At 35.2% G+C, this 66,341-nt stretch overlaps 1 pseudogene; it reads right to left on the reverse strand.

Annotated features, from left to right (window-relative positions):
- Positions 1–46,805: 46,805 nt before the first annotated feature.
- LOC114074463 lies at positions 46,806–48,676 on the reverse strand (annotated as a pseudogene).
- Between the last annotated feature and the right edge of the window lie 17,665 nt (positions 48,677–66,341).

Below are 66,341 nucleotides of genomic sequence, written 5' to 3' on the forward strand. Positions count from 1 at the left end.
TTCTAGTATGAGGACACCATAGCGCATTAGGTGATTTCTCATCTCATCATTAGTATTAGGTGTGTTAAACTCAACACTTTTCTTAGAGTGTTTATAGAGACTGGTCTCTTCATTATCTTACACTCTCCTTGGTGAGTACGTATTGGTAATATTTATTTAGGCTCACTTGAGATTGCTCTCATCATATTCATTAGCCTCATGTCATGTTGTCACCACATTCTTCATTATTAGAACCATTGCTTTTCATAGTTACTCACCTCTTATTACGTGAATGCTTATTTTATCATTTCATAAGTTATCTCATCATATGCCAATGTACTTTGCCTCTTAGTGTATCTTACACTCATACTTAACCCTCGTAGGGTTCATCGTTTCATTACATACATCTTAGGTTCACTTATTTTTGAACATATGGTGGACTTATGTGTCTATACATACAAGCCATGGGGCTTCATTCGTAGTTTGCTAAGTGATTATTACTTTCTTAACATTATGTAGTACAAGACTTATGTATCTTGTATATATGCCAAAATCTTAATTTTTGATCTAAGTAGATGGAATTATTCTTGGATATTTTACTCACGTATAACTTATGCATCATTACCGAAATTTGGGCAAGGGAACCCAAATCTTGGATCAATTGGATATCATTTATATTTTTCATTAATTTTATTTATAATATTCATAACATTATAACTCTAAATTAAATCGCAACATTTACATTGAAGGATTAGTTTTCTATTTTAATTTGACTCTTAGATAACCGAAGGTTGGGGGATCGAGACCCCACAACCCCTTTGATTTTTAGAGTTAAATTCTCTACAATAGAGAGGTTGTGGGTTTGAACCCCCACTGCCCCCTTAATCTTTGTTAAATTTCGCTGAGGAGGCTGTGAGGTGGTGGGTTCGAACCCCCACAAACCCTCTATCTTTATTTTATATAAATGGGCGAGTGGAAGTGAGGTTGTGGGATCGAATCCCCATAGACTCACTTTATTACCTTGTTATTTCGCCTCTCCCTTCAGTACTGAGGTCGTGGGTTCGATCCCCACGCCTTTCTTTTTTTTTTATTATTTCCTCTCGCTTTGCGCGTACTGGGAGGTCGTGGGTGCGAATCCCACGCCTCCCATTGACTTGGCTACTTAATTTTTCTCCCTCTCCTATTTATAGGTCGCGAGTTCGATTCCCCACCAGCCTTATTTCCCTTATTTTTTTCCGCAAAAACAGGAGCTAGGATCGAATCTCCCTGCCCCCATTTTCCTTTTTCATTGCCTCACGAAACCAACAGCTAAGGGGTTCGATTCACCTTAGATCCTTCACATTTTTCTCTTATTTTTCAGCCTTCTAAACATGTGAGGTCTTGGGTTGAATTCCCATTGACCTCGCTTATTTATTTCACTTTTTTAAAAACCCAGAATTTAACCTTATGGGAGAGTATGCAATCTGGAAATTTTTTTCTTATCATTCTTCTCTCATTTTTAGTCACCTCTTTCATGAGTTTACTTAGCTAAAAGTGTGTTATTCAACCCAAAATTTTTCATTATAATGAACACATCATTGCACACACATTAAACACATAAAATACACCAAAAACATATGAATGTTCGACCCCAAAACAGTGTCCACGATGCACACACAACACCAATTTTTGGTTACACTTGGAATATCGTTTTCATAATTTCCCTCACATAACACATGAACACACTTAATATAAATACGTCAATCATGCCTAAGTCTAGCGGCACAACATGCCCATCCTACAAATTCGTTTGGGAGCTAAGGACAAGGATATACAAGGGGGAACAACCTTAGTTTTCAGTAGCTTGAGAAACGTTTGCAGGAAAGTACTCTTGGAGAAATAATTCAAGGAGATAAAACCCATACCTTTTGATGTTGTTCAAGTGTGAAGCTTCTTCCCGGAAACTCTTCCAAACCACGCCGAATTCACTTCAACGTACACCCCACTCGACGAACCTCTCTTAGCCTTGACGTTTTGATTATTTTGTCTTTTACATAAAAATTCTTGTGAGTTCTTCAAGTATGAAGAACTTTTGATGTATTTTCTGGATTTTATTGTGTTTGGAAGAATAACGTGAGAAAGAGAAATTGAGAGCGTGAGAGAGAGCTGAGAAACGTGAGGGAGAGAGAGTTATTAGGATTAGGAGACTTAATTCTAAACTTAGTCAAGATAGGATTTAATTAACTTAATAAAAATCTGATATATTTTAATTAATACGTGAAAGGGCCATTTTACCCTTAATGAATAGATTTTAATTAATGATTAAATCATCAAATACTTGCTCCTAGTGGGGCTCGAACCCGAGTGGCAACACATTTGTGAAATGGGTCACTCAGGGTTGCCCCAAATTCGAAAAGCTCTTTTAATTAAATTAACTAATTAATTTATAAATTCCTCAAGGTAATTACAATATTACCCTCAACCTGGAAATGACGATTTTACCCTTGGACCCTAAAACATAAAATTTGTTCTTTTAAGTCCGGCAAAGACTCCTTCGATTAAAACTTCATTTTCGCGAGCCTTACCTGGGCGGTTCAAACCTTTCCAAGCCCAACTAACTCCCCAAGTTAGTTGACTTGATTCTACTAAGGGTTGTAAGGTATACTTCTACGCTTATCAATTCATGTTAATTTTCGTTTAATCGCAAACATTCTTAACACCATAAGTCTTGATCCTATTCATTTTTAGGGTTGTTACATTATCCCCCCTTAGGAACATTCGTCCCAGTATGACACTACCACTTCATATCGTAATGCAAGTTAGGTCATAATGAAATCACCATACACAGTAAATCAGTAGCAACAAAATACGGAGAGATAGGAAGTCTAACCTCAAGAGCTGAAAAGATGAGGGTAGCGGGATGTCATGTCGGCCTCAACCTCCCACGTAGCAGCCTCAACAAGATGATTTCTCCACAATACCTTCACTGTGGTAATCTCCTTGTACCTCAGCCGCTTGACATGTCTTTCTAAGATCTCAACAAGTACCTCTTCATAAGACAAGTCTTCACCAACCCCCAAACCTTCAACACAGAGACATGAAAGACTGGATGAACAGAAGTTAGCTTCACAGGCAATGCTAACTCATAGGCCACCTAACCCACACGCTATAGAATCTCAAATTGCCCAACATACCTCAGACTCAACTTTCCATTTCTACCAAATCTCATCACCCCTTTCATAGGCTATATTTTTAAGTAAACCTGGTCACCAACATCAAACTCTAAGGGTCGTTTTCTGTTATCAGCATATGACTTCTGCTGACTGTACGCAGTAGTCAACATGTCCCTACTCACTCTGACCTTCTCTAAGGCCTCATGAATGATCTTCGAACCCAAAATGGATGACTCTCCAACCTCGAACCACCCAACTAGAGATCTACACCTCCTACCATACAATGCCTCAAACGGTGCCATCCCAATGATAGAGTGATAGCTATTACTATACGAAAACTCTATCAAAGGCAGATGGTCATCCCAGTTACCTCTGAAGTCGATCACACATGCTCTAAACATGTCCTCCAACGTCTGAATGGTGCGCTCTGCCTACCCATAAATGTGCTAATCTCACTTATATGAATTGGATGATGTCGAATTAAAATGTCTTTACTATGGTTTATGAGGTGTTGCGTAAGATGTAAATGTTATAAGGATGGTGATAAATTATCAATGTGCCTTATCATGATGTTATTCAGTAAATGTGCTAATCTCACTTATATGAATTGTAATAAAAGGACATTAGTCATGCAATTATTATTGATATATGATGATGATGATTATACAAGGGATAGACCCTACGACCTACACTAAGCATTGATGATTAATAAAGATATCAAAGACATTTCAGAAGAGGCTCTAGATTAGCACGAAGTGAACTATTGTGAGGAGTGTCTCTTCCCACATAATGAAGGTAGGATTATTAATGTAATCATGAGATTGGAGACTATAATGTATGTAGCATAAAGATGGTCCCACTTATATATCCTAGTTCTTGAACTATGTTTCCCCATTGATATACTAGCTAGTGGATCAACGTAGTTGCTATGTTCATGTTTTGGTAGTACCTTGGCAAGTAGTCCGCCTTCCTTCACTGAAGGGTTCCTTGATACCAGATTGCACATTAGCTCATGTGGTCTATGTCGGTTGAGGAGAGATGTTTCAAAAAGGTGAAACGAATTCATGGAATGAACTCAAACTAGAATAAACTAAGGGGTTTAGCTTAGTCTAGGCATGGGTATGGTACTTTACCTAAACAGTGCACTAGTTAGAATTGAGGGATGTCTTAAGAGGATGTTATTATATATGTATATGCTGATAATTGTACATGAGATGTATGTGATGATCTTGCATATTCATGATAATATATGATGGTTGGTTTCACATAGGAATATATGTTTGGTTTATATTGCTAATGTATGATGTCATATACTCTTAATGATATGATATGTGAAGTTGGACATTGGTTATGATTCTAGTTAGGTTTACTTGATTAAGCAAGGTTATGGGGATTTTGTTGGTCATTGCACAAAGAGACTTAATGAGGGTCATGAGTACAGGTCTTGCGTTGGTTGTGTTCTAATGGACTCTTATTCATGCTTGTGATTTTATATCTTGATGATAGAGTTGTATTTGATTATGGATTCAAGTATGTTGATATGCATATGACTTGATTTGACTTAACGTGGTTTGGTCTTGTATATTACATGTTATTCACTTGATTAATATGCATTAATGACTTGTATGTGTTTTTAATGTGCAAAAATCTTTCTAAATGAAAAATAACATGTTTTAATGAAATGTCCTTTTTAGCATAATTTGATATTATATGTGCATATGGTCTCATACATAGTACGTGTGATGTGCTAACATCATTTTCTCCCTTCTCACTAAAATTTTAGGTTCTGGTCGTCGAAGGGGCTTTTGAGACGACTTGAAGGAAGAATTAGAATTCTCACTCATCCAAGTTTGGTAGGTCCTCACTTTCCGAGCGCAATGCCAATTTTAAGCTTATGAAGTTGTTCTCATTTTTTGACTTCTATGTTCTTTTCTTTTCATTTGAGTACTAAAGATTGTAAAACCTATATGTGGCTCTTATTGATATATGGGCTATGCCTAATTTTGATACTCTAGTTTATATGGTTATGAGATGAGACAAGCGGTTTTAAGACTATGTTCAGTATTACATATCTATGTGCAATAAAAGTAGAGGACTATGTAATCTTTATCTACGAAGGGTCTATATATATTCGATATGAATATTATGTGCGTGTAGATATTTAAGTAAATCTCAATGTACAAGTAATTAAAAAGTTTTAAATTTTCCGCATTTTAAACCTATGAATATCATAATGTAAGATAAGAGTCTAGTCTTAGACCTCAAAGAGGACGACCATGCCGGTTACGTCCTAAGGGTTCTCCCTTGATGTGAATAACATGGTATAAGAGCAGGTGGTTCAATATATTTGAGTCAATGTCTCTCTCAATCATGTCTATGTAGATTCTTACTTATAATTATGAAGTGTGCCACACTTATGGATATAAACCTATGTGATGCTTAGGAAACTCTCTCTCTTGTAAATCTATTATCGTAAGTTTTGAAATCTATGTGCCTTTAGCTTATAATCCTTTTATTATTATTATAGGAAATTAATACTTAAAGAACAGACACTCGAAGACTCGATGAAGAGATTGTCAATGCGGGAGATCCTCCCCAAGGCAATCACTCCCTCCTCTTGAAGAAGTAGCTAATGACGACCAAGCTCCGGTTAAACCTCCCCTTTGACGGATTGTGACTTAAGTGCTGCCTTTATCCAAATGGCCCAAGCCATTACTACTCAAGCATAAGCCATCACTACTCAAGCAAAGCCATGACGGCCCAAGCTAATCAGGAGGTTGTACCCTGAGCAAATCAACATGTTGGCACCATGGCCTCTCGTTTGAGAGATGTTACTAGGATGAATCCCCCTACTTTCTATAGGTCCAAGGTTGAGGAAGACCTCTAAGAGTTCATTGATTAAATATAAAATATCCTCTATGCTATGGGGTTGACTACTAGTGAGAAGGTTGAATTATCCACTTACCAACTCAAGGATGTGGCCCAAACTTGGTATGTCCAATGGAGAGACAATAGGCCTTTAAGAGGTGGATCGGTGACTTAAGAGGTTTTTAAGAAGTCTTTTATTGATAGATTCTTTCCTAGGGAGAAGAGGGAAGGCAAAGTGGTGAAGTTCGTCAACCTTTCTCAAGGAGGTACGAGTGTACTTGAATAATCTTTGAAATTCACAAAATTGTCAAAGTATGCTCCTTCTTTGGTTTTCGATCCTAGAGATTAAATGAGATGGTTTGTAACGGGAGTGGCGGATGACTTGCAAGAAGAATGTCATTCTGATATGGTACAGGAAATATATGAACTTATCTCGTCTCATGGTTCATGCTCAACAAGTGGAAGAGACAAGGGCTAAGAGAAAGAGTAGAGATGCCAAGAGGCCAAGGTCTTTTGATGGTGGTTTGTCAAAGTGTAGGCTTGTCTTTAATACAAGCCTAAGTTCAAGAAGAGGTTATCCAACCTAGTTCCTTCCAAGTTCCCTAAGCCTCGCGATGATAGGGTGTCTAACCCTAAGCCTCAGAAGGGAAGATGTACTAGTTCACCAAACAAGAAGCCAACTTGTGGAAGGTGTGGCAAAAAAAGCACTTTGGTGATTGCCTTAAAGGAATGGATAATTGTTTTGGTTGTGGTAAATGCGGGCACAAAGTTTGATATTTTCCAAATGTGATGGGGGAATACAAGGAGAGTTGACAAGCAAGCTGCTTAAATATTGATGCTCCGAAGAAGAACCACTTCTATGCTCTTCACTCTAGAAGTTAGCGATGTGGTGACCAGTATGTTGAATGTATTTTCTATTATTGTATATGCTTTACTTTATCCCGGTGTTACCTTTTTATTTGTTACTCCTCTAGTAGCTATAAAATTTGACATTTTGGCTGATATCTTAAATGAACCTTTTATGGTGTCTACACTATGGGTGAGTCAATCGTTGCAAAAAGGGTGTATAGAAATTGTCCTATAATGTTTCCCAATAGAGTTCCTCATGTTGAACTAGTAGAACATGATACGTTTGATTTTGATGTCATATTGGGTATGGATTGGTTGCATGCTTGCTTTTCCTCCGTAGATTGTAGAACAAGGGTGTGAAGTTTAACTTTCCAAATGAGCCCCATTTTTAGTTGAAGGGGAGAAATTTTACTCCTAGATGTCGTATAATTTCTTTTTTGAAATCTTGATCTCTAATGAGTGTTTACACCATATAGTAAGAGTCTATGATTAAGACTCCGAAATTCCTCCAATTGAGTCGGTCCCCATAGTGAGAGAATTTCATGAAGTATTTCCTAATGATCTTCCCGTTATTCCTTCCGAACGCGAAATTGATTATGGTATCGACTTGCTAACCCCATATAAATTCCTCCTTATCGGATGGCTCAAGCCGAATTGAGATAGTTAAAGGCTCAACTCAAAGATTTACTTGATAAAGGCTTCATTCAACATAGTATTTCTCCATGGGGTGCTCCAATTTTGTTTGTTAAAAGAAGGATGGGTTCCTTAGAATGTGTATTTATTATCGCCAACTCAATAAAGTCACTATTAAGAACAAGTATCCTCTCCCTCGAATTTACGACTTGTTTGATCAACTCCAAGGGGCAAGCTACTTTTCTAAGATTGTCTTGAGATCAAGGTATCACAAACTTAGGGTGAGAGGTGAGGATATACCAAAGACGGCATTTCTGATTAGATATGATCACTATGAGTTCTTAGTAATGTCCTTTGGTCTCACTAGTACCCCCAAAACATTCATGGATCTAATAAATAAGATGTTTTGAAGTTACGTAGATTCATTTGTTATTGTCTTCATTAACGACATATCGGTATATTAAAAAAAATGAGGGTGAAATCACAGACCATTTAAGAATGGTGTTACAAGTTCTTAAGACGGACCAATTATTTTCCAAGTATAGCAAATTTGAGTTTTAGTTGAGGTCGGTGGCGTTTCTTGGTCATATCATGTTTAGTGAGGGGGTTGAGGTTGATCTAAGGAAAGCAGAGGCGGTCAGGAATTGGTCTAGCCCATTGACTCCAACTGACATTAGGTGTTTCTTAAGTCTAGCGGGTTATTATCGGATGTTTGTGGATGGATTTGCGTCCATTGCATTTCTCGTGACTACTTTGACCTAAAAGAGTAAGAAATTTGAGTGGTGGAGGGATTTGAGAGAAGCTTCCAAATCTTGAAAGATAGTCTTACTTCCACTCCGTTGTTGACTTTATCGGAGGGTACCAAGGGCTTCATTGTAAATTGTAATGCATCCCGAGTGGGCTTAGGTTGTGTGATTATGTGACATGGGAAAATAGTATCCTATGCCTCTAGGCAACTTAAGGTGTATGAGAGGAATTACCCAGCTCATGACCTTGAGTTAGCGGCCGTAGTATTTTCCTTGAAAATATGGAGGAATTACTTGTATGTTGTTCATGTTTATGTGTATACCGACCACAAGAGTCTTCAATATGTTTTTACTCAAAAGGAGTTGAATCTCCAATAAAGAATGCAATTAAAATAGTTGAAAGATTACGACATGAGTGTTCTTTATAACCCCAGCAAGGACAATGTGGTTGAGAATTCGCTAATTCATATGACCAAGGTAGTGTGTCTCATGTATAGGAAGCCAAGAAAGACCTAGTGAGAGATGTTCATAGGTTGGATAGATTGGGTGTTACATTGGAAGATTCTCTGAATTGTTGTTTTATGGTCCATTATACCTCCGAGTCATCTTTGGTAGTTGAGGTGAATTCCAAACAACATCTTTGTCAAACATTGATGGAATTTAACGAGTCAGTTCTTGGTATGCTTAATGAGTTATTCTCCTTGAGGGTGTCTTGAGGGATCGAGGAAGGTTTTGCGTTCCGAATGTAGATGGTATGAGGAGCCGGATTCGTGAGGTAGCTCATTGATCTTGGTACTCGATTCATCCGGGTTTGACCAAGATGTACCATGACCTTAGGGAGGTGCTTTCGTGGGATGGTTTGAAGAAGGACAAAGCAAAATTTGTTGCAAAGTGTCCAAATTTCCAACAAGTAAAAGCCGAACAGCAAAAGTCAGGTGGTTTACTTCAAGAAATATAAGTTCCTACATTGAACTGGAAAGACATCCATATGGATTTTGTGCTAGGTTTTCCTCCAACACAAAATTAATATGACTCCATAAGGGTGGTTGTGGATATGTTGTCCAAATCCGCTCATTTTATTCCCATCAAATCTACTTATTCAGCGGAGAATTATGCAAAGATCTTCATATATGATATTGTGTATGGCTATAGTATTCTGTTATCCATCATATTGGATAGGGGTTCCCAATTTACATATAGGTTTTGGAGTTCATTCCAAAAAGGGTTGGGTACCAAGGTGAAGTTAAGCACCATTTTTTATCCCCAAAGGGATGGTCTAGCGGAGAGTACTATTCAAACCCTTGAGGATATGCTTAGAACTTGTATCATTGATTTCAAGGATAATTTGGATAAGCACTTTCCCGTGGTGGAGTTCGCTTACAACAATAGCTACCATTCATCTATATCTATGGCTCCTTATGAAGCTTTGTATGGTAGGAGATGTAGATCTCCAATTGGATGGTTTGAAGTGGGTGAGTCTTCACTTTTGGGTCCTGATTTGATTTATAAGACTTTTGTGAAGGTTCATATCATAAGGAATCACTTAAAAACGGCCTATAGCCCTCAAAATTTCTTATGCCGACCATAGCATAAAAGAATTAGAGTTTTAAGAAGGTGATAAAGGGTATCTAATAATTTTTCCTATGAAAGGGGTGGTGCGATTTGACAAGAATGGGAAGTTGAGTCCTTGTTATGTGTGTCCCTATGAAATCTTGCAAAAGATTGGTAAGGTGGCAGATGAGCTGAGGTTGGCTAGTGAATTGTCTTCGGTTCATCTGGTTTTCCATGTTTCTATGTTTAAGATGTGTATCGGTAATCCCGTGTCCATTTATCCTTTTGAGGGTCTTGATGCACAAGAGAACCTCTCGTATGAGGAGGTTCCGGTTGAAATCCTGCATCGTCAAGTGAAAAGGTTGAGGAACAAAGAGGTGGCCTCCATTAAAGTTTTATGGCGAAACCACCTAGTTGTGGGAGCAACATGGGTGGCCGAGGCCAACATGAAATCCCGTTATCCTCATATCTTTCCTAATGAAGGTTAGCTGTTCTTACTAATAACTAAAACAATGACTAAATTTGAAGTTGTTTTGATATTTTGTGAATTTTTGCAAAAACATACATATTAGAGTAACATTATAGTGAAATATGCCTATTTAACTTAAAATTGTCGATTTCGCTCTTTGGGTAGTTTTGAGATATGTTTGTGCATTTTTATATCGTGAGTCTTTAACAAATGATGTTGAGCATGTTGGTAAGTTGAGTTTTGTAATAATTGACTCATACATGGTATGTTGAGCTCATGTTGTTGTGAGAAGAAAATTTCTCATAATGTGATTTTGAGTTTTATGTGTGGTAATTGAGTTTTGGAATTGCAATGTGTAAATGAAATTATTGATGTTATAATTCATGTTATAATGTATTGTTTTTTGTTAGTATGCTAGTCTTGAGTCAATTCCTTCCTTTCAAAAGATTTTAGTGTCATTCAAGGATAATTGTTACTAAGGGGGGGGGGGATAATGTAAACCTACAAAAGTCTAAGACGTGTTCTAGATCCTAGCATAGGTTTCAAAAAGGTATAGGCACTGTTTTAACGTCATAAATAGTGTATATAAGTCATTTAGGATGTTTAGGAATCAAAACATCAACAAACGTCCATGACGTCCGTAAACTAGTTCAATCAGGTACTAGTGTGCCTTAGATTATTTGACGATGTTTTAAGAGTTAGAAGTTGATGAATTTTCGTGGAAGGGAGTCTAACATGTATTAAAGTTAATTCATAGTCAAAACGTACGGGTTTGACTCCCCATCGACTAACCAAGGGCTTTTGAGGAGGACCCTTGCAAAGGTGGCTAAAAGCTGCCAAGAGGAAGTGTCCACTTACGTGTGCAGGCGACGAGGCGTCGATGGATCGATGGGGCAACAATGCCTCTATTGAACAACACTTATCCATTTTAGTTGAGGGTCTTTTTATACCACACTCTGACCAAAACGACGAGTGTGCAGCACGGATGTGAACAATTCTCATCATTTTACAAACGGACCGTTTGTCGTGCTCTCGTCTGTCAAGGGACTATTTTGTGCACGTTGTTAAATTGGTTAAATTAATTAATTAGGTGGTTAGTTAATTATTAAGGGGTTTAGTGAATCCTAATTAAGTGGGTTAAGGTCATATATACCCTAAGTTAATTAAACTAACCTCACCCTCATAAATCCCAAAACACAACCTCTCTTCCTTCTATGTTTTCTCTCTTTCCCAAGTTGAAGAACACCTTTGAATACATGTTCAGGATGTGTTATAGTGCTCCAATCAAAAAAGTTTATCCATATATTTTCATCAAATAATTAGGTATGGGATTCCATTCACATTTGGGACATCTTTCTCCAAAGGGTTCCTCTAAATTTATTTCAAAAGATGAGTTTTCATGTGGGTCTTTTCCAATCTCGAAATTCATCTTTCAAATTGGTTTTTTAAGGTTTCTTTGGATTTTATTGATTATATTATGATGAATTATAACTATATTACACTACTTATTGATGGACTGATCTAGTTTGTAGAAGATGACCTTTTCCCCATAACCCTATGTGGTGAACTTGAATTGAACTATTTTGAGGTATGATGATAATGATTATACAATGAATAGACCAGATGAACTACATTAAGCTATAATGATTCATAAAGATATTAAATACATTTCAAAAAGGACTCTAGCTTAGCACCGAGTGAACTAGTGTGAGGAGTGTCCCTTCCCACATAGGGAAGGTAAGATGTCTAATTTAATCATGAGATTGAACATTATAATGCATTTAGCATAAAGAGGGTCTCAACTATATCTCCGACTTCTTAAATTATGTTTCCCCCAAAGGAATAATACGTAGTGGATCCACATATGGTCATGTTTTTGTACTACCTTGGCAAGTAGTCTGTCATCCTTCGATGAAGGGATCCATGACCGAATTCCACATTAGATCATGTGGTCTATGTCGGTTGAGGCAAGATGTTCCCAAAAGGTAAAATAAATTAAGAGAATGAACTATAACAAGGATAACCTAAGGAGTTTAGCTTAGTCTAGGTAGGGGTATGGGACTCTACTTAAACATTGAACTAGTTATCCTTGAGGGAAGTCTTAGGGGGATGTTCTTATATATGTAGATGTTTATAATTATACATAATATATATGTGATGATCTTACATATTGATGATACTATATGATTATTGGTTTCACTTATGAATATATGTTTGGTCTATATTGCTAAAGTATGATGTTATGTACTCTTAATGATATAATATGTGAAGTTGGACATTGGTTGTTATTCAAGTTATGTTACTTGATTAAGTAAGGTTATGAGAATTTGCTTAGTCACTGCACAAGTGGTCTTCATGAGGGTCATGAGTAATGGTCTTGCATTGGTTTTGTTGTAATAAACTTTTATTCATGCTTCTATATTATGACATGATGATAGAGTTGTATTTGATTATGTGTTCAAGTATGTTTATATGCGTATGACTTTATTTGACTTAAGGTGGTTTGGTCTTGTACAATATATGGTATTGACTTGATGAATATGCATCAATGACATGTATTGGTTCTTGAATGTTCATAAGGCTTTCTAAATGTAAAATAGAAGTTTTAATAAAGCGTCTCTTTTTAGCATAATTTGATATTATATGTGCATATGATCTCATACTTAGTACATGTGATGTGCTAACCCCAATTTCTCCCTTTTCCTCAATATTTTAGGTTCTGGTCATTGAAGGGTCTTTTGAGAGGACTTGAAGGAAGACTTGGTATTCTCACTCATCAATGTTGGGTAGGTCCTCGCTTTTCGAGGGCAATTCCATTATCTAGCTTTTGAAATTGTTCTAGTTTTAAGACACATATGTCCTTTCCTTTTCATTCTAGCACTAATGATTGTACAACCTATATGTGGCTCTTATTGATGTATGCGCTATGCCCAATTGTTGTACTCTTGTTTAAATAGTTATGAGATAAGACATCCGATTTTAAGATTATGTTAAGTATAATATATCTATGTGCAATAAAAGTAGATGACTATCTAATGTTCCTATACAAAGGATGAATGTATACTCGATATGAATTTTATGTGCCTCTAGAAAAAAGATGAATGAGGGGAAGACAAAAGATGTATGCCAGTGGAATGAATCTATGGTTGCATGGCCTAATATTTTCTACCCCCATCAGTGTAAAGTAAGAGTATTTTGTTACCAAAATGTTTTTCAGGCTATGAAAGTTTTTGAACCTCATGTTTGTTTTCCATTGTGTAAAACTAAATGTATCTAGTGAACTACTAAAATAAGAGAAATAATATCGCTTTGTATGAATAGAAAGAATATGGGATGGTCCCCACTGATCACTGTAAATTATATCTTATAAAAAGTTGGACAAAGTGTTGGAAAAAATGAAAAATTGTGTGCTTTATTGCAACGATAAGAATTACGAAATTGAACTTGTCATTTAAAGAATATGAAAGATATGTATTACGTAAAATGTAAAATAAAACTCAAGAATTGGGGTTGCCCAATCTTTGATGCCACATATGTTGGGAAGGTGCGAAAATTATGAAGTTGATGTTTGGTCGGGATAGTGATGTCCATTCGTACAGTCTTGATTTATTCGGGCCGCAAACTAGAGGGGGTTTTGTAGTGACATCCTTCAATATAATAGATGGAGAACACAAAATATGAAATAATTTTGAAGCAATATTTGAAGCATTTAAATGAGAGGTACTCGTTTGACTAATTGGAATCACATCATGGTTACCCTTTTTCAAATCCACAATCCCTTTGGAGTCCTAAACATTGTGGAGAGCGTTGGTATCAGAGATAATATTGATCCTTTCGAAAAAAATTATTTATGAAAATTTCGCCACCTCTTATGTTGAAAGTGGTTGTTCTTCTACAAATTTAAGTCTCTGCTTCAATCAATACAGGTGATTTTAAAAGTGTTCTGAATCAAAAAATATATGAATGTGGGGCTACAATGAGAACAAATTAAGTTACATAGACAATATGTTAACTCAAAGCATCTCTTTGTGATTATCCAATAATCGAATTGACTCTTTTGCGATGACAATTGCACACTAGCGAAAGTGTGTTATCATGTTTGACTTAAGTTTCGATACCTTATGTGATTAGATTACATTGAACCTTGCATGAATTAACCTAGAAATTGCCTCATATTATGATTGATTTAGAAAGGTGTCCTCTACAGATGATCTTAGGCAACATTCAAAGAGTGTAAGACAACTTTTAAATGTACCTCTTTTGTGGCCTATCCGTGAGCGTGTGAAACTCTCTTGAACACCGTTTGAGTCTTACCTATTCTTTGGAAGAACCTTAAAGTAACCCAAACTTTACGTTATCCATAACCTATAATCCTTTTGATATTTTATATAAGTGAATAGCCAACATACCTCAAAAGTCAAAGTTGGGGTGTTGTACGAAGTGAAAGGAGAAGTCAAAACGTTCAAGTAAAATATCTCTCAAACCCATTGTATTGCAAAGAAATGGAAACCCTCCATATATCTTTAAAAAAGAAGAAAAATAAAAAGAAGGTTGTGAAATAAAAGCACAAAAAGAAATCGAATTTCCAAGCAATCCATGGAGAAGAATAAAAAGATGACTTAAAGGCACTTGAAGAATGATTAATGAAGGAAGAAAGGGGACTTTGAAGAACGTCATCTCTCATAGAGGAAAAAGCCACTAAGACTTAATTACCTTACCTTTGAAATAATCCCCCATTACAAGCCTTAAAAAGACCATTTTTATCTTTTGGGGACCGAACCAAAAGTCAATTGGAAAATAAGGGAAACCTATGGATGAACACATGCATTGTGTTCGTCTTTGTGAGTGTGAGCATTGCATCAGATTCCTGATACTAAATTGATAAATCTGTGTGTGTGATAATGCAATTATTATTTGTTTAAGGCCATGTGGATACTTTTGTTGATCTTGTACCTACATTAGTAGTGAGTATTGTGAGCTCGAGAATCTTTGGTAATGGTGTGTCACAACTTGAATTTTTTAATATACAATTGAGTTTTCCATAAATAATTTGAGACTTGTTGTGGATATTTATGATGAGTCTTGTGTATCAGTATTCTATACATCCTACTTCAACAATTAAACTTTAGTATTACTTGAGGACAAACAAAAGTTTATGTTGTGGATGTTGATGAGTCCGCAAATTGGACTCATCTAGGGTCTCATTTTAATGCAAATAGTGTCCTCAATTGTTTATTTTATCTCGAAATCTAATAAAAACTCCTAAGTGTCATGTATTTGAGGATTTAATAGGAGCATGAACACTTAGGTGCAAAACGATGAAAAAGAGATGAAGATGCAAAGGTGCGCATCGCCCAGCACACTTTGCGATCCGCCGTATAGCAAAGTTTCGCCTTCTGTTACAGCAATTGAGCTATGAAGTAAGTGGATCAAAAGGCGACGAAAAGGAGTAGTAGGTGTTTCGCCGATAAGTTACGTAGAGCAGAAGATTACTGCCCATCGATCCAGAACACATTGATAAGAAAGGCATCATGTAAGCAGTGACGAACTAAACACAAGGCGATTCGCCTACACTAGGCGAATCACCACTAACTGCGTAAAAAATATTTGCCAGTATAATACTGAAGTCTATAAATACAAGACTCTTTTCTTATTTAAAAAAAAAATTAGAAAATGAAACAATTACACTTGCTATTTTATTTTAGAAACCTTGTTCTAAAGTTTTCTCTCAATTTTTTGAGAGGGTTTTGTGAAAGCTTGAAAAAAGAAGCTCTTCTTCCAATTTTTGAAGTGGATCTTCTCTATTTATCCTTCTGTGCTGCTTTTAAGGTTTAATCTCTTATACCCACTTGATTCCCATATCGTTTTAAGTATATTTGATTGTTGCTTGATGTGTGTCTCAAAACCCCCATTCTTGGGGTGTGATATAATAATTATGGGTTGATTAATTACTTAGGTCTTGCTTGGTTGTAGTTTATATTGAATTTAAATGGTGATTTCACATAGTTGTTGTGGTTTTATCTAATGGGTTTGTAGTTGCAAATACAAAGCCACCCATATGTTTTCGGCTTGCTCGAGATAGAGGTCGTGAAACTAAGACCACTAGAATGATCTCCTAAGGAGTGGGTCGACATGAGTTCGAGCCCTGAGAGTGTGAGCCCTAGTCCCATATCTAAGCACTCCTGTCGAAAGAGCGAAAGTGGATAAGGCATAGGCAGGATAATTTACAAGAATGGTGTCTGCGAGGAACCCATTTGATGTTGAGTAAGTTGCCCGAGAGGAAACTTGCTTTCCCATAAAGCATAGACTAGTCACCATTGTCTTGAAAAATTAGCTACCGAAAACATGTACCCACCACTTTTATTTTCACATATAGCGATCACAGTCCAAGAATTATCTCCCATATTTGTTGTTCATTTATTTTATTGCATTCTAATAGTTGTGACAAACAAATCTTGATATTTTACACTTTGGTGTCACACATATAATTTAATTTGTTTTATTATTCGAAAATATCTTAAAATATCACTTTAGAAGGAATTCAAGGTAGCTACTACTCTAACTACCACCCCTTTAGGACACGACCCCTACACTTGATTGGGTTACTGAACTAGCATCGATTTGTAGACACTCGGACTTTAGGCTAGTGTCATTGATCACGAGCAAAAAAAAAACAAAGAATCAGAAACACAAAAATATCCAAACAAACGACCAGGTTACTAAACTGTCATTCTTAAAAAGCGATTAACTACGTGGGTTACTATAAGAATGCTTGAATCATAATATCTAAGCAAATAATACTATAATAATCTAGAGTGTCATTATAGAGTTTCCTCAATCTAATCCTTCTCCTCTTCACAATGACAATAAATGTACTATTTAAATTGTTATTAATAAAGTTTAACATGAGAGTACTAAACACTTCAAAGTAGATTGCAATTATAAGGAGAAATTGTTTTAAAAAGTTGTCATTAATCACCAATATATGATCAATGCTTTCAAATAGCTTATGATTTACAAAAATCATGGAATGACAATCCCCTTAATTTCTAGATGGACTGCATAATACTTAGAGTGCACACATTTTGGACATTCAAGAAGGACAAGTTAGCATTTACGTCAAACTTATAGGTTACAAATAGTAATCTTGATGACCTTTTAAGAATATAGGTCTACTGATGAAGTTGGTCATGTAATAACCTAACAACATTCTCTTCTAAAAATCAAGGGGCATAAATATATTCATCGTTAAACTAAATGTCAATGGCACTATCTTTTGAACTACATTAAATTCAGTGTGCAAAACATTTACGATTTTATTGGGAATTGATGAGTTTGAAACATACTTCTAGGACTTTCTATCCCATCTACTAACAACACTCCCCCACTTAGAAGGAACTCATATCACTAAAAATAGAAATGCAAGGACTTACCCTCATCATCATCAACATGCGGCTTCTCTCCTCTAGTCGAGATTACGTAGAAGCGCCTTGTTGCTTGAACATCATCCTTTGGAACATTTGGAGCAGCTTTCTTACCCTCTCTTCCTCTAGAAGCAATGGTAGGACAATCTCTCACCTTGTGTCCTTCCTTACCACAGCCAAAGCAACTCCCGGTACCCCTTAGACACTCACCATAATGGCTCTTTCCACAAGAGACACATGTAGATTTTACATTTTGAGAACCACCTCCTTTCTCCAATTTCACCTAAACACTCCTAGGTTCTTATTGAGTTTGAGCCCTCTTCTTAAACCAAAGTTGATCTTTGTCACTAGAACCACCCCTTTTCAAGTTTCTAGAAATCCTCTTGAGTTAATACTCTTTAATTATTGGGCATACACCATGAGTCCAATTAGGGTCATATCATCATGTAGCATTGCCGTAAGTTGTTCCTCTCTCACTAGATCGGCGAAATCCACAATAAAATGACTCATTTCATCCCTCGGATTAGACACAAGGGATAGGGAATATTTATATAACATAAGAAATTCAAGAGTATTCCTCAAAGCACATGTTGCCTTGCTTGAGATTGATAAACTCCTCTACCTTAACTTCCCTCCTCTCATGGGGAAAGTACTTCCCAAGAAAAGCTTCCTTATATTCTTCCCACTCAATAGGACCCGACTCCACCATCCTATTGTCGTTTCATTAAGTGTACCAAACTTGAGCAACCTCCCTCAATTGATATGAAGCTAGCCCCGCCTTCTCTTTAGATGTAACTCTTGTAGCATTCAACACCTTATACACACCATCTAGGAACTCTTAGGGAACCTCTCCCACATTTTGAGACAAGAAAGATAGCACGATTAATCCTCACAAGTATCTTAACCTAGAGGTCATAGTGTGCTCCACAACATTCACCCAAGGCACCATACTTAAATTCACTTGAGTAGTCACAGCTCAGGTAAAACAAGCAAAGCCTCTCTAATATCACTATTACTTAACTCCGGGGGAACCACCGGAACATCATTTCCTCCTTCCACAATAGGGACTTGATCACCTTGAGGAACTTACTCAACTTCCTCAACTTGAGGAGGGATCTCCTCATGCACGTCATTCTCCTCAATTCTCCTTACCTATGTCCTCCTCGTATTCATCTTCCTAGAAACACAAGGAAAACCATAAAAAAGAGTACTCGTAAGTTTTAATAGATTGAACGACATGGGAGTTGAAAATAAGGTAAAATCTATCGTCCTATACCTTCTCGCCCATAGGTATATCGTGACATTCACCGATGGTCAAGACTCTACTAGACGTGACTTGATGAGACTTTTCGTTTCCTAAGACTACTTTCATATCCTATGCTCTGATACAAAGATTTTCACATCCCAAGACCATACCCTAGAAGCTATGGAACTCTCGGAGTGCAACCGACGTACTCGACCTATCGGAGGTCTTATACAAACTCTCAAGTATCGTTCAACGCATATACATAATGAAAAGTAGTGCGGAATTAAATTCTTTAACAAAAACATTTTATAGTCTTCAAAATATCATTGATATAAAATCGTAGTAAATACTAAGTCTAAATCTCATCAAACTTAAGAGACGAGAATACTCTTGGTAAACGGCCCATATACAAAACGAATATTGAAAAAATTAGTTTATTACAATATTTTGAAAGGTAAACATAAAAGACATCTATGCCCTCGTTTCAAATAAGGACATACTTTGACTTCACTTGAATGATGCTATGATCCAAGTCTTGAGTCCCAAATGCTCCTCACCTACCAACAACTATAGAGATAGATAAAAGCATGGATTAGTCCAACCTATGCACAAAGTATGTCATAATGCATGAAAATCATGAAAACATACATTTTTGGAACTGTGCATCTTTTCATTTAAATATCATTATATAATCATTAGAACAACATTTAACAACATAAAAACATATAAGACAATATCTAAGCGATTATTCATATTTTTATGGCAATCATTACAATAAGATTAATTCATTGTACAATGAATTGCTTACTGTTACAGTGAACTGTCTCTTCTCTCCTTTTAACCATTCCTAGAATGTAGTTTTCTCACTAAAAGCTATCCTAAGACGCACATAAGAAATAAAAAGAGAGACCGTCCATACACCATCTCTATGCACACCTAAATGATCCTCATGACTACATATAATGAGATATGTACACACTTATAAGACACCATACACATCCACATGTGATTCTTTTACCGAAGATGATTCTAAGTCGCACTTGAGTGAGTTATCAACCGACCGCCCATACAATCCCTTACACACACTTAAGAGATCAAATAGACTACGGATAATAAAATAATTCTCTCTTAACATAACAACATATAGATAATATGACATTCTCTTACCAAAGGCTATCAAAAGACATACTTAAGTAAATCAAGAAGATAACGTCCATGATTGACCTCTTCAGGTGTCATGACCGGAACCTATAACGTAGGCGAAACGAGCACCGTTGACCTATCAGAGGTGGAAGACAAGCCTACTTACATCATGCTTACTTTACATAGGTTAATTTTAGCGTAAAATTTGAAACTTTTTGTTTCTTAACATGCTTATAAAAAACATTCTCATTAATACGTAATTGTTCACCATAAATCATCTAACATTAAGAAATAAGAAACTTAAAGAAAAAATCAAATTCTTATTAAGTGTATAATTGCAAAATGGCACCAATACATACTCTGAATAAAAACACGAAAGAAACGCTAGTGGAACATGCTCCACTAGGTAAAATCTAAAACTAAGCAAGAATATAAAACAACAGCATCCTCGAAAGCATGAGGACCTACCAAAGCCGGATGAATATTGAACGTCCGGATAATTGCAGCGATGATCCTCTAGCTCTATCGTCCACCTATGCCTACACCTAAAATAATAAAGTTTTTATAGGGTTAGTACACAGTTGTAATAAGTATGGGTATATTCAAGCACACACCACGAACATGCATGAGAAAGAATAGCTCTGTCCTAACAACATGATTTTTCGAAGTCAAGTAAGAAGACTTGCCAAATCGAGATTTGGAAAGTTAGTGAACTTTCGAAATTGGATTAGGAAGGTCATTCCATGAGAGTAACAAGCATCATCATAAGTATCATATTGCACAAAACACGTAACATCTCTATATAGTACATACCATGTGACACAACATATAACACATAGCTTCTTTCATATCATTCATTCATATGCCATGAGACCTTGGAACCATGGACTTGACATTAATACTTTCCAAAATGAGGGATCAAAACATGTGACCTCAACTAGAGAGTCTTCATTAGCAAACACAGAGTCTGCTTCATTCGTTCATACATACTTCATTTCATTTCATTTATAGGCTAGTATAAACACCAGCTATACCTTAGGTATAGTTTAAGACTTTCGTCGGGTTTGATGTGCAATGAACAGGAATAACCTAATGTCATAATCAGGGTCTAGCACACCTCTTAATTATCCTATCCTAATACCTTTGGTATCATTCGTTTCATTATGTGCTTCATTTGAGGCTAGTCTCATTCGTTATTGGGGCACTTTAACTTTAACAGACATAAATCATGTTAGCATAATGAAATCCAATGTGTCCCACTCTCAGAAAAGAGGTGGAACCACTTCCCAAAGTGAATCAATAACATTATAGCGTATATGGGAATTTGACCATACCATATCCTTATATTGACAGTATAGGTTCAAACGCTAGGAGATGTATCGAGAATCATACTGGCCAAGCTGGACAGTCTTATCTCATGAGAGTTAGTGAACCTTCGCCCTTCCCGAAAGAGGGCATCACCCCTCATAGCTAGCCTATCGGTGCTCAGTATAAAGTTTAAATACATTAAACTCATAGGTTATGAAAGTTGGCTTCTAGTATGAGGACACCATAGCTCATTAGATGATTTCTCATCTCATCATTAGTATTGAGTGTGTTAAAGACAACACTTTCCTTAGAGTGTTTAAAGAGACTGGTCTCTTCATTATCTTACACTCTCCTTGGTGATACGTATTGGTAATATTTTTTTCGGCTCACTTGAGATTGCTCTCATCATATTCATTAGCCTCATGTCATGTTGTCACCACATTCTTCATTATTAGAACCTTTGCTTTTCATAGTTACTCACCTCTTATTACGTGAATGCTTATTTTATCATTTCATAGTTTATCTCATCATATGCCAATGTACTTTGCCACTTAGTGTATCTTACACTCATACTTAACCCTCCTAGGGTTCATCATTTCATTACATACATCTTAGGTTCACTTATTTTTGAACATATGCTGTACTTATGTGTCTATACATACAAGCCATGGGGCTTCATTCGTAGTTTTCTAAGTGATTATTAATTTTCTAACATTATGTAGTACAAGACTTATGTATCTTGTATATATGCTACGATCTTAATTTTTTATCTAAGTAGATAGCATTATTCTTGGATATTTTTACTCACGTATAACTTATGCATCATTACCGAAATTTGGGCAAGGGAACCCAAATCTTGGATCACATGGATATCATTTATATTTTTCATTAATTTTATTTATAATATTCATAACATTATAACTCTAAATTGAATCGCAACATTTACATTGAAGGATTAGTTTTCTATTTTAATTTGACTCTTAGATTCCAACCCCTTGGGGGTTCGAGACCCCACAACCCCTTTGATTTTTAGAGTTAAATTCTCTACAATAGAGAGGTTGTGGGTTCGAACCCCCACTTCCCCCCCCCCCCTTAATCTTTGTTAAATTTCGCTGAGGAGGCTGTGAGGCGGTGGGTTGGAACCCCCACATCCCCTCTATCTTTATTTTATTTAAATGGGCGAGTGGAAGTGAGGTTGTGGAATCGAATCCCCATAGCCTCACTTTATTACCTTGTTATTTCGCCTCTCCCTTTAGTATTGAGGTCGTGGGTTCGATCCCCACGCCTTGCATTTTTTTTTTCATTATTTCCTATCCCTTTGCGCGTACTAGGAGGTCGTGGGTTCGAATCCCACGCCTCCCATTGACTTGTTTACTTAATTTTTCTCATTCTCCTATCCATAGGTCGCGAGTTCGATTCCCCACCAGCCCCATTTCCCTTTTTTTTTTGCAAAAACAGGAGCTAGGATTGAATCTCCCAGCCCCCATTTTCCTTTTTCTTTGCCTCACGAAACCAGCAGCTAAGGGGTTCGATTCCCCTTAGCTCCTTCACATTTTTCTCTTATTTTTCAGCCTTCTCAACTTGTGAGGTCGTTGTTTCAATTCCCATTGACCTCACTTATTTATTTCACCTTTTTAAAAACCCAGAATTTAACCTTATGCGAGAGTATTCAATCTGGAAAATTTTTTCTTATCATTCTTCTCTCATTTTTAGTCACCTCTTTGATGAGTTTACTTAGCTAAAAGAGTGTTATTCAACCCAAAAAAAATTTCATTATAATGAACACCACATATCACACACATTAAACACATAAAATACACAGAAAACATATGGATATTCGACCCCAAAACAGTGTCCAGGATGCACACACAACACCAATTTTTGGTTACACTTGGAATATCGTTTTCATAATTTCCCTAACATAAAACATGAACACACTTAATATAAATACGTCAATCCTGCCTAAGTCTAGCAGCACAACTTGCCCATCATACAAATTCATTTGGGAGCTACGGACAAGGATATACAAGGGGGAACAACCTTTGTTTTCAATAGCTTGAGAAACGTTTGAAGGAAAGTACTCTTGGAAAAATAATTCAAGGAGAGAAAACCCATACCTTTTGATGTTGTTCAAGTGTGAAGCTTCTTCCCGGAAACTCTTCCAAACCACGCCCAATTCACTTCAACGTACACCCCACTCGACGAACCTCTCTTAGCCTTGATGTTTTGATTACTTTGTCTTTTACATAAAAATTCTTGTGAGTTCTTCATGTGTGAAGAACTTTTGATGTATTTTCTGGTTTTTGTTGTGTTTGGAAGAATAATGTGTGAGAGAGAAATTGAGAGCGTGAGAGAGAGTTGAGAAACGTGAGGAAGAGAGAGTTATTAGGATTAGGAGACTAAATTTTAGACTTAGTCAAAATAGGATGTAATTAACTTAAATAAAATCTGATATATTTTAATTAATCCGTGAAAGGACTATTTAACCCTTAATGAATAGATTTTAATTGATGATTAAATCATCAAATCCTTGCTCCTAGTGGGGCTCGAACCCGAGTGGCAACACATTTGCAAAATGGGTCACTCAGGGTGCCCCAAATTCGAAAAGCTTTTTTAATTGAATTAACTAATTAATTTATGAATTCCACAGGGTAATTACAATATTACCCTTGGCCTGGAAATGACCATTTTACCCTTGGACCCTAAAAACCTAAAAACTTCTTTTATGTCCGGTAAAGACTCCTTCGATTAAATCTTCATTTTCGCGAGCCATACTTTGTTGGTTCAAACCTTTCCAAGCCCAACTAATTCCCCAAGTTTGTTGACTTGATCGTACTAAGGGTTCTAAGGACTACTTCTACGCGTATCAATTCGTGTTAACCTTGGTTTAATCGCAAACATTCTTGACACCCTAAGTCTTGATCCTATTCATTTTTAGGGTTGTTACATTATCCCCCCTTAGGAACATTCGTCTCAGAATGACACTACCACTTCATATCGTAATGCAAGTTCGGTCGTAATAAAATCACCATACACAATAAATCAGTAGCAACAAGATACAGAGAGATAAGGAAACATAGTCTTAAGAGTAGGAAGTCTAACCTCAAGAGCTGAAAAGATGAGGGTAGCGGGATCTCATGTCGGCCTCAACCTCCCATGTAGAAACCTCAACAAGATGATTTCTCCACAATACCTTAACTGTGGCAATCTCCTTGTACCTCAGCCGCTTGACCTGTCTATCTAAGATCTCAACAAGTACCTCTTCATAAGACAAGTCTTCACCAACCCCCAAACCTTCAACAGGTAGGATTGATTCTGGATCACCTAGGCAGTTTTTCAACATAGAGACAAGAAAGACTGGATGAACCGAAGTTAGCTCCACAGGCAATGCTAACTCATAGGCCACCTAACCCACACGCTTTAGAATCTAAAAGTGCCCCAACATACCTCAGACTCAACTTTCCATTTCAACCAAATCTCATCACCCCTTTCATAGGCGATATTTTTATGTAAACCTGGTCACCAACATCAAACTCTAAGGAACGTTTTCTGTTATCAGCATATGACTTCTGTTGACTGTATGCAGTAGTCAACATGTCCCTACTCACTCTGACCTTCTCTAAGGCCTCATTAATGATCTCCGGACCCAAAATGGATGACTCTACAACCTCGAACCACCCAACTAGAGATCTACACCTGCTACCATACAATGCCTCAAACGGCGCCATCCCAATGCTAGAATGATAGCTATTATTATACGAAAACTCTATGAAATGCAGATGGTCATCCCAGTTACCTCTGAAGTCGATCACACATGCTCTAAACATGTCCTCCAATGTCTGAATGGGGCACTCTACCTGCCCATCTGTCTGAGGATGAAATGTAGTGCTAAGCTTCACAAGCGTGCCCAAGATCTTTTTGAAGGATCTCCATAGATGAGAAGTAAACTAAGCTCTTCTATATGAAATAATAGACGAGGGAATACCATGCCATCTCCCAATCTCATCAATGTAGAGCCTCACATAATTCTCGTCTTTGTAAGTAGACTTCACAGGGATAAATTGATCAGACATAGTCAATCTGTCCACAATAACACATATGGAGTCATGTTTTCTCCTAGTTCTCGGAAGACCAACCACGAAGTCTATATTAATGGCCTCCAATTTCCATGTCGGAACCACAATAATCTGAGTCAGACCACAAGGCTTAAGATGCTCTGCCTTGACTTCCTAAAAATTAGGACACTTTGCCACATATCCTGCAATGTCCTTCTTCATGCCATCGCACCAATAGATCTGCTTAAGATCATGATACATCTTTGTGAAACCTGGATGTATGGAATATATAGAACCATGGGCCTCTGCAGTAATCCTAGTCCGCAAATCATACACATCTGATACACAAAGCATGTCATGATACCTAAGTATGCCATCACCTTCCAAAACGAAAGACTCATTCATCTTCATCAGTAATGAGTCCTTCAACTCCATCAACACAGGATCTAGTTGCTGACCCTGCTTAACTTCAACAACTAAGGATGATTCAAAAATAGGATGAATTGAAACATCCCCACTAGTAGAGTCAACCAACCGCACACCCAATCTGGCAAATCTGTATACATCATTCACAAGCTCCTTCTTCTTATCCTCAACGTGGTTTGTACTTCCCATGCTCATCCTGCTCAAAGAATCTTCTACAACAATAGTGAACATTCATGTCATAATCATTCAACAGCTCCAACCATCTCCGCTTACCTAGATTCAATTCTTTTTGTGTTAACACGTATTGGAGACTCTTATGGTCTATGAACACATCCACATGCACTCCATACAGATAATGCCTCCACAATTTTAGAGGAAATACCATAGCTGCCAATTCCAAGTCATGAGTGGGATAATTCTTCTAATGAACTTTGAGATATCTGGAAGCATAGGCTATCACCTTACCAGTTTGCATAAGAACACAAGCCAAACAAACCCTAGATGCATCACAATAAACCGTGTAGTTTTAACCACACTTAAGTAGCGTAAGCACTAGGCTTAAGTGAGTTTGTCCTTGAGCTCCAGGAAACTCTTCTCACAAGTCTCCGTCCATTCAAACTTGGCTTTCTTCTTCGTCAAAGCTATCAGTGGGGAAGCAATGGAAGAAAAGCCCTCCACAAACCTGCCGTAGTAACCACCCAATCCCATAAAGCTACGGATGTCAGTGAGAGTAAGGGGCTTTGGACAGTTTTTAACAGCTCCAGTCTTTCTGGGGTCCACCTCCACACCTTCATCAGACACAACATGGCCCAGAAAGGTCTCTGATCTCAGCCAGAATACACACTTGCTGAATTTGGCATACAATTGATGTATTCTAAGTAATAGCAAGGTTAGTCTCAAATGTCATTCATGCTCTTCCTTGGTGTTAGAGTAGATGAGAATGTCATCAATGTATACTATGACGAAAGAGTCAAGGTATTCACGGAAGGCCGTATTCATGAGATCCATAAATGCAGCAGTTGCATTCGTGAGACCAAATGACATGAGTAGAAACTCATATTGTCCATAGAGGGTACGAAATGCTATCTTTGGGATATCTCCGTCCGTAACCCTAAGTTTATGATACCCTGAACGAAGATCAATCTTAGAGAAGAAACTAGACCCTTCAAGCTGATCGAACAAATCATCTATTCAAGGGAGTGGATACTTATTCTTTATAGTGACTTTGTTGAGCTACCTATAATAGATACACATTCTAAGGGTCCCATCTTTCATCATTACAAACAACACTGAAGCTCCCCAAGGGGATATGCTCGCCTAAATAAAACTGTTATCAGTGAGATCTTTTAACTACAACTTCAACTCTTTAAGTTTTGCTAGAGCCATTCGGTAAGGAGGAATTGAGATTGGTTTAGTATCGGGTTCTAAGTCGATCTCTCACAGGGGAGGGACTCCACACAAATCTTTTGGAAACTCATCTAGGAACTCATTCACTACAGGCACTGAGTCTATGGAAGGAATGTCATGATATAAATCATTAACACTCACAATATGACATAGTAACCCCTTGGACATAATTTTATTTTCTTTTAGATTTGAAATCAAGGGATTAGGACATCTAGAACATTAAACCTCCCAGACTAACTCGTCTTCATTAGGGAAGTGAAATCTCACCACTATACTACGACAGTCCAAGCAAGCATAACAAGTGTGAAGTCAGTCCATGCCAGGAATAATATCAAAATCATGGATGGGCAACTCAATCAAGTTTGCACACATAGTCTTAGCATTTACAACTATTGGGCGATCCTTGTATACCCTATCAGTTCGTACATTTTCTCCTATAGGCGTACTAACCACTATAGGATCATGCAGAACTTCAGGTAGTATTTCAAAAGTCAGGGAAAGCAGAGGAGTCACAAAGGAAAGCATAGACCCTTGATCAAGTAAAGCATAAAAAGAAGTTGAGAATACTTGCAGCATACGTGTGACCACATCAGTAGACTTCTCCTGCTCCTCCTTCCCCTTTTTAGGGAATAGAATTTGTTCCTCTTGGGAGGCTCGACTACTGCCGCACTCTGTTGGTTAGGTGTAGGCTGAGAATTACCTCCAGCCTGACCTATATTCTGTGGACACTCTTTGACCATGTGTCCACTCTTACCACAACCGAAATAGGCATTAGTGCCCGGTCTGCACTCTCCACCGTGAGCTCAGCCACACTTAGCACAGTTTTCTTAGGACGCTGCATTTATTATCTATTGCCCCTCTTGGGTTCAGGATTGCCTCCTTTAGGTGTTGTACTCCTCTGATAGTTAGAATTCCCAGAACTCTGTTGCCCCTTCTTGAACCTGGGCTGCTCACGGGTGCCAAAATTGTTTTTTTGGCCTCCGTGGCTGGGACCTGCCTCATCATGAGGCCTAGGTCTCCTAACATCACAAAAACCTCTCTTTCTACGACTGTACTCTACTTGCTGGACATGCACCATCAACTTGGAAAGATCCATATTATCATGGAGCATCGCAGATTGACACTCCTCATCTAGGTCTCCATTGATTCATGTGAGGAACCCGCTCATCTCATCCTAGCTGTTAGAAACCTGGAATGTAGCATACCTGGATGATTCCAACAAACTTCAGTATTCTCTCCATTCTTTATATTAAATACTAGGCAAAGTAACATACCTTTATAGCTTAACAAACTTCAGGTAATACTCCCTGACCGTCATAGAGCCTTCTTTAAGGTTGATGAACCCCTCAACCTTGGCCTCCCTCATCTTTCTTGGAAGAATCTCTCTAGAAATGTTGTCTTTTACAGCTCCTATGTGACTGGCACTCCACCTAAGACACGACTAACTTTCCACATCTTGCACAAAGTCTGTGTAACATTCTTGAGCTGGTAGGAAGTCAGCTCAGCCTTCTCCATATCAGTGGCCCCCATATCCACCAGGAACTTACGCACCTAGTCTACAAACTCTTGAGGATCCTCCGATGTCTTAGCCACTGTGAATATGGGAGGGTTCATCCTAGTAAAATCTCGCAGTCTGTCAGCCATGATGTGAACCGGTGGGTTCTCCCTCTTAACATCTTGCCGGTTGATTTGGGCAGTCATAGCCTAAGCCTGCATCGTGATGGCCTATTCCATCTTGGACAAAGATGCCCTCACCTCAGCATCGATCAACCCAGCTGGGTTAACCGGAATGGCCACTCCATTAGCTGGGACCTGGAGTGGAACAAGATTGCCCCCAGCAGCTGCCCCTTCCTCCTCTAACCAATATCCATCCTAGAGTTCATTCTCTGAAAAACAACAGGGATTGATGTTAGACACGCTCATAACACCAAGACCTTAGACATTAGGAAAAGTACGATAAGATTAGAAGAAGGGAAATTCTTCCTACGCATCATGCAGTCTCTAATTCAGGAAAGTGATGTGAACTCATTATTCTCGAAATTTAACCTGGTGCTCTGATACAAACTTTGTCATGACAGGAACCTAGACCCAGGTGAGATCTGCGTCGTTGACCTCTCAGAGGTCGCAGACAACCTACTTACATCATTCTTACTTTACATAGGTTAATTTTAGCGGAAAATTTGAAACTCTTTGTTTCTTAACATACTAATAAAAAGACATTCACATTAATACGTTATTGTTTTCCATCAACCATCTAACATTAAGAGATAAGAAACTGAAAGACAAAAAACCAATTCTTATTAAGTGTATCATTGCCAATATGGCACCAATACATAGTAAGAATAAAAATAGGAAAGAAACGCTAGTGGAACATGCTCCACTAGCTCAACCCTAAAAATAAGCTAGAATATAACACAACAGCATCATGGAAAGCATGAGGACCTACCAAAGCCGGATGAATGTTGAACGTCCGGATAGCTGCAGCGATGATCTTGTAGGTCTATCGTCCACCTGTGCCTACACCTAAAATAATAAAGTTTGTGAAGGGTTAGTACACACTTGTACTAAGTATGGGTATATGCAATCACACACCACGGACATGCATGAGAAAGAATAGCTCTTTCCTAACTACATGATTTTTGGAAGTCAAGTAGTAGACTTGCCAAATCGAGATTAGGAAAGTTAGTGAACTTTCCAAATTGGATTAGGAAGGTTATGCCATGAGAGTAACATGCATCATCATAAGTATCATATTGCACACAGCACGTATCATCTTCATATAGTACATACCATAGCACATAACATATAATACATAGCTTCTTTCATATCATTCATTCATATGACATGAGTCCTTGGAACCATGGACTTGACATTAAGACATTTAATAATGAGGGCTCAACACATGGGACCTCAACTAGGAGTCTTCATTAGCAAACACAGAGTCTGCTTCATTCATTCCTACATACTTCATTTCATTTCATTCATAGGCTTGTATAAACACCAGCTATACCTAGGGTATAGTTTAATACTTTCATCTGGTTTGCTGTGCAATGATCAGGAATAACCTAATGTCGTTATTTGGGTCTATCTCACCTCTTGATTATATTATCCTAATACCTTTGGTATCATTCATTTAATTATATGCTTCATTTGAGGATGGCCTTATTCATTCATTGGGAACTTTAACTTTAACCGACATAGATCATCTGAGCATCATAAAATCCATTGTCTCCCCTACACCAAAAAGTGATGAAACTACCTGCCAAAGTGACCCAATACCATGCTAGCTTATATGGGAATTTAACCCCGCCGGATCCCTATATTGGCAGTATAGGTTTAAAGACTAGGAGATATATGGAGACCTATACTCGACAAGCCGGATAGTCTCATCTCATGAGAGTTACATGAACCTTCTCCCTTCCCAAAAGAAGGTGTTTTGATATGATTTGATTTTGCATATTATAATGTTTCTATAATGAATTTACTTTTTGAAAATTTGCTCAATTCACTATTATGCTTTGCCTGCTCACTGTTAAATTTTGCAAAATATAACTAATTCATTCTTTGGTCTAAAATTGTTGGAATGTGGTTAGAACTGATGTATATGAGTTTGATATTGAATATAAAATGAGTTTTTTGCTAGTTGGGATGAAGCATATAATTTTTGTAACATGATGAGTTATAGAATGTTTTCTAGTTCTTGTTGTGTTGTGATCCTCTAGATTATGTGAAATTGATATTCTCTTGGTGTTATTATTTTATGATATGTTATATGGTATGATCATGATCTGCTAGTTGAATCTCTATTCTTTTAAGCGTTTGGAGAGTGGCATGTGTCATTCGGGGTCGGATGTTGTCCAAGTGGGGGAGAATGTATGTTCCCAAAAATGACATAGGTTACCTAGAGCCTAACATGGTTGTAATAATGGTATAAGGTACTAAATTGGTATATAATATGGTATTGACGCATTGTATAAGAGTTTAGGTGCATTGGAAGTCAAACGTCAAGGGACGACGAAGAATTTCGACGACTAAGTCACCTATGTGTCTCGTATGTGGTTTTATGTGTTTATGTGTGATTCATGAGTTTATAAGGTCATTATATGAGTTATTATGGTGTATATAGGCAGAGTGTTGAGTTTTGAGAAGTTTGGAGGTCAAAATTCTAAGAACGTCCATGCCGTTCGAAAGTTTTGCCGTGAAACGACCTTTTGTGTCTTGGCATGTTTCGTCGCTATTTACGTGTTTGTTTTGGATGAAATTCAACTGATATGTCCTAAAATCTTATATAATCATGTATGTGTTGTAAAAGTCCATGCAAACATCCCCAAGGACCATCGAAGGGTCCTTGAAGAAGTACCCAAAGTTGGTGCCCAAGACAGCCTACCAACAAATGGCGATCAACGCCCAGTGGGTCAGTCGACACCCCGTTGGTGGTGTGATAGGAAGTGAGGAATGGGGGACAGTAATACAAGGACTAGCCTCAGTCCCCAACCAGGGACCAACAGGATGGTCTGTTGGTTAAGGGACGGGCCGTCGATTGGCAATCGTTGGTGGACTGCCTCCCTGCACAGTTCACCATTAAGTTAAGAGTGAAGTTGTAAATTCACTCCACGTATAAATAAGAGTATTGATTGTTCCTAAAGGGTATTTTGGGTATTTTAAATGTGTTTATAAGCCTGAAACACTAGGAAGACTTCATTTTTCAAAAATCAAAACCCAAATTCCTTTAGAAATTCTCTAAAAGTTCATTGGAGCCAAAACTCAAGGAAGGGGTTGGATTGTAGAATTGAGAGGATATTCTTCATCAAATTTGAGGATAATCTTTATTGAGGTATGATTTTTTATCCTTGAAGATCTATTCATCAAGGATCCCAACTTTCAAAGATGTTTTCTAATGTTTTCAAAGATGAATAGTCCGATTTCATGATATATGCATGGGTACTTGCATAATGTATTTTTTAAGCATTGAATAATGATTTAATTGTTATTAATTTGATGATTTTAACTCAATTAACCTATGAAATCATGTAATTGATTAACCCTAGTTTTTTACTAAGTTATGGGTTAAGTAATATTGATCTAATGTTTATGAATTCTATTGTTGTTTTCTATGGGCTATAGATTGATGTAATAATTGTATTAAATTGATATCAAGATTGTATTATATTGATGAATATATAGTGAATTGACTTAGCTTCATTGAGTATTGTTATAACTATATTGAATTGATGTTGATTGCCATGGGTAATGGCCTTATAGTATTGAATTGGATGGTTTGGCATTGGATTGATGTGTTGAGGATGAAGTGGTGGTACGCAACCATAATTACCTTTATTTATGTTAGTTAGACTTCAAATATTTTTTGATTGGTATGTTTTACTTATGGTGGCAGTGTTATGTGCTTTACTAGCAATTGATGTGGCCTTGTCGGCGTTACTTTATGTACTATGATGATAATGGCCTTTCCCGGCAAGTATTTGAAGTAATGTGATAATGTCTGTAGTTTATTATGTAAAGTATTATAATATCTACCTACATGACAAGTAATGTGAATGTATATGTGTTTTTCTATTGATGTTATTTGGTGATCATGTTAGACTATGCCTTTGACTTTCTGTGTATTAGTCTTAGGTTTGATGTATGTTATTCCTACTTGACTATATGAGTCTATGATGATCATCTTGATGATGATATGGTAGTGTATAGGATTACTTAAATATTATAAGGGTTATTGCTATGTGCTTCTCGAATGATATGTAATATGAGTGTATGAATGTGAGATATGAGATTGTTATGAATGTTGAAGTCGAAAGTCGTGATGGTATCCTTCAAATAAAGGATTGATAGAATTAAGGTTGAATGGTTGGAACGACATCATATAAATCCTTAGGAAAGTCATGATGAGCATCTTGTCGCCATTGTGAGGTAGCCCTAGTGGACCTTTCCTTGGTAAAATAAATGTGATACGGTTATGAACTTTATATGCAACCCCTTTATATAAACCTTTAATGTGAAATACTCTATGAAAAAGAAGGCTAGTATAGAGTGAGTATGGTAAGGGAAGTAGGTCTAGTTAAAGAATGAGACTAGATTATAAAGCATGCCCTTAATATTCCTTAACCATGTGCCTACATGGGATGTGTCTAAGTTCTACTATTGGCAAGTAGAACATCCTCATAGGAGTAGGTTAGAACTTCAGATTCCATGTCTTACTATCATGGTCTATGTCGGTTATTCAAATTCTAATCATATGGTATACCCTTTAGCATTATAGAAGTCCGATAAAGTTTAGTTGGTGGTATGGGACACTATCTAGACATTGCAGAATAGGCTTTGAAGGTGTTAGTTGGAGTTCCTAGGTCTTGTCCAAGATCATTACTTGAATGTCCTTTATGTGTTAAATATCCCTTAAATGAACTAATGAATGTAACGACTTAAATTAATAGAGTATGTTAAATGAATAAGTACTTACCTAGAGTAAATAAGGGGGCATAGGAGTTATCATTTCATATCATACTTAATTAAGTCTTAAGGATAACTCTAGTTAGGGAAAAAGGTTTAATAGGTAGACATGATATAAACTTAGGTAGTCTTAAGGATTATTTAGGTAGTCTTGAAGAGGTCAATCATGGACGTAATCTTCTTGATTTACTTAAATAAGTCTTTTGATAGCCCTTAGTAAGAGAATGTCTTATTATTAATATGTTGTTATGTTAAGTAAGAGTGATTTTATCATAGGTAGTCTATAGGATCTCTTAAGTGTGGGTGTAAGGTATAGTATGCGCGGACGCTTCAGACTCACTCAAATAAGACATAGAATCACCTTTGGTAGAAGAATCTCATGTTGATGTGTATGATGTCTTGTAAGTGTGTATATGTCTCATTATAAGTGGTCTTGAGGATCATTTAGGCATTCATAGAGAGGGTGTATGGGTGGTCTCTCTTTGTGTTGCATAAGTGCATCTTAGGATAGCTTTTAGTGAGAAGACTACATGCTAGGAAGAGTTAAAAGGGAAGAAGTGGCAGTTCACTGTAACAGTGAATCTTCACTATATAGTAAATTAAGCTTACTGTAATGATTGCAATAAAATATAAATAATCGCTTAGACATTGTCTTATGTTTTTTTAATTTTTTAAATTTTGTTCTTATTATTATATCATGATATTTAAATAAAATGATGTGTATTTCCAATAAATGTCCGTTTTCATGATTTTCACGCATTATGACATACTTAGTAGATATGGTTGTACTAATCCATGCTTCTATCTATCGCTATAGTTGTTGGTAGAGTAGCATCATTCATGTGAAGTCGAAGTATGTCCTCATTTGAATCGAGGGAACAAATGTCTTTTATGTTAATGTAATAAACTATGTATTTCTATATTCATATTGTGTATGGGCCATGTCCCAAGAGTATTCTAATGTCTTTTGTTTTATGAGATTGAGAATTAGTATTTCCTATGATTTTAGATGAAAGGGATTTTAATGACTGAAATGTTTTTGTGAAAAGTTTTAATTCCGCACTAGTTTTCATTATGTATATGCGATGAATGATATGTACGTGCTTGTATAAGACCTCTGAGAAGTCGAGTATGCCGGCTGCACTGCGAGAGTTCTATATCTTCTACGGGGTGGTCTTGGGATGGCACACTCACTCCATGAGGCCCTACTTTCTCCTATGGACCTGTATGACCTCGAGACCATGCCCACCTCAAGACAGTCAGAGGGCATGCCTGCCACCAGGCCTCGCCCGCCCTTATGTTTCCCTATCCTTGAGGCCCCACCTTTCTAAATGACTCGCCCTCCTCGGTACTCCTCCTGCCTCGAAGCTTCGCCTGCCTAAAGTTTTGGACTTTCCAACCTTAAGCCTTGGCCTTTCCCGCCTTAATCCTTCATTAAGGCCTCGCCCTCTTTAATCCCTTACCCACCTCGAGGCTCTGCTTGCCTCGAGACTTCACCCACGTCGAGACCTTGCCCATCTCGAGGCCCGCCAACCACCTCAAGGCCTCTACCGTGAGTTCGCCCCTCTACCCCCTTCCCTCAATTAACACAAAACAAGACCCTACCCGAACCTGAGACCTACGATTCGAACCCAATCCCGCCATGAAGTAGAGACTTGACCTTGACCAAAACCTAAGACCCAACACCCTTCGTGAGACCTTACCCCAACCTCGACCCTAACAACTCACCCGCGACAAAAATTCGGATGGAAAGTTGATATCTAAAGTTCAAAATGATTTTGCAAGACATTTTCCTTATTTTTTGAAAAATTTAAAGTAGAACACAAAAATGATAAAAGTTTGTTAGGTTGATAAACAAATCAAAGTATACGGAAGTTGGAGATAACTTCTACGGGCTATAATACAAAGTGGAACATCAAAGACTTGCCAGTATATGGGCTAAAATTAATAATGAAATGTTCTTGAAAAAAAGGCATGGTGGAAGTTAATACATGAAAACAAAATTCAAACTGATAGATAATCAAAGATGATGATACAACGTAAATGTTGGCGTGGTATGATAATACAGATCTTCTAAAATGAAACTTTAGTCTTATTCTAGAACCTTATGTCAATTGCATATTACGTCCAAAACATTCAAAGCCCTATAAGTCTATAAGCATATTTCCCAATACAACTAGAATATACACTATGTGAAGTAAATCTCATAAAACCTCCATGATACATATATGTTATTTAAGACAAATGAACTTCCTTCGAACGAAGAGAGTTATGGGATAGTATTGATAGCATAAGAAACTTCATAGATGATCCATGGTGTATTGGACAATAAGGAATCCCAATGAGAAACTATGGGGCATACACTACACTGCTAGATGGTGTTTTGACTTTATTAGAACCATGGAGGCATGTGGACCATCTAATATTGGTTTTGTTGGTCCTAGGTATACTTGGTGTAATAAAAGGATCGGAGACCTGTTAAAAGAATATGGAAAAGACTTGATTGAGTAGTTGCCCAAGAATTGAAATGTACAAATCTATTATGAGATGGAGACAAGTCAAGTGGAGGAATAAACCTGAGATGGGTAAGATCAAAGACAACACATATGTGAGCTTCATCTATGGAAACTACAGAGCTTGTGTAGGAGGAATCACTATGTAACACTCCGGAAGTTCCATGACTTAATATAGAGCCTCATTAGATGAATTTTGCCTTAAACAGTGTTTCTAAGCTTGAACAAAGGTAATGAACTTAATTATGAAGTGTTAGAATCAAAACGTCAAGGGACGACCATGACGTCCGGAGATTTGTGAAAATGAACTAGTGTGCCTTGGTGTATTTCAAGTACATGATGGCATGTGATGAAAACGTTGAATGTGATATCTTGATAGGGGTATGATCTTGCAATGTTAATAGTGGTTCTCTTGTGGGTCTTACTATGGGTCTTACTACGATATGAATATCATGTGATGATCTCACTAAGTGATGGGTTGTGATCAGAAGAAGTTCTCATTCTATACCTAAAGTTCTATCATGATTATACAAGGGGATAGTCCCTAAGGCCTATATTGTAAACTAATGTTAAGGATGACTCAAATACATTTCAAAAAGGGACTTAAGCTTAGCCCGAGTGAACTAGATATTAGAGTTGTACATCCAATGAGGGAAGGAAGGCTCACCATGGTTCTCATGAGATGGAGACTACAATGCAAATGTGCATAAAGAGGGTTTCCAATACTAAGCTCTGAGTTCCTTAACTATGTACCTTTATTAGAAGACTAGCTAGTGGATCCACCTAGAATGTTATGTTAAAGCATGGTTCTACCTTGGAAAGTAGAGCAACTTCTTTCGGTGTAGAGTTTACATGACACCAGATTCTATGTTTATATCACATGGTCTATTGTCGATTAAGGCTCATGTTCCTCAAAGTAAAATGAATGAATAAAGATAATAAAGATGGACACTAACTAGGGTGACTTAAGGGGTTCTACTTATTTTAGGCAATGGTATGGAACTTTACCTATGCATTTCACAAGTTGAACTTTAGAGAATCATAGGAGAATGTTCTTATGTACTTAGGTCATAATGAAATGAATAACATTGACTTTACATGATGTTTACTTCATTGATGGACATTATATTGGTCTAAATAGTTATGTATGATGATGACTTTGCATGCTATGATGTTATATGAAGTATAGGCAATGCTTATGGTCTCTTTACTATTTGACTTAGTTTATGTGGGGTTATAGGGTTTCACACGAGCATTGCACTAGTTGGCTTGGATTAGGATTGTAGTTAACAGTCTTGTATACTTTGGTGATATGAACTCTAAGATATGAAATGTTGATATGTCTTATGATGATGTTGTTCTTTTATATGGATATAAACATGTCTTAATGTATTGTGATTAGTGACTTGTATATTATCTTGTATGTGCATAAAGACTTTCAAAGTGACTTAGCAAGGTTTTTAACAAAATTTCCCTTTGTGCATGATTTTAATGGTTTTACATGCATATTTTTTCATACTTTGTACATATGGTTTGTACTAACCCATATTCTATCTATATCTAAAATAATGTAGGTTCGGACCATTGAAGAGCTTCAAGGCCACATTTCAAGGAGGACATGGATTTGTTCCCAAGTTATTGGTGAGTCCTCAAGTCTGAGGATGATGCCACTTTTCTTGCTTTACTAGTAGTATCTATGTCTAAGACAATTGTTGTTTTCTTATCTTTTGAGACTTTGTTGTAAGTCCTATATGAGGCATATAGTAATAAAGTAAGGGATATGACCAAATCTTATACTTCTGTGGTAGATGGTTATATGTGAGACGATATTATACTACTCTAATGAATTGACTATGTTGATAAACGGGAAGTCTAAGTAACTTCATATATGGATAAACGAGAAGTATATTTATACTTCATACAAGGATAAACAAGAAGTCTATGTATACTTCATATGTAAAGTTTTAATTATTCCGCATTTTTCTCTATCTATCATATGCAATGACGTATGCTAAAGGCTAGTCTAAGGCCTCTACGAGGACGAAAACGCCAGTTACGTCTAGGGGTGATCCCCGGTCGTGACACATTAGGGATGCTACTGGTAACCTTATCACAACATTATCAGTCCCTACTCAATGAAAAATCAACAATGAAGTTGAAGCTATAGATGCATTATATGTTACAAGATGGTGCAATCAAGGTGGCTATAAAAAATATGTCTTGGAACTTGATTCATGATAGTGGCCAACATTATCAAAGACAAGGATACCAAAATCTTGAAGCTGAAAGGAATCATTCTAGACATTGAGCAGGCCATGAATGGGACAGAAGTAAATATTTCCACAGCTATATAGAAGCCAACAAGCCAGCTGACTTCTTTGCTAAACGGGCTTCTTCAAGTTGAAGTGGTGCCTTCTATTATTCTTTTTATCAATTTTTCTAAAGAGGTGAATGGACAATTTCGACTATATAAGTGGAAACTTCCTAGCATAATGAGAAAATAAAACAAATATAATCTTTTTGTTAGGTGATTCATTGTATTCTGTAGATTTTTTATTTTATTGATGTTGTTCCCTATCATAGATTAGGTCCATGTCCCTCTCTGCTTTTGTAACTATTTGGATGTTAATAGAAATGGTATGGATCAAACCTAAGCCCCCCACGCAGTTAAGGTGATGACTTAATTTTTTTTTTAAATAAGTCAAGTTAATGAAGATTCGCTGGATTTGTTTTAGAACATCAATTAAGAATAATAATTATATATAAAGAAATTATATGGGAAGAACAATCATACACAATTATTTAAACTTGAAATAGACTATGCACTAAAATGGTCACCTCAGAAAATGATATTTCGAGTCTCTGAGTAGTACCTAAGTAAGGACTTAGGATGAAGCACAATCACTATGATAGAACCTTAGTAGTAACTAGATGTGCATAATTACAATTGCCAATTATCTGTAGGAAATAGTTACACTAAAGATAATAACACAAGATTCACCTGTCAAGGTCTTTGCTTGACAAGCATATGTGAAAGCATTCAAGACAATCTGTACTCTTAGTGCACCTATACTGCAAAACAAAAGAGGGGCTTACTAATCAAACAATGAACTCAGATACTAAGGAAAGAAATTATACAAAATCCCTAGATAATCATACCTATATTCAAATGACAAAAGCCTAATCCACATAGCCTATTATTGACTGAAATAAGAAAATTTAGTCTTCTGTTACTTGTCCACGTGCCATGGAAATAAACATTTTTACTTCTATTAACACAATCAAAATTTTAGTACATCCTGGAACGTAATCCCTGCACTGGTGGATTTCAATATCAACCTGCTTAAAATCCACCACCAGTTGTCTGCCTCTCCAGAAAAAAAATACAACAACATCAGATCCACACAGCGAGCAGTGATAGTGAGCACCGGTAGAAGCCGGGTAGATCCCTTAATTTAATTTAGTTAAAGATTAACTTGTTCGTAACTTTTCTGTTAAAGTTTATTTACATTATGTTTAATTGTGGTTACCATTCATTAGTATAATTTAGAATATTTTCCTTTTATTTTTTTTATGAGTGATATATATTTTGAGGCTTATATCCCAAGTGTAGGACTTGGTTGTAAACCTTTTCTCTATTTTTCTATAGGGTATTGTAAGAATGGAAGTAGTTGTAGGTTCCTTCATGGTGGTGGGCCTTGTGGGGTGAAGTTGGATCACCAAGAAAGTTTGAAATGATGGAACATCGCCAAAAACTTCTCAGATCTATGTCTGCACACCAACAAAGATTAGCCACAGCTTTCTAGCTCATGGCTTTTTCAAACTTTACTCTCTCATTCATAGCTGCTAACAAATGTATGAAATTTCTTCCGCAACAATAGTTGCAGTCTCAGAGTCCCAAGTTTGAACCCTCCTCTTTCCGTCTTATTGTCTTTGTAGTGTTAATAAATTAGAATTTTGAGCTCCAATTAGAGTGACAACATGTATGATGCATATTTTATGGACGATCACCAAATATTCAAATTTAATCCTTCGCGAAATTGAGAGAAGAATTTATTGAAGAAGTGAGAACAGTGTTACAACACACCAATAATACTATGTGAAATTAAGAATTTCTCTAACCTTATAATCTCCCTGAATCTTCAAGTGTGTACATAGCAAAAAAACAGCTCCTAAAAGAACACTAAGTTCTGGTTATTATGATCTCCCTTAATCTTCATGTGTGTACATAGGATGATTATGTTTTACATGTTTCATTACTAAGTTACTAAAACGCTTTTATGATTATTATGTATTATATGCTAAGAAGTATATTGAGTATTTCTAAACTGAAATGATCCTGCAAAGACCTTCTATGTGCATAAGATTGAAAAGCCTATCACATTATCATCCTTTACTTTTAGATACATGTGTGTGTTAAACCAAAGTCAATTTTGATGTATTTGGTAATAACTCAATCTGAGCAACTACTGTAGATTTTAAATTTGTCAAAGGTATTATAGTTTATTATCTATATCAAAGTTAAATTACAAGTTCAACTTAGATATGAGTGTTAATTTTAAACTTGAACAAGTTTAGTATCACGTCAAAGAGACAACTCTTGGACCTCTCCATTCAGAAGGTACCTTTTTGATTGGGAACTCCATTACCTCCTCACTTTGTTAGCCACTCTATATCACTACAAAATTGAAATACAGTGTTAAGATCCCTAATTTTGGATCGAGTCGCTCGACGATTAATCGAAAATCCAACTTATTTTATTAATTATGTCAACTCTCTAAAATAGAGGTTTATAATGGCAAGTGACTTAATAAAATATAAATAAAAAAGTCCTACAAAACTAAAATGATAAGAATCCTAATCCACTCAGCAAAGCTGTTTGACTAAAACAATAATTCAGAAATATTAATCAACTAAAAAAATAATTAAGAAATATTAATCATTCTTGAAACTGTAGTATTGTTTCCCGACGAGCACATCAGTAACGTACTATTCGGATATACTATTAACCATGCGTTTTGATATAGTATTAATATTGAACAATTGTTTAATCATTTATTCAATTCAATAAAGTTTTACATTAAATAGATCAATTTTCATATATGTGTCCTTAATTTATCTGATTTGGTGTACAGAGTTTATGCTTATACACAGAACATTAAATCATCGATTCTTTTAAGTTAAAAGTTATAGTTCATACTCATAGATGAAAATCTGGAAAAAACCATCAGAAAGATTTAGCACGAGATTAAATGTATTTTATCTTGAATATGAGAATGGCATAGTTCTAACTTCTCCTGCTAGTGCACTTGGTAAGTTTTGAACGGGACCAAGCAGTGATAGTTGTTTTAGACTGACTGATAAAAATATATTCTCTAAACTATTAAATATACTTATATTCTTAATCTTGATATAACGATTCTGATCTGTATATATATTAATAATCATTTTGATTTATTAAACTATTAAATATACTTATATTCTTAATCTTGATATAACGATTCTGAGATGGGTCAATATGCCTAGTAAATTAGATGATAATAATATATATTGGTGAAGTAATTAGTTAGCTAATGGAATTCATGTCTTAGTATAGAGATTGATGATACACCTTTCATTATAAGCTTATAAGTTTTCATGTGTAAACCCGGCCAATAGATTTATGAATCTGGCACATGTAATAATTGAAGTATTGCTCTAAACGAAGTTAAATGCTTTGAGAAATTCAAAGCGTTTAAGGCTGAAACGGAGAAACGACATGGAATATATATATCAAGTCATAGCGATCTGATCGTGGTGGGGAATACCTCTCTAATGAGTTTATTAGTTACTTATCAGAACAAGGAATTACATCTCAAATGTCTGCACCTAGAAAACAAAATGGTGTAGCAGAAAGAACAAATAGAACTCTTCTAGAAATTGTTAGATCAATGATGAGTTACTATGGTTTGCCTTATTCATTTTTGGGATATGCTATATAAACTGCAAACTACATTCTGAACATAGTTCCTTCTAAATCTATTTTTTTGACACCCATTGAACTGTGGACTTGGCAAAAACCTAGTTTGAAACATATTCGGGTTTGGGGATGTCCAGCACATGTATCGAAAGGGAAGGTAGAAAAATTTGAACTTAAAGCAGAAGTATGTGTTTTTATTGGATACCCTAAAGGAACGAAAGGTGGTATGTTTTATAATCCTAAATAAAAGAAGGTCATTGTGACTACCAATGCCAAGTTTATGGAACGACGATATGCACCGACGGACCGTATGTGCATCGACGGACCGTATGTTCATCGACGGACCGTGGTGTTGGTCCGTCTATTGGATCAGAGAAGGTGCAAGTTAGATACATGAAGAGGATTCTAAGTGTGGACCGACGGAGGTAGTCGATGGTCCGTCGTTTCATCAAATGACTGTCAGTGGTGTCGTAGATTAAAAATGTGTTTCTGGACAGACTTTCCTTATTTAGAACTCCATTTAATTTAGGACTTTAATATTATAAATAGGGTTAAAAATCTCATTTTTGGGGTTAGACTTTTTGTTATTTTTCATACTCTTGTTATTGGAAGTTGAACTTTGGATTTTGGGAATTACTTCAAGTTTCTGGAATGAAATCTCAAAATGTTCTTGGTAATTCAAGTGTTTTTTTCTAGATTTTCTTGAAAGTTGTCAAAGTAAGTACATGAGTTCTTGTTTAACAACCATGAATTCTGTATTTCTAAGCATAGGTAACTAAATCCACAACTAGGGTTGTGGGAACCATGGGTAATTAACAAGGTAAAACTGGCTAAATAACAATTTAAAAATAGTTTCTTTCATGCATTGATAATTCTTTTGTTTAGAAGTCTTTTTAACGAGTGCATGCTTTAGAACTTGCTCCATTCCTACTTGCCAGACCAAGGAAGTAGTTGATAGGAAAAAAAAATTCAACATAGATTTAGTATACACTACCTAATATGCTAGTTTCAATTGGTGTGAAGTAGTAAGTTAGCCAAACATTGAATATGATACTTAATATGAGGTAATGGTAAGGGTTAGTGATTTAAACACACGTAGTTGGACCAAGGTAAAGAGTAAAATTCTCTAGTTGCCGAACCAAGGAATTAAGGATACAAAACTTATCACTTTGCATGCAATACACTATGAATTAATTGTTATAGCTAGGATTACCACGTTATGAACCTATGGGGAACACTTACACCCTAGTTTCTCTCATCACTTGATAAACGCCAAAGTTATAAACTTGATATTTGTCTTACTTAGAAATAATTAAACATTTTTGCTACACAACCCCCCCCCCTTTAATTAATTTTTTTCGGAAAGAACTTGACTAAATAGACCTAATCGTAGATTAAAGTTAAGTCTACACCATTGTCCTTGTGGGATCGACCTCAACCTAACAATTGAGTTCTTTACTTGATACCACCGCTTATACTTCTTTAGGGAAGTATAATTTTAGCGTATCAGTTTCTCTTATCCATTGCATCTCATTATGATTATAAAATTTTTCAAATGGATGTCAAGACGACTTTCCTTAATGGAAGTCTTGATTAAAGCATATTTATGAAACAACCAAACAGTTTCATACAAAAAGGAAAGGAACATGTTGTGCAAGATTAAAAGATATATTTATGGATTAAAGCAAGCTTCTAGGGCATGGAATACTTGCTTAGACAATGCAGTCAAGTCTTTTGGTTTTGAGCAATGTCTTGATGAGTCTTGTGTGTCCAAAAATTGTAATGGGGATAAAGTGGTATTTTTAGTATCATACGTAGATGATATCTTTCTCATAGGAAATAATGTGCGCTTGATGAATTCACTTAAGGAATGGTTGTCCAAAATTGTGATATGAAAGATTTGGTAGAAGCTGCTTTCATCCTTGGGATCAAGGTTCTACGTGATCGCAAGAAAAGGATGTTAGGTTTATCTCAAGCTCTTTCTAATGATACAATTCTTACCAGGTTTAGCATGCATGATTTCAAGAAAGTATTTCTTGCTTTAATACATGGAATTTCTCTATCTAAGGATTAATATCAAAAGACAGATGAGGAAATATAAAGCATGAAGACAGATCCTTATGCATCAGCAGTTGGAAGTCTCATGTATGCAATGTTGTGCACTAGACCTGATATTTGTTTTCTTGTAGGCATGGTTAGAAGATATAAGTCTAATCCTGGACGAGAAGACTGGACTGCAGTTAAGCATATAATAAAGTACCGGAAAAGGACTACGGGTTACATGCTAGTCTATCATTCGGATAAGTTGGTGACCATAGGGTACACAGACTCAGATGTGCAGTATGATGTGGACTCTAGAAAGTCAACCTCAGGAAATGTGTTTACTTTAGGAGGTGGAACAATTGTTTGGAGAAGCATCAAGCAAACATGTGTTGCTGATTCTACCATGGACTTGAAAATGTAGCAGCCTCTGAGGCAGCTAAGGAGGCAGCGTGGCTCTGAAACTTTCTTAAAGACTTAGCGGTTGTCCAGCAATAGAAATGCCACTTACAATGTTTTGTAATAATAGTGGAGTGGTTGCAAATTCTAAGGAACCACGAAGTCATAAGAAGGCAAAACACATAGAGCGAAAATACCCTTTGATTTGAGACATAGTTAAGAGAGGGGATGTGATGGTGGCGAAGACTGTATCAGAAAACAACCTTGCATACCCTTTCACAAAATATTTACCGCAAAAGTCTTTTGATAGACATGTTGAAGGAATGGGTATTAGAGTTGTAGGTGCATGGTTATGAGTCTATGTGGGAGATTGTGAGGATATACTATTAACCATGCGTTTTGATATAATATTAATATTCAACAATTGTTTATTAATTTATTCAATTCAATAAAGTGTTACATTAAAAAGATCAATTGTCATATGTGTGTCCTTAACTTATACATTAGATGATTTGGTGTATAAAGTTTAAGCTTATACACAAAATATTAAATCATCGGTTCGTATATGTTAAAAGTTATAGTTCACAATCATAGATGGAAATCTGGACAAAACAATCAGAAAGAATGTAACACGAAATGTAATTTATCTTCATTATGAGAATTGCATAGTTTTAACTTCTCGTTCTAGTGCATTTGGTATGTATTGAACAGGACCGAGCAGAGATAGTTGTTTCAGACTGACTTATAAAAACATGTTCTCTAAACTATTAAATATACTTATATTCTTAATCTTGATATAACGATTATGATTTGTATATATTAATTATTCTTTGTTTATTAAAAGGTGAGATTCTGAGATTGGTCAATATGCCAGATAGATTCGATGATAATAATATATATTGGTGAAATAATTAGTTAGTCGATGGAATCCATGTCTCAGTATAGAGATTGCTGATACCCATTTCATAAGAAGCTTATAAGTTTTCATGTGTAAACCCGGCAGGTAGATTTATGAAGGTGGCACATGAAATAAGTTAAGTATTGCTCAAAGCAAAGTTAATCATTGAATTAAAATAGTGAGTAATTTAATTTAATGATTAGTATCGGTAATCTTAATAATGGGGAACTACATAAATGTTTAATGGTGAATTTCGAATTAAATAGAGGAATGCAATTAAGAATTTTTAGTGGAATGATTTGTAATTTATTATGGTAAGAATAATTCAGATGAATTATTAAGAATTATTTCCTTAATAGGGAGCCTAAGTAATAAATTTTGTGGTCCCTCCAGTGTCCAATTTAACTAGAACTCAGAATCCTATTTTCTAGAAAAAGGGAAAAATAAACGTGTTCTTCTCCAAAAAGATAAGAAACGTGTGTTCTGATTTTTCTTGAAATAAAACGAATTATCTTTGACTAGGAAGACGACTCTATAAGTATGGATTCTTCTGACCTTGAAAGAGATAGAATTAAGTATTTTATACCACACTTGCCTACCCAAATAGTGAGAGAGTTCAATTGTTAATTGAGATCACTGTAGAAGACTGTAGAGCTGGAGTTGGAGTTGCTTCAAGATATCTGCACACGCTTCAAGAGGTAATTCTGAGTTAATTATAGCATACTTTGTATTTGATGACTATTTGCGATTTTTTTTTATATTCATGCAAGATGTATGATTATGGAATGCTTCCGTTGTGTGTGCTATTTTCAATCACATACATCAACAAGACAAAATGGTATAGACGTTTCAAAGATGGGCAGTTCACAGTCAAGGAAAACTACATCTCATGTCCTCAAAATTGTATGCTTGACAAGTGGCCTTGGAAGTCTATATGGATAATCAAAAGACCTGCGAAGGCCACATACTTCACATGTATTGCTTTGAATGAAATATCTCTAACCTATGCTCTTTTCTATCACATACATCGACAAGACAAAATGGTATGGAGGGTTTCAAAGATGGGCAGTTCACAGTCAAGGACAACTACATCTCATGTTCTCAAAATGTTATGCTTGACAAGTGGACTTGGAAGTATGTATGGAAAATCAAAATACCTACGAAGGCCACTTACTTCACATGTATTGATTTGAATGAAATATCTCTAACCTATGCATATGATAAACCAAATTATGTAAACATACACAATATTATAGTCAGTACGATCGAGCAAGGTAGGATCAAAGCAGAGAATTCATTATACAAATGGACATGGAAAGAAATATTTTTCTTACATACTAGTAACATGCATCCTAGAAGATGCATGCTTTATCCCCTTAACAATCTTCTCAGCTTCTCTATTAATCTTCTAGTGCTTTTTAATAGATTTCTTCATGAACTTCCCTTGATTTTTCCAATAAAATATACTCAATTTCGATAAAAACTCATTATTCTCTGCCAATTTAAACCCTATACGCAGGCCCCTATTTTTTCCCCTTCTTATTAACCCCCATCTTATGTGAACACAAAAATCACCCACTTTTCGTGGGTGGAGACAAAAAAATCCTTGGAAAAATTCCAAGAATTTGATAGAGATGATATTGGCCCACCCCAGATGAAGTGTTTTTACCATTTGTGGTTTTTGAGAAAGCATCATATTTAATCGAAGTAACCTTTGATTTCGACTGTTTTTCAACAAACCCATCTTCAAAATTCACCTCATAACCTTTATCGCTTCCTTCAATTTTATCATTTTCATCATTTTAGAGGTGTTCAGGAACTCTGAGGAACCTAAACTGAGATGTCGTCTGACTGTGTGTGTTGTCCAAAGGCGATAACGGGATGCCACGCTCGACGTCGTTGGACTGTAAGTGCTTTCCAAGGGCCATGATGGCATGCCACGCCTGACATGCTCTTACCGTGTGTGCAGTCCAAGGGCTATGATGTCATGCCACGCCCGACATCATCCAACCGTATGTGCTGTCTAAGGGCAATAGTGGCATGCGACTCCTAACTTCGTCCCACCTTGTGTGTTGTGCAAGGGCGATGATGGCATGTCATGCATGATGTTGTCTGTTCGTTTCTGCAGTCCAAGGGCTATGATGGGATGCCACACCCAACGTCGTCCGACCGTGTGTGCAGTTCCAGGGCGTTAATGGCATGCCATGCCTAATGTTGTGGAACCGTGTGTGTTGTCCAAGGACCATGATGGCATGCCACGCCGGACGTCGTTCGACCGTGTGTGCTGTCCAAGGGACATGGTGGCATGCAACGTGTGATGTCGCCCGACTGTTTGTGTTGTCCAAGGGCGATGATGGCATGCCATGCCCGACGTCTACCGACCGTGTGTGCAGTCCATGGGGGATGATGGCATTCCATGCCCGACGTCGTTCGATCGTGTGCGTTGTCCAATGGCCTTGATGGCATGCCACGCCCGAAGTCGTCTGACCGTGTGTGCTATCCAAGGTCTAATATGGCATTCCATGCTCGACTTTGTACGACCGTGTGTGCTGTCCAAGGTCTAATATGGAGTTTCTTGCGACAGTAGAAGGTTTTGGAGTTGTCGGAGTAGTGGGGAGGGATTTTGAGTTTGCTTAAATGAGTTTCGAGCTGATTGAGGAATACAGAGTCAGTAAAGAATTAATGGGAGAAACTTCTTCAAGCACAGATTGATCCATTGCTTGTGATTGAAGCTCTTCTACAGCTTTTTCCTTGATTGAAGTCTCTCAAACACCAAAAATAGAGAATTGAAGTTTTTACGGTGTTTACATCCATGAAGCTTTTCTCTCACTGATATAACGGCTAATGCTTGGAACCTTGTATTTCAAGTCAAAAATGTGTGGAAGAAGATCCATCAGTTATTTTATTTAATTTTAATACCAAAAACACTTCATTTTATTTTATAGAGTTATATATTTACAAAAAAATATGTGTCATTGCAATATTCTAGAAAAATGTCATTGTACCTTATTAATTAGGAGGAACATATGCCACAACTTTAGGTTTAGTTAGCTTGGCAATAATGTTATCATATATCATTATTTGACATAAAAGTATTTATTCGGTGTTCAATAAAAAGTATTTTTGTATGTTGATTAAATGATCGGATTGGTTCGGGTTTTTTAAATATCCAATCAAATTATTTTTATAAAAATTTAAAATTTATAAACTAAATTAAACTAATAAAATTTGGATTCTTTGGATTTTTCAACCTCGGGTTGGTTCGGATTTTTCAAATACCAAACCATCATGTCAAATTTTAAAATTTATAAATCAAACAAACTAATAATCCTCGATTTTTTTTCTTCGAATTTTTGAATATCTAGTAAAGCTTGCATACAAACATAAAATCAACTTGTGCTTCAAATATTTCTTTAGTCCAACAAAAATACAATTATTTAAGGTATTTCTTTAAAAAAATTAAACAAAATATGAGATGACTATTGATGACACGAAAATATTCAATTAAAAATAATATTGAAATCATCATATAAAATAAATATTGTAAAATCATAATTAAAATGATCAAACTTTAAAAGTATTAAGTCATGCTAAAATAAGTATTAGTTACATTCCTAAATTTTTAAGGAAATTAAAATTAGATTATGTATTTTAATTATCTAAACCAATGTGAAACTAAAACACAAATATTATTATTGTCATTCTTAGTGTTGAACTGATTTTATTTTTTCATTAGTACTAATTTGATTTTGATTTAAGTTTTATTATAATTATCAACATCTGTAAACTATAATTTTTATTGGACCGTTTCAAATTCTAAGTGTTAAACTAGAAATAATATATTCAAAGATAAAACTATGAAATAGTATAAAAAATATTTTAAAATTATATCAGAGTAAATATTTTTATGAACAAAATTAATTTTAAAATAACATATAGAATGTCGTGTTGGCTTGGTCTCGGGTTGATTTTATTTAGTTAAAACCAAACCAACCCAACCCAAATATCGTTGGGTTCTTTTTTTTTTAATACCAAATCAAGTCAAACAAAACACTACTTGGATTTTTTTTCCGGATTGACTCGATTTACGATTTGATTCGATTTTCAGTTAGATTTTGTACACCCATAATGATATGTATGAACATCAAATATAAAGTTTGATATATGAAAGAGAAAAGACAAAGTGAAATATGAAGTTATCCAAAAATTTTAAAAAGACATCTTAACTATCCGGGTTTTCTATTACCTCCTAAACAATTCCGAACATATATTATTACAACACTTTTTGATCAATTTCAGATTTTGAATGACATGTGTTATCACACATCAATCATTGTGTGACACGTGTTAATTTAATTTGCAATATATATTTTTTTCACTTTAAGTTTTTCTTTGTTTCTCTCTCTTACTTTTTGACTTTTTTTAATTTTAAAACTTTCATTTGAAATTCTCCTTCATCTTCCACCCTTACTTTCAAGATACCTCTCCTTTCATTTTCTTTAGTTTTTTTTCTACTTCACCTCCCACCCTCACCTCAGCCCACCCCCACGTCAAGTTGAGTCCGTCCATTTTCTTTCTTTTTTCCTCTTCTTCGGTCAACTTAATTTCTTTTCAAAAATATATTATTTTCCACACTTTGTTGAGCTATTGATAAAAAAAATTAATTATTTTTCTATGAAAAATAAAATTTTGAAGGTATCGTCAATTAATTTATCTCATTTTAATGTAACTTCAAAACTAGAAATGATAATTTTGAATGAATCACAATTCTTCGAATGAAAAACTTTAATTGAAATTTGGATTGAAAAAATAAATAATACCTACTGATCATCTTGAAATCTAATTGGTTTATCAAATTGTTTGAAATGTTATAATATATATATATATTATAACATTTCAAACAATTTGATAAACCAATTAGATTTCAAGATGATCAGTAGGTATTATTTATTTTTTCAATCCAAATTTCAATTAAAGTTTTTCATTCGAAGAATTGTGATTCATTCAAAATTATCATTTCTAGTTTTGAAGTTACATTAAAATGAGATAAATTAATTGACGATACCTTCAAAATTTTATTTTTCATAGAAAAATAATTAATTTTTTTTATCAATAGCTCAACAAAGTGTGGAAAATAATATATTTTTGAAAAGAAATTAAGTTGACCGAAGAAGAGGAAAAAAGAAAGAAAATGGACGGACTCAACTTGACGTGGGGGTGGGCTGAGGTGAGGGTGGGAGGTGAAGTAGAAAAAAAACTAAAGAAAATGAAAGGAGAGGTATCTTGAAAGTAAGGGTGGAAGATGAAGGAGAATTTCAAATGAAAGTTTTAAAATTAAAAAAAGTCAAAAAGTAAGAGAGAGAAACAAAGAAAAACTTAAAGTGAAAAAAATATATATTGCAAATTAAATTAACACGTGTCACACAATGATTGATGTGTGATAACACATGTCATTCAAAATCTGAAANTATATATATATATATATATATATATGTATATAATTTTAAAATTGAATAGAGTTAAACTAATTGTAGTAAAAAAGGGAGGTGGAGTTGTGGTAAAAAGTGATACTGAATGTGAGAAGCTACAATAAATATGACAATAAACTTTTGAAGAACAAGGAAGAAAGAAAAAGAAAAAAATAATAAGGAGAAGAAGTTACATTAATAAGAAAAAATAAGAAAATATATTTTATTGCAAAATACTTGTAAAAATATATATTTAGTTTTTTTAGTTTGTTCGCGCTCTTAAAGAGAGTGCATACAATCTCCATGCCAAATGGATAATAAACGATGTAATAATATCAGTTCAGGATTGTTTAGAGGGTAATAGGATGCTTGCATAGTTTAGGTGCACTACTAAAAAATTGCCAAAAAGATAGACAAAGGCGTCTCAGTTCGTCGCTTTTTGGCCAAAAGAGACGGCAACTGCGATGCTATCATGTTCATCGCTTTTTAGGTCAACACTTTTCTAAAAGAGAAGGATAGCGTCGCTAAAGAGAGATGGACTGTGTCGCAAGCTGATAAATTTTTTATTTTGATTTATTGAAAAAAAAAAGCGATGGAGTCCGTCTCTTTATTTTCATTTTCCTTTTTTTAATTTCCATAATGCGACGCAGTCTGTCACTTTTTTTGAAATTTGATTTTTTAAAATCCTATAAAAGCGACGGAAAAAAGGACTCTATCCATTGCTTTCCAGGGTTCTAAAAGAATTAAAACCCAGAAAAAACGACAGACTAAACCGCCTGTCCGTCGCTTTTTCTGTAATTTTTTTTGCAGCAGAAACTGACACACAATTATATAAATAATGTACACAACAAAAAATAAGAAACTTAAAATAACATTTGAAAGTATCTAAATGAAAATTTAAAGACATTTGAAGTCCTTCAAAGCATTATTCAAAATATGTTCAAATGTATAAAAAAATGCATAAATGTCCAAGATGTAAACTGGGTAGGGAGTAACTCCTACATAATCATCATCATTATCAGAACTGTCACCAGGAGCCAATATAGTAGGTCGATAACAGAGGTTCATAACTTGTTCTTTGATTTGTTGAACGGTCGCACTCACGCTTTGTTGTTCAGCTACTCTCTTCTGTTCCGACTCTGCCACTGTCGCTATAAGTTTTGCTATTTGATCAAACATAGCACCAATCTGAACACCGTCAATGGCCTTGTCCTGACTAGACCATCTTATTTCTTTTAAGCCTGACTAGAGTCGTCTTACATCGTTCCGAGAGCCTATATCATAGACTCTACCCTTATGTATCCCCCAACCACCTTTTCTTTCCAAATTTGAGTGGAAAGTTTAGGTTTCATTTGAATCGAACTATCTACATTCTCAGCGACGTAATTCTAAAATTAATTCTGCATATTATTTATAAAAATTGACCTCAATATATATACATATCACAAATATGTTCACTATAAATATATTTTATTCGTATTAAATAACTGATAAAAGTTTGTTCAACTCTTTCCTCCACCCAAGACATTCGGATCCGACTCAGTTTCTTTCTTCCTGACATGAGTCTTCTTGAAAACCTTCAGGGCAATGTGAGTGTGACCCAATTCTTTTTCCTATAAATAAAAAACTGAAATTTATAATGATATATATGAAGCAACTAATTATTTATTGAAAACATTGAATTAGAACTTATCATCTCTTGTAATTGTTCCAACAGACTTTGCACCTCAGGTGTGCAACGAGCCACCCTTAAGATTGCCTCTAGCCTTTTTGGCTTTGTCTGATATTGCCTTAAATATGAGTCAACATCCAATAGGATATTCACCATCATCTCAAACTTATTTTATCCAGGTAGACAGTTTGGCGGATGCCTTCCTCTCTAATGTGGTCGAGATGACTTGATTGTGTCTCGGCTCCCAAGTACACATAGTCTGAATAAAAAAATTGAGTAACTTTCATTAGATACAAAATGTGTACCTTAAAATAAGTAAACATCGCTTGGCGTATACCGGTTGGGGTCTCCCCCAAGAGTGATAAGCCTATGTATATAATCTCGTCACACTTTTTCTGAACCCCTAGTATCATTCTTTGTCGGATACCACCTGCAAAATAGATAATAAATATGTTAATTCATGAATAATATATTAAAATATAAGAAAAAAATAAAATAAACTAACAAATAGATAACAAAACAAACTTACGATGATCAATCAGGCTTAATCATGACTTTACCAAGTCTATCCCTCTAGCCAGGGACTAGAGGAGACATCCCGTCATCAGGAGTAGCACTAGGTGTAGTTGTACCTGAGACTCATACATGCTCATAACGATGAGTTAATGGAGGCGTACCGGATAACATCTGACTATTCATTACTGGAATCTCTAATCTTCATTGCAGATAACTGAGGAGGTTCACCTATGGTAGATGGAGTACCCACCGATAAGGGTCTTCCTTGATGAATATCTTGTAAAGGTAGGTCCTCGAGGCATGCTGAAGGCAAGGCCTGTGAAAAAGAGGAAGCACCGAATGATTTTTTATGATTTGGATAACACAGTCGAGGATCCGCCGTACCAAAATTAACAACAAGTACATGTGTATCATGGTTGATACGCTCTGGCGCAGAAGAAATAGATCTTGTAATATCCTCAGGATCTATGAGTGTCTTAGACTTCTTTTTTTTAGCCTATTTGTGTTGGCTAACTCCACCGCCTGATGACATTTGTACGCAAATTACATGATACTCGCATAACCATTGAAGGCTATTGAAATGACTAATTCCTTGAAATTAGGAGGCGTTAAAAACAAATAAATTGTGTGTTACAGATATACTAGCAAACTTTCATATATTCTACACTATTCCTCCTCGCTTGTTTCAAGTCCATCATCCTCCCATTCTTCCTCATCAATTGTTTCATTTACATTATCGTCCCATACTTCATCATCAAATGATTCATTTTCCTCATTCTCAGATATTTCTTCCTCAACATTCGGTATCTCATCATCAGATACTTCTTCTAATATGTGTTGAGGATGTTCTAATGTAGTTTCCAATTCAACATCAACTTGTTGTTGTACTTTTGCAACATCATTTTGATACACCACATCTGAGACATTGTCAATTTAAATTCATCTGATATGCTTACTTTTTATGACGATCCATCAATCATCTGCGCATTGGATATGAAGCGTAATACACTTGTTTGGATTTTTCTACAATGATAAAAGGATCATAACTTATGTACTTCCTTGTGTGGTTAACTTCAATTATGTTATGTTGATTGTCCACCTTTGTGTCTCTATGTGATGATTCAAACAACTTACACCGAAACAATACAATCTTCTTCTTAGGCCAACCTGGATTCCTCACTTCAATTATCTGATGAATGACACCATAATATTCAATAGTTTGGCCAGTATTAACATCACCTTGTATGTAGACACCACCATTATTTGTTTTCTTGTTCCTAGAAACTTCTTTAGTTTGAAATTTATATCCATTGACAGAATACTTATTCATTGTCAGTACTTGAGATTCGGGTCCAAGTGCTACTTGTTTCACTAATTACATATGTCGGACACCTGAGTATTCATCGTAAATTTATGTGATTGCTATTTCAAGTAATATAACATAGCATAAATTTAATATATTATTAAATACATAATGATTGCACAATTACATAATTGTATAGTCATTTCGAAAATTCTATATAGATGACTTCATTAACCTATGTGTTCACGAATAAGCTAATCAATTACATTCATGTATTTAGTTAGTTATTCAACACTTATTATTATGTAATTTGATAACATATTTTTAACACTTACTTGAGATATGGTTGAATCTTTCGACAATTAGGCAAAATATGTGTCACAGCTGATTGTATTTCCATATTAGTGAATCCTCACTTTCTACGCTTTTTAGATCCTCCACCATTTTGATTAAAAATTCACATCGGTGGAAATGAAGGATCAATATTTCCTTGCCTTTGTCATGCGGAGTAAGAAATACCGACCATAATGAATAAGGTAAAGCTACGTTAGAGAATGGTGTAAATCTATCTGAACACAACCCCAATCTCACAGTTCTTGGTTCACTAGCAAAATCAGGATATACATTATCAAAATGTTTCCATGTTTCACCATCAGATGGATGAGATAAGACACCCATCATCCTTCTATATTCACAATATCATCTCATATATGGGGCAGACCTCATCGATGCATACAACCTCTGTAACCTAGTAAAAAGAGGTAGATAATTCCCGAACTGGGACCACCTTTCCAGCTGGAGTCCTCTAATAATGAGCATGTCCACAAAACATACAACTTTCTAATTTGTAATCTTGTAAAACAACATACAACCATTAATACAAAAATAAATTCTATCATATGTTAATCCTAACTTTGACACCAAACACTTTGCCTGATAGATTTTCTTTGGTATGTTGAACTCTGGATTAACTAGTTCACGCAAAAGATCAACCATTGAGTCCATAGCCGCATTAAGAACATTTCAATATGATTTAATATTCATTAATCTAACGGCAACAGACAAGGCAGAATGCGGACTCCCTTCACATAGTGGACGACTAGGCTCTTTTAAGTGATCATAGAAGCGTCTTACTCTTCATTAGGATCTTCATCAAAATACCGTTCCAGTTAACTCCCATGAACTCTTCATTGATCATTTCATGAACTCTATCATGTTAAACCGTAATTTTACCATGTGGTGCAATCCTATATATACATCAAAAGGCATTGAATTTAAAACATACCATCCAATTCATCAATTTCTCCATGATCAATCCATACAAGATATCTCGATTTAAATCCATTATGGTGCAAATGAACCATAAACTTATCTGGTTGAAAACATTTTAAGCACTTACATGCACTAAATGTCCCGAGTGAACTTGAAGTGAGAGGTGTCTCTTCCCATTGGAGCAAGGTAGGTCACCAAAATCCTCATGAGGTGGATATCCTCATGATCCAAAAGCGTGTTAAGTGTTATTGTATGGTCGATAAAATTTCCAACACCGTCAACAAACTCGGGTTTCAAACCAGCACCAGTTTCATAATGCATATTATAAATCCACAAACGATGATCCATCTACAAAAATATAGATATTCAATTAGTTTTGACATAATTACAACAACTTTATGATCTCTAACTTATTTTAAAAAATTAATATTTTCTTAACTTTAACTAGTTTAGTATTTTAATTCCAACAACTAAGTTCACCAACTAAGTCAAATTATTTATTCAAACTTATTTAAACAATTTTAAATAGTTTAGTTTTTCCTAAATACAAAAACTAAATTCACCGACTAAACCACCTTATGTTTTTCTAACTTATTTAACCAACTTTAACATATTAACTAGTTTAGTGTTTCGTAAATACAACAACTAGATCCACCAACTAAGCGACATTATGTTTTCTAACTTATTTTAAAAACTTTAACATTATAAATACTTTAGTTTTTTCCTAAATACAACAACTAAATTCACTAACGAAACCACATTATGTTTTCTAACTTATTTAAACAACCTTAACATTTTAACTACTTTGAATTTCTTAAATACAACAACTAAATCCACCAATTAAACCACATTATGTTTTCTAACTTATTTAAACACCTTTAGCATTTTAACTACTTTTGTTTTTCCTAAATACAACAACTAAATCCACCAACTAAACCACATTATCTTTTCTAACTTATTTAAAAAACTTTAAATTTCTAACTCCTTTAGTTTTTTCTAAATACAACAACTAAATCCACCAATTAAACCACATTATGTTTTTTAACTTATTTAGACAATTTCAACATTTTAATTAGTTTAGTTTTTTCTAAATACAACAACTAAATCCACCAACTAAACCACATTATGTTTTCTAACTTATTTAAACAACTTTAACATTTTAACTACATTACTTTTTCCGAAATACAACAACTAAATCCACTAATTAGCCACTACATTTTATCTAACTTATTTAAATAACTTTAACATTTTAACTAAATTTTTTTTCCTAAATATAACAACTAAATTATAATGACCCGCTTGATCGTTTTGAGTGCTAGAACTTTTTATTTTATAAAAGACTCTTCTGATAGATTTAAAATGGATATATTAGACTTTTCGTAACTATAGGCATATGACTAAGAGGATAGTTTTAATAATTTATTTAATATCTTATTATGTTTACCAAAATAAAGAAAGATGATTTACTTTGTTTTAGTCATTAAACAAATAAAAGAAAAAAGGGTTCAGCAGCTGCGCAAGCTCAAAGGTAGAAAGGGACGATTTAGGTATATTGGGGTTTCATTCGATTTACCTATATGTTGTTTCTTAGTTGATAGACAACAATTATAAAATTAATATTTCTTGTTGAAAAAGGTTTGAAGTTAGAGATTTGATTTCTGTGCATTATAGGTATATGATTTTAGTGGATTAATTTATATTGTAATGGTGTGACGTAATAATAATAATAACTATATGAATTAAGGTTCTGATGATGTTTTGGATTTTGGGAAGACAAATAATAGAGGCTAATAGATTGTCAGGCAGATCGGAATGGTGATGTTATGACAATTTAGTAATATTATAATGGTTAAATGGGTTGAATTTTGTTTAGAAAAAAAACACTTATGCATACTTGTTAAGTGGTGAATTACCGCCAGTGATTTCATATCCATGATCCATCTTAGGTATTTTTGTATGTTTTCATATGTTATTACATTTATTTCAAGTTTTGATATATTTAGATAACTAATTAAATATCATGCGTATTGAATTATTTAATTTCTATTTAAGTTACGCTAATTGAAGGAATTAAAATTTACTTTTAGGTTTGAATTTAAGAAATAAAAAGCTTAGCATATTAATTGATCTCAAGGTAGAAACTTGAATATAGATTTGTGCTTGATGACTTGTGGGACTAAGCTAGAAATATAGAAAAAATAAATGTCTATGGACTCGTATTTACAAAATATGATATACTTTATAGATTGGAAAGGCTCGGAGGCTTTAAGAAAAGGAAAAGTATTGGAGAAATGCGTTGATTGGCTTCGGTTCTTTGGTGGAGGTAGGTTATGGTTTATGCTATTTGATAGTAAACTTTTAATAGTGATTGATATGCATTGAATGATATTGTGAATTTTCTATGTACTTGATTGTGTGATTGTGTGGCTTGGTTGTGTGTTTTGTGATTGGTCTGAAATCTTTAGACCGTGAAATTTATAATCTTGAATCCTCTTTATCGAAGTGATGCCTTGAATAAAGAAGGCTTGATGACATATTATCAATCGAATTTAAAGTGGTGATAATAAATGATAAATTAATGGTATAATTGGATCGGAGTGTCACGTTCCTACACGGTATAATTGAATCGGAGTGTCACATTCCGACACAATATAATAGGATCGCAGTGTCACGTTCCGACACGATATAATTGGATCGAACTATCACGTTCTGACACGGTATTCTTGGATCGGAGTGTCACGTTCCGACACGGTATAATTGGATTGGAGTGTCACGTTCCGACACGGTATAATTGGATTGGAGTGTCACGTTCCGACACTATAATATTAAAGGAAAAACATATTGAATTAACTGAATGTACTCAATCTCAAAGAACTCAATTCCCCAAATGGTTTGGTTAGAGGCATGAGTCCTCATGGATGATAGTGATATTGTTGACTTATTACATACTTACTTTTGTGTTATTAACACTGGTTCATGTTATTTTTTGCTTATCACCTGTTAAGTACTATAGTTGAGTTCATACTATTTTTCATTGTATATTAGTTTCTATTTTGGGTTGGCCGATGATACCTACTCAGTACATGTTGCCCGTGACCCTACTTGTGTTTTTCTTTGTTTTTCCTTTATTGGAGTACAACAAGTGTACCAGTGACTTCAAATTTCTCTCATCTTTAGCAAGTCTCGGCATATAAGGTTCAAGGGTGAGTTATTCATTCAAGCTTGGGTTGGATTCTCTCTGTCATTACCTGATGTCCTTAGTTTTCGGAAACAAATTACTTCAGTTCATTTATTTTGGTGTCTTTGATACTTTTAGGCTTAGTAATTTGAGATAAGATGTTCTATTGTGATGACTTTCAGGTTTTGGAAAAATGACAGTTAATAAGTTTTGGAGCTTCCGCATATTTTTTTTATTCGTAGTTGAACTATTGGTATATGTTGCGATTTGGATTCCTTTGTTCGCCAACCTAGTAGTTTATGTGTGGGGGCCACTCACGACTCATTTTAGATCGTGTCAAACTTGGTATCATAATGTTAGGTTCGGTGATCTCATCACACAAGGACAAGTTTAGTAGATTCTTGCAGAACAGTGCGGGGACGCCTTTACTTTTCTTCGAGAAGCTATAGGACTTTAGGAAAATATCCTTCCTTCTTTCTTCGTGTTATTACTTGAATTCAATTGGTATCTAGATGATACCAATTGGTATCTTAATTTCTTCAATATGTTTCACATATGGTAAGTACTACAGTATTAGAAGTTGAAATAGCAACACTAGAAATGAAATTTGTCTATGGAAATAGATATATTTTCTCGATTGACTCTTGGGATTGTAATGACTAGATAATGGACATCAATGCATTGTGAAGTGCAGTTAGTAAAGTTACCATAAAATATATGAATTTCTTAGCAAATTATGAAATTATGTTGAGTCAATTGAGGGCAGAATCTCTATTATGGCTTTATAGATTAAGTGTGCGTAAAAAAACGATCATGATACGACTACTACAATAAAATCGTTGTTTACTTGTTAAATTTATGATGTGTGTTATTTTTGTCATCGACCTGATCTAAGAATGAATTTAATAATATGTTGGATTTATTTAAAGGTATAAATGTGTGGCCTGTTTGGATATGATCTTCTCGGTAAGTATGATTGATAATAGTGGCGGATATTTGGTATGCCTGGTGCATTTAGATTGGGAAATGTATCTTAAGGGATTTGAATGAGGACAGACGATTTTATCTTAAGATTCAAAAGGTAGATTGAAACTAGGATGACTAACTTATAGGGAAAGAAAGTCCTATTGAGTATACTTGGGTGAACTAAATGAAGATTTTAGTATGAAAATGCTTATAAAATTGAGTTAGTCCCTTAAATTTGATTAGTATACCTAAGTTCAAGGTGGCATGTCAAGGAAAAGGCTTCTTGATGATGAAAAGGTCTAGATAAGCATGATGGTAAAAAGAAAAGTGATATATGACCTATATGATTTATATTTGTTGAACTAGTATAGAAAATTCTCATTTAGAATAAGTTTTAGTGGCAACAAGTCTCGAAAGTGTTTCATCGGTTCTAATATTAAATTTAATATTTACTTAAGAGTTAGACACTAGGCCTAATCCTAATTGAAAAAGGATTGAAATTATTCTCTTTATTTGGTTTCCAATTCTATTAGAAAAAGAAATGGAATTGTAATTCTATTTTGTAGTTGATTTTGAATTTGTAAGGCAAAACACAATTGTATATATAGAGGATGGTCCTAAGAGAAAAATTGAACAACTCATTAGCATTCTCTTCGAAAGACGTTAAGACATAAGAGAGGTTATGATAGAGCTTTAAACAAGAGAGAAGATAGAAGAGGGAAGAAAAATATTTATTTTTCGACATACCTTTTCTCTGACAAGCAACCTTCAGATAGTGTTTCTCAATTAACTAACCGTTGGATCGAGATCAAATTTGAACTATGTGTTCTTGACATCTTGTTTATTGATTTGAACGGTAGAGATTGGATTCAATTAGCCGCAAAATTATTAATATTTTGGTTCCGAACAACATCTGCGTTAGGGTGGTGCTTCATTAAAATTGTAGAAAAATTGTATTTATAGTGTGTATTATGAGGTGTTTTAAGATAATATTTAATAAGATAAATCTTAATTTCAGACAATGGAGGTTATTAGAGTTTGTAATGATGATAAGGGATTGGTTATGGATATTATATAATGAGGATTGTTTGTTAAACGAGTATTGTACGGTACTAACGAATTGCGAGCATCTAATGTTGTGGTTTTTCATTATTTGATGAATAATGGTGTTGTATGGAATGTTTTAGGAGATCTATTGGACACCACTTGAATTTAATTTAAAAGAGTTAGAGTCATAATGGGAAAAAAATAGAACTAAAAATTGTGGGATATAATGCAATCTTCAAAAAGAGGTGAGAACAAGAATATTTTCTCTAAGTTCAATCGATAAAGACGTATCTTTTGGAGGTTGAGAATTGGGTTAAGTGTCACGACCCAAAAAAAATGGACGTGATGACACTCGTCTTATCCCACTAAGACAAGTCAGCCTAAAACTCAACTATTACAATAAAAAGCAGAAAATATACTATTAACTTACATTATACCCCAAAACGTGGTTGTCACGTGTCCAAGTCTCTAAAGTATCACAATTGAATTAAAAGAAAATAGAGTAGAACAAAATCATAAACAAGAGTAAGGAGGGATGCTGAGATGACCAATAACTACATCACAAATCTAAAGGAAGCCTTGGAAAAGAAGAGAGTATATCATAAAGGTCCAAGATAGTAACCTACAAAAAATTGTAGCAGCAAGGGGTGAGTACCAAACCACACGGTACTCAACAAGTAAACCTCTAAACACAAGCTAAGGGGATGAAATACGGGTACTCCTACCACCCCAACCGAACCTCCAAAACTACAACCTACATAAAAATCAATCCAACCTAACAATTCACAATTTACATAGCACATAGCTCAACAACAACACCTAGACAAGTTACATATCCTCAAAAACAACACTTGGACAAATTACATATCCTCAACAACACTTTGGAAAAATTACATATTCTCAACAACAACACTTTGACAAATAACATATCCTCAACAACGATACTTTTTCAAATTACACATCCTCAACAAAAACACTTTAACAAATTTTATATCCTCAACAACAAGCTCACTATTCATAAATCACAAGTTCCACAGAAAGGCATTCACAAAATCAGCAAAATACAATATCAAGTTCACTAAAGATAACAATGTGCAATGCAGTGGAATGAAATGTCAAGTGTAATAATGCATGTCTGACCTAGTGATACACACACGCTGTCTCTCAGACCGGGACCCATGGGGGATATATCTGTCTATGCATCTGTCGCGGCGCACGACACGACCTCGATAATAGTAACCATCGCGGCGCGCGATACGATCCTCAAAATATAGTATCCATCGCGGCGCACGATACGTCTCTCGAAATATAGTATCCATCGCGGCGCGCGATACGTCCCTTGAAATTGTACATCCTCTTAAGTACTCATTCTTTCTGAATGCACATAACACTTGTCACAACCAATGCCTCATAATAATGCTGATGACAAGTTCACACAAATAATCAGGAGATGATCATTTTCATAGCATTGCACAGTTCACAACCACATAAACATGAAATCACATCAACAATGATTCAACAAGCCTTCAATCCTTTCTCAACACATCACACATAAACAATTAATCACATTGACATTTGTTATCCCTTTTTTTTAATCATTAGAATTAATCAATATGGACAAGTCAACCCATCACCAATCCCGTTACTCCGAAACATATACGACAAGGAAATACACATATTTCATACACTTAACAATAATTTAGAAATCCACTTGCCTCAGTCTCAAGAATAATTCACTCTGAAACCTGTGTCTTCCCCTTTTGTTGAACTTCCAACTCAAAGCAATCTATTCAAATAGATGACCATAATAAGATCACAAGACTAACAACACCTACATTATTATGTGTCTAGTCTAGACTCAAAACTCACTCAAATATATAATAAATTTTCAAATTCTTGATTACAAGTAATATGTCAACTCTCATATATCTAAATTTCAAGCCTAGAATTAAGTCATTGTTTCTTCAAACACTACAACCCTAATAGCTTTCAAGCAATATAATATATTCGATATTTAATTACCTATTTAAATATATAAAACATGAATTGTAATATGATAATAAATTACGAACTAATAAATATAATAACCAGTAGTGGAATTGCTAAAGTCGAAAAAACACTCCTCACATGTAACCTCACCTACGAACACAACATAAGTAGTAACCAATAGAACTGCACAAACTCAATACCATCATGCAGGCATATTGTTTGCCAATGATTATACATTTTCCAATGCTTAGAACAAAGTACTGTTCAGTGATTATCCCAACATATACATAACAATTGCCTCCTACGCTAGTCCAAGAAACATTATTTAAATATATTCCACCTTCAAATTACTTCAATCCAAATAATTAACCACTTCAGCCACTCATTAGCAATTTATACAAATCACTTCAATTTATACACCCTAAGAGAAATTATCACATTAATTACTGCTAAAAAAACTCCCGTCACTCATATCGCATCCTTACTTAAACCATCAAGTTCCTCCACCTATTCTGCCCAACCCTTTCCAATTGCATTAATTATACTAATTATTGAATAAATTTTTTATCAACTAGATGCTCGTAGTTACCAATTATTTTAAAATTTTCGATCTGGTTTTTTTATTTAACGGAAAGAGTCGAAATAGTCCTATTTCTCAAAACGACCTAGCGGGTCGCTATAATATCCACCACTTAAAATCATGTTCGTCCTCGAACATAAAGAAGAGGAAAAAGGGGAACCCAACATCACCAAAAGCTTGAGGTATAACTTCCAGCGAGCTCATCCTTAAGACTATTCCATCAAGATCAACTATTATGGAGTCAACATTCAAATCAAACTTTGAAAGATCAATAAATCAATAGGGATTATCAAGCCATAGGCTAACCCACAAACCAATCTAAACCAAAACACATTGGATAATAACACAACCATTTCTCACACAACCATGAGAAAAAAATCTGAATTAGTATTATCTAAAACCAGAAGTGGACTTTAACCAACCACCACACACTCATAATGCATAAATCATCATCGATCTTACCAAGATTCCTTATAACAATACAATCTTTCCATGAACTTTAGTTAAAAAAAAATTGATCTTTAGACATCAGTTCACATCAATGGAGGGTCCAACTTATGTAACCAAAAAAATGAAATGATCATGTAAGCACCCAACAAGTGGTGCACTTCAAAATACAAAGACTCTAACAATACTCTTAGACAACTTTAAGTCTTACTATTAGTTCTTGTATAAGTTCTCATAAGTAAGGTTATGCGTGTAGAACTACTAGTATACTCTTACTGTCGCAGACAACATCAAATCTACCATAATTGAAATGATCAATTATGCTCAAGAATCTTATCATATCAAGAGGACATAAAAGAATCAGTACATTCGATCCACCAATAGAAATTCACCCATAGATGTATAAGCACACGTGAGCACATATACAACGAATCATACTCCAAATCATATTTGAAACAAAGCAGGTGGTTATATTAGAATATAAAGAACCAAGATCGAATAACACTATATACTTCTTCCATAATGTCCATATCAAATATTTTAATTCATCTTACTACATCCTTAAATTTTTAGCCATCCAAAAACAATCATTTTCATCCCTATTACAATCTCACACATACTCGACTTATCAAATCTCACATACTCTCAGAGCACTCCACTAAATCCAACACTCTTAATACTAACAAACATCATAATTACACCAGTCATTTACCTTACTCTCAAACCTCCACGAGTATCAAGGTCTTCTTCACAACACATTATCTCCTCAAAAAATTTTAAACTATGGCGCTCTTTCTTCCCATTTAAGCATTCGATGAAAGATATTGTCACACCTAAGTCTAATAGAACTACTTCCAAATCTAATAATATGTTCTCATCGTGCTACAACAATTGAAATACATCAACTTTACTCTACACACTCTTTGACATACTGAATTTCAACTAATATTCAAAATCATCATATGCCTCATACCAACACTTAACAAATTTTTGGTCACTCCAATAATTTAGTATACTATAAGCTAGCTCATCACCTCTACTCACTATCAATTGCCTATGTAACACGCACTACACCATTTTAGGCCTACGACCACACTTATTCNTATCAATTGCCTATGTAACACATCATACCAATCTATATTGTCCATCAACATTTTTTTTTAATCCCCTCAAAATCCTCATTAACCTTGTATAATTGTAGGTTCATCCTATTGTGTACCCATAAGTCACCTACCATAATCTGAATAAATTATCCCCACATAACAACACAAAATCTTCACACTTCACTGTTTTTTTTTTTTGTCCCCACTCAATTCAAAACCTTATATTCATTAAAACCGCTGATAAATTTCTAGTACATCTAATGCCGAACAAATTCACATCCATAGTCATANACTCTTTAATAATATAAGATACACTTTATAAGTGTTGTTAAAGTATGATATAAGTGGCAACACCTATTTACATATTTGAGCACACTTCTAAAATGTCCTATTTTTATAATTAAAAAAACAACACTTTATAAGTGTTGCCTTAGAATTTTTCACTAAAATTTTATATTCCCTCCAATATTTTTAACACTCCCTCCAATTTTTATTGGCCAAAAAATTAAACATTAACAAAACATTTTGACTTCACTTTCCTCTTTCAGCTTTCCTTTTCACGTTTCCCTCTTTCAGCTTTCCTCTTTCAGCTTTCCTCTTTCAGCTTTCCTTTTCACGTTTCTCTTTTCAGCAGAAGAATTGGCTGAAGAACTACAGGTTCCTATACAAGCTGAAGAACTAAAGGTTCGAAGTGAAGAGAGGTGAAGATAGCTGAATAAGTAGTTCTCTTTTCTAATACAAGCTAAAGATTCGATGAACTGAGCTGAAGAGTTGAACGATTCCTTCTAGAGTAAGAACGATTTCTTTAAGAGTAAGAACGATTCTGTTTTCCGAAACTTATTTGATTTTTCCGAAACTCAGTTGATTTTTGGAGTGTAGCTCGTAAACGTTTAGATTTTCCTTTGCTTTTCATGTTAATTTCTGCAGATGCTTAAGATTTTCCTTGTTCTTATTCTGATTGCCGGTACTGTTGCTTGTCCATGTTTAAGATCTTTCTTGCTATAATGTTTGTTTTAATATATGGTCGCTAATTTTTTTTACTGTGCTCGTCTTAATCTTTGTTTGTTCATTTGTTAATCACAATAATTTTGTCTTGTCTCTGTTTGTTGGAACAATTTTTTTGTTTTCGACTGTATGTCTTGAAGAGTGAAGAAGTCATTTTGTTGTTTCTCTAGTGCATTTTCAAGTATAGATAGTAACTTTAGTATTCCGAAATGTTTTGGGATAACCTCGTAGTATGAAGTTGTTAGAATCATTTCATAGTATTTGA

The sequence above is a fragment of the Solanum pennellii genome, chromosome 1 (assembly GCF_001406875.1).
Source record: "Solanum pennellii chromosome 1, SPENNV200".
NCBI lineage: Eukaryota > Viridiplantae > Streptophyta > Magnoliopsida > Solanales > Solanaceae > Solanum > Solanum pennellii.